Source organism: Brachycentrus maculatus, unplaced genomic scaffold (assembly GCF_059751285.1).
Source record: "Brachycentrus maculatus isolate JH-2025_06_01 unplaced genomic scaffold, ASM5975128v1 h1tg000487l, whole genome shotgun sequence".
Lineage (NCBI taxonomy): Eukaryota > Metazoa > Arthropoda > Insecta > Trichoptera > Brachycentridae > Brachycentrus > Brachycentrus maculatus.
In genome coordinates this window covers 224502-296590 of record NW_028281234.1, presented here as the reverse complement: position 1 = coordinate 296590, position 72089 = coordinate 224502, and the positions used below count along the sequence as shown (strand labels likewise).

Genomic DNA, 72089 nt, shown 5'->3' with positions numbered 1-72089 from the left:
ATATATATATATATATATATATATATATATATATATATATATATATATATATATATATATATATATATATATATATATATATATATATATATATATATATATTTATATATATATATATATATATATATATATATATATATATATATATATATATATATATATATATATATATATATATATATATATATAAATATATATATATATATATATATATATATATATAAATATATATATATATATATATATATATATATATATATATATATATATATATATATATATATATATATATTTATATATTTATATATATATATATATATATATATATATATATATATATATATATATATATATATATATATATATATATATATATATATATATATATATATATATATATTTATATATTTATATATATATATATATATATATATATATATATATATATATATATATATATATATATAAACATATATATATATATATATATATATATATATATATATATATATATATATATATATATATACATATATATATTTTTATAAACATAATTTATCAACATAGATGGAGAATATAGAAATTTAAGTATCTACAAGGCGTATGACCCATCACAGGCTGGAAAAATGTACTTATGTACCATTCTACCCAAGATTGACAACCACACTACTCAATTTTTGCAAACTCCTACAGATAACTAAATTAAACAATTGTCACAATAGAATTTTTTGAGTTTTTTAATCAAATGCAACACTCAAAAAATCTGTGTTTGATTTAAAAATTTAAACATTAATACAATTTATCTCACCAAGTTCTTGCTGTATATCGGAGACTATCGCTTTGATGTCCTTCTCATATGTAACGTACAAAATAATCATCCCTCTAAATCTAATACATTTCATGAATTGCATGGGTGAAAATACTGAAAGGGTTGGAGTGCAACTTCCTTCAATGAAAACCTTTACAACTCGACCCATAGAATACCATGAATAAAGATATATTTTTTCAAACACATATTTTGTATATTTTTAAGGCAAATGAAACTGGAGCGCTTTTGCATTTCATTTCAATTTACTCAACGAATGAGGATCTGAAAGCATCTGTGAGTATTTTTTTAAATTTATTATTATAGGTATCCCAACATGAGATATGAAACATCTACCGTTCCTCTTTATATGAAAGAAGATGAACGTCTTAGCATCCCAGGGCGTACGACCTGGCATCTGGCTGGCTTTAACGATCACTTTATACACTTGTCCGCCTCCGTAGTGTAGTGGTCAGCACGCTCGGCTACCGTTCGGGAGGTCCCGGGTTCGATTCCCAAGGGGGGTAAAAATAAATATAAGTGATTTTTTCACTGTAATATTTATTCAATATTACCATGGACTGGTACCTGAAGCGAAGGGCTGATCACCTTTCCTTCATAAGTAAAACGATCATGATAACACTGCGTTTATAAGACACAGTGCCCTATGCACCATTGGGGTGCGGATAAGGGTTTATTATTATTATTATTATTATACTCTTGTATAACGTTCACCATTCTGTCCCTTATTGTCCCTTATCTATATTGCATTAATGAATTGAATCCTGTATAAATGAAATGATCTCAGGACCTTTCACATGTCGGTACGATTTACGATTCATTTTAAAATATGGCTGATTGGAGCGCCATCGGTTGAAAAATTGGCGAAGTATTTATGTAGTTTTTTTTTGTAGTATTATATTTTAACATTTTGAGTGTGTCCAAATACTTGTTCACAAAATCTGGATTATCTCCAATTACAGGGGTTATTTTCATATTATTTTTGACATCTCACCAATAGATGTCTCTAGTGGTGTTCTAGTGATTCAAGAACAAGGTTTCTAAATTGGTTCATATATATAGAACTTCCAAGAATTTGAGTAGTGTGGTTGTCAATAATGGGTAGAATTGGTGAATGCTACACATGTGTAAAGTGATCACTTAAACCAGCCTATGACGGTCGTCAGCCCCGTAAATGCCCAGACTTCCATATTCTTCTTCATCTTTGATGAGATGTCAAAAATAATATTATATTTTAATGTGTAAATATCGTAACCTGAGATGAAAGATCTATGGTCATTAAATGAAAGAAAATGAGAGTCTGAGTATTCTTGGGCCTACGACCTGGCATTGGCTGGATTATTTATCACTATACATTTGTGTAACTATCACTTTTCTGACGTTTACTGAAGATCCATTTTTTTAAGGTTTGTACAGTTCTTAAATTCCTTTCATATGTTAAAATAATAAAATATTATCCATTGCGTGTACATTGGGGACTGTATCCACCCCGCTGTGGCTTATCAAAATAATGGTTGATTATTTCAGGTACTGCACTTCTCACAGCAATTGCTCCACAAGAATATCAATATAACAGTTTGTGGGATGTTTCCTATAGATTACTCACTGCTTCTCCAGGTATGTATTGAAAAGCACGAAGTCGTAAAAAAACTTTACTTACGTCGTTTTCAAAAATGTGTATTAAACAAAAAAAAATTTTTGATTCGGCATTTTATTTGTGGAATGACATGTTACTTTATCGCCTTATACGGTGTTTAAAAATGATGCGGGATGCGTCGAAACACGTGTCACAGTATTTTTTAAGAAATTTTTTTCGGCATTTACTTTATGGTAAGTCATGTTGAAATTATTAGAGAAAACACTTGTTTTTTACCACTTGAGTACCACTTGTTTTTTAATAGTGAGTTTTTACCACTTGTTTTTTACCAATATTTAAGACAACTAGTTTCGGAAACTAAGCTACCATCTCAGGTCTAAATGTAAACTGTGAGTTAAGAAAACAAGTGTTTTCTTTCATAATTTAATAAAGTAAATGTAAAAGTGGTATTAACCAATTAAAATACAAATTTAAAATATGCCGTTCTGTTTAATAATTGTTTTAGCAGTTAAATATATTTATTAATATATTTTTTTTCAGATGTTTTCTGCAATTACAACATATATGGTAATACTTATTCAATTCAGCATTTCCAGTGATGATTGATATAAAAATATTTTAACAAGGATATTATTTCATCATACCAAATGCACTTTTATAATAAGTGCCATTTTAGTAAATACCATTAAAAATAGGAAGAAAAAAATATTTTATTAATTTTGTACTTTGTGCAGTTTTTATTATTATAATCTGAACAACTTATAAAATATTATGTTTATTTTAATATTTTATTGTGTTGCTGACTTGTTCTGAAGCTCTGAAGAAATTCTTCCCTTATTTTGACAGCTTTTATTGACAAGTAAAGTCCAGAAGATCCACAAATTTCAATGTGACAGAAAAATAAGTAAAGAACTAACAAATATTCTCAGAAAATCATATGTTGAATAATTTATACAAGTCCATCAGAATGTAATATACTTTAATCACAATAAATAATATTGATTAAATTTAAAATAATTAATAAAATAAAATAAAATAAACTAATTTTAAAAATTAAAAAATAAAGCATTTACGATTAAAAGCGGCTTGTTTTATTTTTAAACCTTTTTTAAAATTCATATTGAGTGTGTTTTCAAAATTTCATAACATTGTGAGTGTGTCCAAATACTTGTTCACAAATCAGGAATTTCTCCACAGAGGAGATATTTTTTAATAGAAAATACTTTTTTTTGACATCCCAAAACTCTACCACAATTTGATACCTATTTATAATAATGAGCCGCTTAGGCTCACAGAAATTGTATAAAATTGAAATATTTATGTAAATAATTAAAACACAAAAAATCAGGAATATCTCCAGAGAGGAGATATTTTTAAATAATTAAAACACAAATATTTATCATTAAAAAAATACTTTCTGTGGAATATTTCTTCACACTAATTTTTATTTATTCAGGATGTTACGTTTTCTTTTTATGGTGTGAGTATGTAAGTTTTATTAAGTTTTTTGTAATGTTATGAATTGATTCGGCAGTCACTTTGTGTTAAAAAATTTCCATTTTTAATTAATGTTTTACTTAGTAAATACCAGTATTTCTAAAAATCTACTGTAACACGTGTGAACACACGTCAACACGTGTCACAGTAAATTTTTATAAATAGTGGGACAGGTAAAATATTAACAAAAAATGTTTTTTGTAGTCTGTATAGTTTGCAATTTCCATTTTGACTTTTTGTCTACTTGTATATCTTAATATTTAGTGTTGCCTACTTCATAAAATACCCGAATATCTCCCTACATTATGGATTGGGCGTATATTATCATATCTTTGTATTCCGTAAATAAAGCATGTCAATTTTAATAATGCAAGAGTGTATCAAAGATAAAACTGCTGACAATTGGCGGGTGTTGAAGCAAAGAATTTTTCTCCATAGACAAAAATAAGAGCGGGCGTTTATATTCAAATGGCGTTCCAAAGTAGGTATTTGTATGAGAGTGACAGGCGTAAAGACAAAAGAAATTTACATTTTCCCGCTTTATCCGAGACGTGTTGTCTATGGCTTTACAAGACAATGGACTGATTAATTAAATAAGAAAAAATATTTTACTCTTGTGTATAGGACTAAAGCAATGTAAATTTTTATATTATTCTAGCCTAGAATTTCACTTATAATGCAATACCAAGAGTGATGTCAACCTCTTTTCAGAATTTGATTGGTTTGTAAAAAAATTATTAATCCATACATCTGATGGTGCATAGGGAACTGCATCGTATAAAAGCAGTGTTATCTTGATCGTTAGTAAATGTAGGAAAGGTGATCAGCCATCTGCTGCAGGTACCAGTCCAGGGTAATATAAAAAATGTGAAAATTACTTATATTGATTTGATTTGGTAATATAAAAAAATGTGAAAATTACTTATATAGATTATACTTATATTGATTTGACCCACGTCCTGGGAATCGAACCCGAGACCTCTAGTATGGTCACCGAGAGTGCTGACCATTACAGTACGGAGGCGGACAAAAAAATATATCCGTGCATACATACATACATTTATAAATACAAATACATTTTTAGGAGACCCACTATGCCAACTTATGTGTCTTTTCGAAAGAGTTCTTTTTATATAGGTACTGTTTATTTTTTTATTATATCTTTTTTAACACAAAAAAATAGGTAGTATAAATGGCAACTTAAACTCAGTAGGACTGAAATACGAAGAAGAATGTGGAAGTCTGAGTATTTACGGTTATAGGTCCTGTAAATGCCAATGCAAGCATACTTCCGTTTGCTTCATAATCTATGTAAATTGAGGTGCCAATACGTCCTTAGTGGACAAACCCAGATATATGAACAAAGATGTGGACACACTCAAGATAATGCGAAAATTAATTCGTTAACTCACTTTAAATTTTATGAAATTTTCCAGATTTTGATCATAAATCTGGTTGTAATGTCTATAAGAGAATTACCCAAAATTATGGAATATCATAATTATTCTGATTTGACCCTTATGACTTCGAGATGATTATTATAGAAAAGTGATAATTAAAGGTGAATTAATCTACACAAATTAACACAGATACGGAAAATTTGCTTAGCATTTATCAAATAAAATAACATTGTTTTTAATCACTTTTTGTGGAGAAAAGTCGTTAAAACCAATTTGTTTCATTTTATAAAGTTTACAAAATGTCCCACAAAGTATCTATTCTTATTTTTTATAATTTTTTCTAAGTTTTTCATGTAAATTAGGGTATTTCTTCCTAAATTAAAATCATCCGTGAGTTTTAGAAATATTCACCAATAATTATCAACCATTTCATTAATAGATTCGGCAGTCACTTTGTGGTCAAATATATCTTTTTTTAAATTAAGTTTTACTCAGTAAATACCACTATTCCTTAAAATCTATTATGACACGTATTTCGATGCATTCCGCATCATTTTCAAATAACGTATTTACGGTATTTGAAAATGTGTCATAATAGATTTTAAGGAATAGTGGTATTTCCTAAGTAAAACTTAAATTGAAAATTATCAAGCAAATTTTAAAAACACGTATTCTTTTGAAAAAGTTGAAGTATCAAATTTATTTTTGAGTTTTTCATAGCGGGTTTCAACCCCTTTATGTTATTATGCTTCTTCTTTAGCCCTCTGTCCAGTGCTGCTGGATAAAGACCCCTTCCATATCATTCAAGGAAACCTTGAAGGACAAAGACCCCCAGGCAGACCTCTAAAAAGGTGGAGAGATAGATAGCTGGGAGTCAACATCCTAAGAGGGACAGGCGGCGGCACAGACAGATCCTGAGGATCTATGGAAAAAAGAAGAGTAAGAAGTTATCCTTCTTGGTCATCCCAAATTGTACACTTTTGCAGATGCCACAATTTTCGTTGGGTGAGTCGATATGAAGTCGGAATAATATATATCGCTCACTCCTTTCAAGAACGTCATATATCAAATAACTTGATTTTTCAGGAGAACGTTTTTAAAGTTTAAAAATATAATACAGTTTATTAAAAATAAATATCAAGCCACTTACTGAACTTTTTACTGTGCAACAGATCTTTTGAGGTAAAACCTGAAGGTTTTTTCTCCATTTGAAAAATATCAAGTATATTAATAAAAATCATTCAACAATACATTTTCTTCAAAATAGCATCTGTAGCGGGTAAATATTAAGTTAAAAATATGCTTTATATTATCCACTGACACTTCGTGATGGAATTGCATTTTTAATTTATTATTAGATTAAAACCAATATTTTTAGCTTTTCCACTTTTTTATTTGACCAGCGACCGGGTTTCGTCGTTACCGACATCATCAGACATCAGACACCAGTCTGATGATGTCGGTAACGACGAAACCCGGTCGCTGGTCAAATAAAAAAGTGGAAAAGCTAAAAATATTGGTTTTAATCTAATAATAAATTTAAAATATGCCTTTTTTGCTGGGATATAGTACATTTTCTAAGCATTCCGAAAACATTCACAACTGAAAATTGACGATTTTTGATTTATGACATTCTTGAAAGGAGTTAGCGATGTGTGTAATAATTTGAAGGGTTTAGAGTTTCGGTGTGTAGTCCGTTATCCATTGTCTCACGTCAATAAGTGTCAATATGTAAGTGTCAATATGTCGGCAAGCATTCGGCTGTCATCGCTAGAACATTTTTTTTGCTTTGGCTATCGTTAAGTATTTATCCTGGTAATATTTCCGACATAAGACGAACAGTTTCCTAACCTTATTCTCTTATTCTCTTCCCCTTTCTCCCATAGTATAACTTCGTTCCAACAAAATTGGCATCTACAACATTTTGCGTGTGTCCAACTTTTTGACACATTCAAAATGTTGTAAATAAATAAACTGGTAAAAAAAAGCTGAAATAAAAAATGAAAATGGTATTTTCAAGCTTTTCTCAAGATGAGAAATTTATTAGAAATGTTTGTTGCTTTCTCTTATCTTTCTTTTCCATTTAACCAGACGGGGGCACAGCAGCGCATACATAGGTACAGCCAGTTTGAAATAAATGCAAATACCTGATAATAAGTGCGTCATAACCCTTTTTCCCTTACAATTTATCTCAACATTCTCCAAACGTGAAAAAATTATTTCGGCTACGAACGTTTTCTAGTTTTAATTATCTGCAAGGTGTTAATTGGATTTTTTCTGGGAAATTAATATCATTACTCTCCACTTAAGTGGACTGATTAATGCCCAGTTTATTAAAAAAAGGCTGAGAAATTGGAAGGATTCGTGATAAAATGTTCAGGAAAGCTACCGAAGATAATTTCTTTCACTATCAGTACAAAACGATCGCAGTGTCATTTTAGAATAACATTATTCCTTTTTAGCTTCTACCATACAATTTTCACCTCGTAAAAACATATCGCTCACTCCTTTCAACAACGTCATTTATCGAAAATCGTAAATTTTCAGCTGTGCATGTTTTCGGAATGCCCATAAAATGAACTATATCCCAGCAAAACCGGCATATTTTAAACATAATATTTACCCGTTATACGGCAGAAAGTGTTGTTTTTGCATTTTGAAGAAAAGATATTGTTTAATTATTTTTTCAAATATTCTATATATTTTTTAAATAGAGAAAAATCATTCAGGTTTTACCCAAAAAGATCTGTTGCACAGTAAAAAGTTCAATAAGTGGCTTGACATTTATTTTTAATACATTTCATTATATTTTTAAACTTTAAAAACGATCTACTGAAAAATCAAGTTTTTTATTTATTTATATGTTGTTGAAAGGAGTGAGCGATATTTCGAAATGCTCAGTGAGGACATATAATTATTCTCTTTTTCTTCCTCTGCATTGTGTAGGCTACATGTGGCTTATTTTTTAAGGGGGATTAGCCTCTTGCGATGTCAATTCCCAGTTGTCAATCCATCTCTTTGATGGCCTGCCCGTGAGTTGTCTATCTTGGGGTTGGCCGAGTAGTGCAATGTGGGGGAGTCTGGATGGTTCTTTTTTCCTCACATGCTCATGCCATTGTCTACTTCGTTACCTTCTCCACCTAATCACATCTTCGATCTCACGTATTTTTCTTTTCCTGGTATTCCTTATCTGTCTCGTAGACTCTTGCTAGATATGCTCCTTAGAGTCTTCATTTCTGACATTTTTAGCATGCTTTTTGTGACAAATTATTGAAATTTATAATTTTATGTTGGATGAAAATAGTAAACATGTTCTCTTTACAACATTTTAAGTGTGTTCAAATATTTGTTGAAAAATCTGTATTTTCTCCACTTATGGGTTATTTTTACATTTTTACATTTCAACATAGATGAAGAAGAATACTCAGATTTCCATATTTTTTTCATCTATGTTAAGATATGTTAAAATGGTTGTGAAAATCCAGATTATATACACATATTTGTACCCATTAAAAATGTTTTAAATAAAAATAACTGGTTATAACAAATTACAAGTTACGTAAAAAAAATTAAATCATGTTTTCAGGCGTTTCTCAGCATGTGAAAATAATCCGGGGTTCAGATCTTGCATACAAATGAGGAAGTTTCTGCTAAATAAAAACTTTCTAAATCGAATCATAGATGGATGTTTGTTTTAAAGTTGCTTACATCGTTGGAAACATCATTCATAGGGATGATGCTTAGTTTTTAAAAATCTTAAAATGGCACTTAGTGTGTATGGTACTGCTCCTCATATTTTTCCAAAGATCCTCTATTCCGAAATGGAGATTGTTGTATTTATGTGACGTTTAATTAAAATGAGCATTGTTCAAAACGTTTTTTTTACGTTAGCGTTTGTAACTAAAATTTTATTCATGTAGAGTTAACAAAAAACGTTACGTTCGTTTTCGGTTTTTTATAAAAATATTGTCTTGAACATTCCAATCCCGAAAAAAACTTTGAACAATACTCGTACACATAATTTGCGTAGTGTAGTTGTTCCGGGGCGCCGAGGATTCCGGCGCCCCGGAAGGCCGCTGACGACAATTCACCGACTATACTCAGCGGAACTTCGAGACGCCGGACTGACCTGGGAGGAAGCCAAGGAGATGGCGCGTGACAGAGTGACTTGGAGACGACTCTTGTTGGCCATATGCTCCACCTAGGGAGCGAACATGGAAAAAGAAAAAGTTGTCAATAATAATGGGTGGAATTGGTGAATGTTACACGTGTGTAAATTGATCACTTAAACCAACCTATGACGGTCGTTAGCCCCGTAAATGCCCAAACTTCCGTATTCGTCTTCATCTTTGTTGAAAGGTCAAAAAATAATATGAAAACAACTCCTGTAATTGGAGATAATCCATATTCTGTGAAAAAGTATTTGGACATAGTTACTCAAAATGTTGTTAATAAATTAACTGGTCAAATTATAAGCTAAAATAATAAGAATGAAAATGATATTTTCTGGCGTTTCTCGTGTATATGATTATAATCTAGGATTCGGATCTAAAATAACATAAAATAATTCCTTCTTCTTCTTCTTCTTCTTTTTGTAGATCGTAGGGATCTGTGTGTGCCTTCGCAAGTCACTCATGCGATGTTGACTCATTAAAATAATTCCTAATTGGAGATAATCCAGATTTGTGAACCAGTATTTGGACACACTCAAAATGTTGTGAACTTGATAATGCCTAATCCTATAAAAAAAAAATATATTACAGTACATTCGCCAATTGTTAAAATCCAAACGGTTTTCTTAAAATGTGCCTTTCTAAATTTTACCCTACACCCAAACCTACCTATATCTTAGCGGCTCTTAAACTTGTTGACGACGGGACCCTCTTGAAACGCTAAATATTTTACAGACCCCTAACATAAGCAAATCCTGATTTTTTGTTATTAGTATTTCATTATAATCATTTAATGAAAATCACAGTACAATATAAATTACTATCTTCGACAATAACAATTAAAACGAGACATAATACAATACCTATTCGTCACAGTGAAATTATTTTACCGATATTAGTTTTGTACTAGCATTTCTTGGTGGAACTGCATTTTTTTTATTTAAACTTCATGTACAGAAAATAAATAAGTACATTGGCGGGCTTATCGTTAAAAAGCAATATCTTCCAACCAATCAAAAACAGATTAGTGATATTGATCAAAATGTTTGATACCATATATAGCTGTTTGCAAGCAGAGGGTAGACAATACTTGACCATTTAAAAAAACATAAATTACAAATTAACATATAAAAAAAACATTCATTACAAAAGATGATAATAAGGAGGGCAAAGGATAAAGGGAGTTTAAGGAAGAAGGTAGAGGGAAAAACTAAGGGAGGAGGATCGATGAACAGTTAGGATTCTAATGAAAATAGTAATGTCTCAGACGTTTATTAAAAGTTGATAGAGAAGGTGCATTTTTTACAAGGAGAGGTTATTAATTCCATAGTTTGGTCGCTTGGACAGAAAAGGAATTACTGAAGAATGATGTGTTATGGCGAGGAATGGAAAGTGTTTTTTCTTGGGAAGAACAAAGTGATAGACTATGATCTGAGAGGTATTTAAAGTTTTCAGCAAAATATTAAGGTGCATTGTCAAAATATTTAGCCCTCGCAGATGTCTTGAGAAGCCTCAGGACCCTACTAATGTGCAAAGGCAAATAGCCACAAGTTAAAAACAGTAGTTTTGAGATAAACGAGTTTAAAGTTAAGTTAAAATGAAGCTTTTTGCCAACACATTTATCAAATTAATAAAATTCTGCGGCTATTTGGATAATGAATATCTCGATTAAGGAAATAGATAGAGCAAAGTCATTGTTTATGATAGAGGCCAGTTATAAGAATGCTTTGAGTCGTGTTACGCCAAACAGCCGTAACTTGATTTACGGTTAGTTGTCTTTACACATTAGTCCACACAGCACACTTTGAGAAACGCCAGTCATAAGAATGCTTTGAGCCGTGTTACGCCAAACAGCCGCAACTTGAGTTACGGTTAGTTGCCTTTAATAATAATAATAATAACTCTTTATTCCAGCTTGACTAAGTGGTGGGTGCAATACTTAGTCAGCCATGTATGTTGACGTGGTGAAACCACGTTTATCCTTTCAGGCTGGCTAAAAAAATCAATCATCAATCCATTTAATTAATTAGTCTTAGGTAAAAAAAAAATTCTGTGCGCGCAAATATTTTTTATGGCTCCGACCTTTTATAATTTACCTGTCGTAAAACTAAAATGTATTTAAAAGGTTTGAATCATAAAAAACTGTCGCCAACCCGCTGGCCTTTGTAAAGGGATTATTTCCCGGCGGTCTTTATTATTATTATACTAAGAGCATTCTTTATTATATTATAAATAAAATTAAGTTTGCTAATTGAAATGTCTAGACGTTGAAAATTTTGGGGGTGGATACAAGCGAACCGTCAGCCAATGAGAAATGGTTTTTAGGGCGTGATCTTCAAGGAGAGAAACCGAATATAACGGGAAGAAATCAGTGGGATCGAGGACTTGGAAGCCAGCAGTTGGTCGGAAAAGAGTTGGTCGGAATAAGGACTTGGAAGCCAACAATTGGAAGGATCAGTTGGAAGGGATCCATCGGATCAGAGAAGACCGACCAGTCGGACTGGTCGGGATAGTCAGTTGGAAGGGGCATTTGGGAAATCAGTGGGATTGAGGAGTTGGAAGGAGCAGTCGGGAGAGATCAGGGGGATCGAGCAGTCGGGAGAAATCAGTTAGAAGGAGCATACCTACACCAGGTTTTAAGACTTAAGTGAGAAGAGCGGGAGCTCTACGCAGGGAGAGAGAAGATAGAAAAAAGGGAATTAATCATCCGGAGTATCAAAAGCAAACCCACGCCGGGTCATAAGCCTCAAATTAAGAGCTGAAGCTCTACTAGGAGAAGAAGAAAATAAGAAGCAAGAATCATCGCACGGTGGCCCGTCATAAGAAGAACCTCATCCCAGCATCCAACGGCGCAACTTTTTCACAAAGGATCACGGCCACCCCAGCATCACGGCGCATCTTTTTCACCAAAGGTTAGAATAAGTTTAATTTAAGATAAGATTAATTAATTTTAAGCTAATTTAAGATAGCAATTTAAGATTAGTTTAAGTTAAAGTCGCTTTCGTATAATTTTGATATTTTCAATTAAATTAATTTAAGTATATTTTTTTTTGCTGAATTTTCATTCATCTCCCTACCCCTCCTTCTAATATTCCCAAGGTATATCAGCTTGATAAGGTGGGCGACGTCAATGTTTTACAACATTTTTGTATAAAATGAAATCAAAATTACAATAATAAAGCAATAAAAAAATTTGAGAAAAGAAACCGCGAAAGAAAAAACAATTAAAAATATTATTTTTTTTTTAGAGAGATGTAGTAGATGAATATCAATCAGCTCGCTGGCAAACGCAGCACTGTGCTCCAGTGCCGCCACATGTCCAGCCCCCATCTGTGCTCCACAAGCCGCTTTATGATGAGGTTAGAGCTCTTCATCAGCCTGTCCCGGAAGCCTGCTACTCGGTGCCTTAACAGGCCATCCCAGTGTGGTAGGCGTGCTGTGGCAAACATACCACTCGCGCTGCAGTGTCGGGGTAACTTCATTAAAGCTCTGTAACCGTTATTATAGCATATTTTCATGTTCTTTAAGCTTCGTTGTGTAACCTTACACCACAGTTCGCTGCCGTACTGCTGCGTACACAACACTTGATATAGTCTATTTTTTACCCATTTCACATTAGTCCACACAGCACACTTTGGGAACCGCCACTGTATCTTATTGGTTTAATCAAAAATCGCCGATTTCAGGCAGCTCCGCGCTGCTCAGTTCGCGGGCAATATCTTGTTGATTCGCGGGTTTTCTGTTTTTCCTAATTACGCCGAAACTGCCTAGAAAACATTCGGAATCGTTTTCAATTCCCATCGGTTTGATTTCCCCTCCCCTCTCTCCTTCCCTCATCCCCTCACCCCACAATCATTACAGAGGGTTGCCGGAATCATTAACAAGCACATTCCGGGAATTTATTTCATTTGGTTCATTTACGCCAGCGATCTATTCCCCGAAGTCACCAAAACATTTTGTGAGTATTTAAGGTCAGGTTGTGAATATCCGACATTAAGGGGGAACTCGCGAACTCAAATTCAGAACGCAAACGGCCGTGCTAGAGGTCGGACGTCTGATCGGATTTTTAAAAAAATACTATTGTATTGGAATTTGACTTTTATTTTACGAGTATCTATATCGTAGTCATACAGGAGAAAGTGACCAAGTGCTTTTTTTACAAAAACGTAATCATTGACTATTTGGTATCTTACTAGATTAAAATTGCCCTCAAAAAATTCCAAAGGATTTTAAACTTGGAAGTTATTATATTGACGTGTTAAAAATGACTAACTGCATTGATGTTTATTTTGTTGCCAAGCAAAAGTGACTTAAATGGCCCTCCTGAACATTTTACGTATTGTTAGTTGGTCACTTTCTCCTATACAACTACGATATGTATGTACATATATTTTAGAATTAGAATTTTTTAGAATATATACTTGTATAAAAAATATTTATTTACATTCTTTTAACTTTTTATCTCTCAGTAACACTTTTCTTTTCAAAACTATTTATTTATTTCGAAGAAAAACTATTTTTTTATTTCGAAAACGGTATTTTAAGCAAAAAATCCAAGTACGTCAAATCTTATTTGGGTTGAAAGAAAATTATGTTACGATTTATTGTATATTGGATCTTGAGTTATTTTATTAAAATTGAATGTACATTCTATACTGAAAAAACATTTTTATATATTTTTTTAACTCCTTGCCTTTCAATAACTCTTTGTTTTGAAATCATATACTTATTTCGAAGGAAAACTTATACTTTTCAATTACATCAAATGTTACCTGGATTTAAAAAAGATTAACTTGTGATTTACCGTATATTGGGCCTTTAGTTACTGTTACTAAGCTTCCTCGGCTCTCAGCACTTCTTGAATTCTTAATTATTATTTTTGATGCGAAAATTCTTAGGCGACGGCAATCGATAATACAACAAGGATTGAAAGAAAGAACCGTTAAACAAATCAATCGGGCGAATGCGTTTTGAAATAGGAGCAGAGAAAGATCGAGGAAAACTTGGTATGAAGAAGTGTGCAAAATACTTTAAAGTGATCATGTTAGGAGTTGGAATAATTGGAAGGTATGTATAGGAAAACGTAGAGGAGGCAAATATTTCATTAATTGATTCGGCAGTCACTTAGTGGTAAAATCTATCCATACATTAATTTTAAAAAGAGGCAAATTATTTACAAAGACAAATTAGTGTGGCATTCATTTTTCTCTGCCTTTCCCTGCGTGATGGTAAGTTTTTTTATGTGTTAACATATCGCTCACTCCTTTCAAGAACGTCATAAATAAAAAAAACTAGATTTTTCAGGAGATCGTTTTTAACGTTTAAACATGTAATGTATTAAAATAAATATCAAGGCACTTATTGAACTTATTGCGGTGCAACAGATATTTTTAGGTAAAACCTGAATGTTTTTTCTGCGTGTGAAAAATATTTAGTATATTTAAAAGAAATAATTAAACAATACTTTCTTCAAAATGCTAAAACAACACTTTCTGCCCTGTAGCGGGTAAGTATTAAGTTAAAAATATGCCACTTTTGCTGTTATATAGAACATTTTCTGGGCATTCCGAAAACACGCACAACTAAAAATTGACAATTTTTGTGACAAATGACGTTGTTGAAAGGAGTGAGCGATTAGTATCTTTTTAGTCACATGACGCATGAAATATTAATAAAAGGATGTGTCCCTTACTTTGAAATCTCCGTTCATATTCAGCGGTTTACATTTTGGTTATATAGAAGTATACTTAATATCTACATATTTATTATTACTACCTTACTTAAAACTATATTGTCTTTATGAATATTAATACGCCTCTCTATTAAAATGTTCAAGGCTATTAACTGTAAGTAGTTTAGCAGATTATAAGCCGGATAATCCGAAAGCCGGACCTAAAATTCGTCGGCCTGAGGTTTTATAACTAGCTTAGTGACCAACCCTCACGCCGCTTCCCGCAGGGGTAGGCAGAGAGAATAGAGCGCCTCACCAATCTGTCTGTAAACAATCACAAGCAATTTTCACTAATTTCATACTCAAAAATTTATTATTATTATTCTATTATTATCCTATTATTCTGACTCTTGACCTGACCACTTTCAAATATTTGAAATACTTATTCATGACAAGTTTTGGTCATAACCAACCTCATTTTCCTTGTAAATTTGTTCTACTATTCTTTCTTCACTCATTCGATTCACATGCCCAAACCATCTCAACACACCTTTTTTGATTTTATCGATAATGTTTATCTCAGCCTTGCATTATTTCATTGTTTAACCCTACGAACATCTATCATGCAACGTTTTGCCGTAAATTCGTTAGAGAGATCAATATCAAGTCACTTTTTGAACTTTTTACTGTGCAACAGATCTTTTTAGGTAAAAATTGAACGTTTTTTCTCCATTTGAAAAATATTAGGCATATTTAAAAAAATAATTAAACAATACCTTTTCTTCAAAATGCAAAAACAACACTTTCTGCCCTGTAGCGGGTAAATATTAAGTTAAAAATATGCCGCTTTTGCTAAGATATTGTACATTTTCTGGGCATTCCGTAAACATGCGCAACTGAAAATTTATGATTTTTTATATATGACGTTGTTGAAAGTAGTGAGTGATTGATATACGTATATATACGTATATATATATATATATATATATATATATATATATATATATATATATATATATATATATATATATATATATATATATATATATATATATATATATATATATATATATATATATATATATATATATATATATATATATATATATATATATATATATATATATATATATATATATATATATATATATATATATATATATATATATATATATATATATATATATATATATATATATATATATATATATATGTATATATATATATTTATATATATATATATATATATATATATATATATATATATATATATATATATATATAAATATATATATATATATATATATATATATATATATATATATAAATATATATATATATATATATATATATATATATATATATATATATATATATATATTTATATATATATATATATATATATATTATATATATATATATATATATATATATATATATATATATATATAAATATATATATATATATATATATATAATATATATATATATATATATATATATATATATATATATATATATATATATATATATATATATATATATATATATATATATATATATATAATATATATATATATATATATATATATATATATATATATATATATATATATATATATATATATATATCGTTATCAGTCCGGTGACTACAGCCGACATACAGCTTCATCCCCAACATATCTAACTCCATAGTTAATACGATTTAGAGCTATTTCCATCCGGCTGTTACACTGGCAATTATCAAGCAATTTGCACAGCGCTTAGAGACCGTAATTGCTGGTTTTAACGGCAAATCCTGACTCGCAAAATAAAAGGCCCAAATTCAAAGTCCAATCAAATAATTGGGCCATTAAACAAATTTACCGTAAAGATGGTAAACATTTAACCGTTGGGTACCGCGATACACGCGTAAAGTTTAACCGTCTAAACTTTTACCCAATGACACTTTACTTACGACGACAATATTGACCCTATTCATAAAATTTAACTTAATTCTTAAACCCAGATAACATTTAACTTAATTTTTAACCAAGGTAAATAATTAATATTTAAACCAAGGTAACATAAAACTTAATTTCCTTTAAACGCAGGTGACATTAAACTTAGTTTTTTAATGTCACCTGCGTAATGTTAATCCAGGTAGCATTTAACTAAATTTCCTTTAAACGTAGGTGACACTTAACTTAGTTTTTAAACCCAGGTAGCATTTAACTTAATTTACTTTAAACGCAGGTGGCATTTAATTTAGTTTTTAAACCCAGGTAGCATTTAACTTAATTTCCTTTAAACGCAGGTGACATTTAACGTCCGCCTCCGTAGTGTAATGGTAAGTACGCTCGGCTATCGTACTGGTGGTCCCGGGTTCCCAGGGAGGCGTCAAATAAATACAAGTAATGTTTTACTCTTAGCTCTCATTACTTTACACATAAGCCCAGCATTCTTCTTCATCTACTTGTATGTTAAGTATACTTGTATGTCTATATGTGTGTGCTATTTTATGATAAATAAATAAATAGAGCAAGACCCAATGGATGTAACCCCTTAGAGGGGATATCCGGGATGCTAGCAAATTCCTTACGGTCTAATAACTAGCCTCTACTTAAAGCCCACTTTCCTAGCGACGTCAACATCGAACGATCGACGCTCCCATACTTTAATGAATCAAAATTAATTACCTGATTTATTCAATACATTTTTTTCACTTGCACTTATTAGACGCAAAATGCAAAAATATTCAAAAATATAAACATCATAGGTGGGTAAGATCCGGTTGTTCAAATCATCCAGATCAGTGAATCAAAATCACTGCTCCACTGAGAATGCGTTCACTGAGACCGGATCAATTCAATATTTTTTAGACAAATCTTCTTCTACCCTTATCCGCACCCAATGGTGCATAGGGCACTGCATCCTATAGAAGCAGTGTTATCTTGATCGTTGATTACACGAAGGAAAAGTGATCACCCTTCGGCTTCAGGTACCAGTCCAGGGTCATATTAAATAAATATTGGACTGAAAAATCACTAATATTTATTTTGACCCTCTTGGGAATCGAACCCGGGACCTCCAGCATGGTAGCCTAGCGTGCTAACCACTACACTATGGAGGCGGACTAATTACAGAGTAGAAAATTTATTTATCGCAAATCTTATTATTAAGGTCTTCAAGAGATTTTGCTATGGTGAAAGAATCAGTGAATCAATGAAATTATGAAAAAAAAATAATAATGGGAGCGTCTGTCGCTTTACATCGCCGCTACTGGGAAAATGAAACTTTAGTCTGGTGAGGGGGTAGTCATTAAAAGCATTAGGTCCTGTAATCCGGGAATTAAGGATATTGGAAGCAAAACAATCTATTATAATAATAAATAGAGAATACACTCATGTTTATATAAATTAATAAATAAATATATGTGTATATATATATATATATATATATATATATATATATATATATATATATATATATATATATATATATATATATATATATATATATATATATATATATATATATAAACCCACACTACTCAAATTATAGGAAGTTCTATATATGATACAATTTCGAAACATTGTTCATGAATCACTAGAGACATCTATTGGTGAGATGAAAAGAAGCTTTTTATTGAGCAGAAACTCTTTCATTGTATGTGATGTCCGAATCCTGGATTATAATCACATACATGAAAAACGACAGAAAATATCATTTACATTTTTATTATTTTAGCTTATAATTTAACCAATTGTTAAGTTGTAACTCATGTTCATGTTTTGCAGATAGGTTTGGAATTAACCAACTTATATAATTTTTTACAAATAGTCTTGAAATTCACTAACTCATTCCTATTTTCTTGGAGATAGGTTTGGAATTAACCAACTCATGTTAATTTTGCAAATAGTCTTGAAATTCACCAACTCATTCCTATTTTTTTGGAGATAGGTTTGGAATTAACCAACTCATGTATATTTTGCAAATAGTCTTGAAATTCACCAACTCATTCCTATTTTTTTGGAGACAGGTTTGGAATTAACCAAGTCGTGGGTATATTTTGCATATAGGCTTAGAGTTAATCAGCTCGTGTGTATTTTTGCAGATATATTTAAAATCAACCAACTTATGTGTATTTAAAAAAAGGTTTTTTATAGTTTTTATAAAATAAATGTGAAATTGATTAATTGGCTTTATTTTTATGAATGTAACTATTTTTGTTAATGTAATGTTATGTTTATTATTGTTAATGTAACTTTTTTTTATTTTATACCTTTTTAAATGTATAGCTGTACAATTCCCGAACAAATAAAATAAAAAATAAAATAAAAACTCCAAATACATAACAAACAAGTATATTTATACTATTATATTCACAGATTTATACAATAAAGCTAGCGTAACAAGATACTAAAAGGATATTATAAAAATAAAGTTGTCAAAGAAATTTTAGTATCACACACGAGGAATTTACAAATTTCCAGAAATTTTCTAAAAATAAAACAATCGTTACAAACATCAATTACATTTACAACGTTTTAAATAAAGTAATTACTATGTAAATTATTTACAAATAATATCACAATATTCGTAAGTCTAAAATATTAAACATACAATGCAGGACTTTTATTTTTTATGATTAGGGTAAATGGTAGTGTGGTTGACACCACCCAGTTATTGGCACTATTGTGCCAATAACTGGAAGGAAATTTTACATGTGAATATTATCTGAGAATATTCACATACTGAACAAAAAAAAATGTCAAAATTCAAGATATTTTTGTTACGTGTAGTTTTTTTTCTTACTGATAAATTTATTTATTTATTCAAATTATCACCTTGTTTTAGCTTTACACTTATTAATATTAAAAAACGTGTTATTTTACTTATACAAGGTGGCACAAAATTAATCACCATATCGAAAGATGCTATAATTTTTGCAAACGGCGTCGTCCGTCAATCATATTTGACATTTTGCTCACTCCTTTCAAGAACGTCATAAATCAAAAAACTTGATTTTTCAGGAGAACGTTTTTAAAGTTTAAAAATATAATACAATGTATTAAAAATAAATATCAAGCCACTTATTGAGCTTTTTACTGTGCAACAGATCTTTTTAGGTAAAACCTGAAGGTTTTTTCTCCATTTGAAAAATATTTAGTATATTTAAAAAAATAATCAAACAATAATTTTTCTTCAAAATGCAAAAACAACACTATTTGCCCTGTAGTCGGTAAATATTAAGTTAAAATTATGCTTCTTTCGCTGGGATATAGCACATTTTCTGGGCATTCCGAAAACATGCACAACTGAAAATTGACGATTTTTGATTTATGACGTTCTTGAAAGGAGTGAGCGATTTGTGAACTAAACAGCTGCAGTATACAAACAGATTGATAAAACGGGCACAAATGTGTATCAACACTGGCGGCAGCCATTTGACGGATATAACCTTTTCCACTTAACAGAAAAAAATTGAAAAAGATCAAATAAAAATATTCATCGTTTAAAATCTTTTTTTTATTTTTCAGTAAAATTTTTATTTAAAAACAAAATTGAATAATTAATTTTGCGGCACCCAATTTTTTTGGAAAAAAAAAACAGCTATTTAATTCACAAATTTCAAATGTGATTGACGCACAACGTCACTTATAAAAATGTAACAATTATAACATCTTCCGATAGGGTGATTCATTTTGTGCCACCCTGTATTATTATATGTACCATGGTTATTCATACGTACATTAGCAGACTCATTGCTGATAAGCAATATCTTCCAACTAACAAAAAATAGACTAGTGTTATTGCTCAAAGTTTAAACCTTATACCGTTTGAAATAAAGGACAGATAAAGCTTGTATTTACATAAGTATAAAAAAACAGAAAAAAACATGAATTATTATTAATCACAAATGATTATACTTCCAAAAACCTCTTCTTCTTTTTCTTGCCCCTCAACAAGTGGTGCATAGGGCACCGTATCGGATCAAAGCCGGTGTTAACTTGATAGCTAATTACATAAAGACAAGGTATTTAGTTATAGCAAATAAAAACCTGTCGGTGATAGGTAAACTGGCAGTACATAACGGAGTCCTAGTTCTAACCATAATGTACGGAAGTGGAGCATGGAGTTGGCAAAAGAAGGATAAAAGTAGTCTGAATGCTCTCAGACGAATGTATGGCAAAACAATGTATAATAGTTGTTCGAATGATGATATAAGCAAAGAATGCAAGACTGAGATAAGCGTTATTAATAAAATTAAGAAAGTTGTGTTGAGATGGTTTGGACATATGGAACGAATGAGTGAGGAAAGAACGGTAAAACAAAGTTTGTGTGAAGTCATCGTAATGACGCTTTAAAAAAAACCCATGAAATAAAAGATGGATAATTTTGATATAAAACATGTTTACTGGTGTAAAAGTTTTTTTTTTCAAGAAAATATGTTACTTATAGAATTGACTATTATTTTTAAAAAATTACAAAAAGTAAAAAAAAAAAAAAACTCATTCCCCAGAAACTCATCTTTTGGGATAATATATCCTAAAGGAATTATTCCCTCAGACAAATGTGTGGAAAATCGTTGTATGACAGAATAAAAAATTAAGATATTACAAAGAAATATAGGGCTGAACTAGAAATATTGAAAATATTAAGAAAAATTATTTAATGTGATGTAAAAAAAAATTATATTTAATAAATGTGAACGGGAGAACAGAACGAAGATGTCCATAAAGGACTTGTCACAACCAGATCAATCAGAACCTAAAATCTGGTGTTGTCTAAAGTCTACGTAATCTGAGGGCATGTATGAATAAATGTATGGATGTGAAAGAAGCTAGGAATGTATGTCAGGACAGAAGAGTGTGGCGTTCCATCTTCTCTGCCTATCCCTGCTGGGAAACGGCGTAATGGTAATAGTAGTAGAAGTAATTATTTACATGCAGGAGTTGGGAATTATTAGAGGGGTGTATGTAAATCTTGGTTTATTGTTAGCTACACTGGTTTGCATAACATTTTTTTCTGTTAATATTTTCCAATTTAAAAAATGTGTAGTTATATTAATGTCGGGTTGTGGCCCCGTGGTTAGTGTCGCAGACTCTTCTGTCAGAGTTTCTTGGTTCAAACCCACTCTACCACAATTTGATATCTTTTTCTAATAATCAGCCGCTTAAGACTCACAGAAATAGTATGAAATTGAAGTATTTTTGTAAATAATAAAAACACAAATATTTTTATTTTTATTTTTAAAAAATGTTTTAGTAGCGTAAGCTAAAATATCATTTCGCTCACTCCTTTCAACAATGTCATATATCAAAAACTGTCAATTTTCAGTTGTGCATGTTTTCGGAATGCCCAAAAAATGTACAGTATCCCAGCAAAAACGGCATATTTTTAACTTAATATTTACCCGCTACATGGCAGAAAGTGATGTTTTGCATTTTGAAGAAAAGGTATTGTTCAATTATTTTTTTAAAAATAATAAATATTTTTCAAATGGAGAAAAAACATTCAGGTTTTACTTAAAAGATCTGTTGCACAGTAAAAAGTTCAATAAGTGGCTTGATATTTATTTTTAAAACATTTTATTATATTTTTAAACTTTTAAAACGATCTACTGAAAAATCAAGTTTTTTGATATTTGACGTTGTTGAAAGGAGTGAGCGATTTGTCTGCAATAGATACACAGTTGACCTTTTTAAAGGTTAACAGAGATACACGGCACTTAAACTGACCTATGGAAAGATTCACTAAAATACATAAATGCGCTGATAAAGTTTACATAACTGAAAAGGTCATTTGATTACTGAAATGTTTGCACCAGTCATTCAAGTATTCTCATGCACTCAGCATACATCAATCTGCTTTGCACACAATTTCAGTAAATTATCTTATATTTTAATGTCACAATAATTAAAGAAAACACTTCGTTTTTTACCACTTGAGTTTAATTATAGACTACATGTTTCCCATAAATTAAAATTATTACACCTTGTTCCATATAAAGGCCAAATTATGAATTATCTTGAAAATTTAGAAATACAAAAAAACCTGAATTCTAATAATAATTTATTAAATAATATATTGTTTCAAAATTCTTCGCCATTGCTTTCAATTTTTTCCTTTGTTTTCAAACTCCGTTCCTTGACTAACCCCTTCCCCTTACTTTCCCCCTATCCTTATTTATAGAACAATTTTATATTTTATATTTTAGTTATTATACAGACCTGAATGATGGAAGTTTAGCTTCTGAAACATGTAGTCTATAATTAAACTCAAGTGGTAAAAAACGAAGTGTTTTCTTTAATTATTGTAACATGTCTTACCACAAAGTTAATGCCGAAACAATAAATAAAATATTTTAATGTCCTTATTTTAATGAATATAGCATAATATCACAATATCCTTGCTGAAGGAGAACTCCGATCTTGAAGGATGTCAAAGTGGAAGGCAGGTCACTGCAAATCAGAAAAAAAATCCATGTTGATTAATCCAAAATTATAGACAAATTTAAAAAGTAAGTAAGTACCCTAATTTTACAAAACTATAATATCATGGGTATACTGGCTAAAAACGTTACCTCGAAAATATGAAATTTTGACTTAATGATGCATATTATAACATTTTTAACGTTCTATAAACTGGCAAAATATACTAAGTAGTTTGAAATGTCAAATTTGTGGTTTTAAAAGTAAATTCTACTTTAAGTTTAATGACGGGTATTTTATGCAGACTAATTTTTTAAAGAACAGGGATTTTAGAGTTATAGTTTTTTGCCAGTGTACCCACGATATGTTATACATATAATAATATTTACATATAATAATTTCTAAAGCGCCATTTTCACAAAATATCATTTTAAAGCCTCTTGACACATTTCAGGTGGGTATTTTTTACGCCTGCAGACCACTGGCGACGGGATTTGATAATTATGTACATATACATACATAAAACCCTTATCCTCACCCCGATGGTGCATAGGGCACTGCTTCATATAAACGCAGCGTTATCTTGATCGTTTTACATATGAAGGAAAGGTGATCAGCCCTCCGCTTCATGTACATATAGTTAAGACCTTAACAAAGAGATTGGTATATAATATTCATATAAAAATATTGAATAATCCCTTAATTTCTGACATTGAAATGAGGCTGGCGCAGAAGGTAAAAATACCCTTCCCGTCCTTAACCATCAATCGACCAAACTGGTAGAAATACCTTTCCCGTTCTTAGTGTGTTAACATATGGAAGTGAAGCATGGAGTTGCCAAAAGAAGGAAAATAAAATAATAATTCAATATCTGATAATAAATCAAAGAAAATAAGTATTTATTCATGTTTAAAAATATGTAGAGCCTTTGATACAATTGAACATGAAATTTTGTAAGTAGAAAATCATTCGGGTATGTATGAATATTAAAGAGGCGAAGACTGTTTGCAGAGACAATGGTGTAGCATTCTATTCTCTCTGCCTACCCCTGCGGTGAAGAGGCGTGATGGTTGTTTAATTAGTTTTCAGTTAATATATTTCTTTTCTACTATATGTTATACTATGTACCATATACTAACTTACTTATGATGCAATGTGTAATATATACACTCATAGATCTATCTAACACATTGTTTCTACTCCACAAAAAAAATAAGTAAACTGATGAAAGGAAAAAGACATACAGGGGATAATATTTGTTGTTTTAAAGGTTTTAAAATTATAATTTTATTAATTGATTCAGCAGTTACTTTGTGGTAAACCCTATCCATTTTTAATTAAAAAATTACTCGGTAAATACCACTAATTCTTAAAATCTACTGTGACACATGTTTCGATGCATTCCGCATTATTTTCAAACACCGTATGTTTGAAAATGTTCATACGGTGTTTGAAAATTATGCGGAATACTTCAAAACACGTATCACAGTAGATTTTAAGATATAGTGGTATTTACTAAGTAAAAAATTTAACTAAAAATAATAATTTTATTTAAAGGATATGAGATTTGGAAAGATGATTCTTCAGTTGTGATTGAAATTGGTTGATATTCTGGATTATCCTCAAATGAGAAGATAAATTGATTCCTCTCAGCAGGACCTGCAAAGGCTTGGTCCCCAAACTTGGTGTTGGGTTGGCGTCAAAGTTCAGAGAGTTTTCCTCCACTTGACTCTAAAGCCGACCTAAGAGTACATTGTTTCAGGCTGATATTTTATGTATTTTTTTAAAGTATCTCAACTTCATATGAAAAATGTATATGGTAGTCTGAGCATCCCAGGGCTTACGATCACTGCCCATTATTAAACATCCATATTGCACTAATTCTTCTTCTACATCTTGTTGTAGGCCTTGTGGCCTGTTTTTAAGAGGGATTAGCCTCCTGCGATGTCGATTCCCAGCTATCGACCCATCTCTTTGGTAGTCTGCCCGGGGGTCATCTTCCATGAGGTTGGCCGTACAGTGCGATGTGGGGGAGTCTGGATGGTTCCATTCTCCTCACATGCGCATACCATTGTCTCCTTCGTTGCCTTCCCCACCTAACGACATCTTCGATCTCGCATATTTCCCTGATCCTGGCGTCTCTTATTCTATCTCGAAGACTCTTGCCCGATATGCTTCTTAGTCTTCATTTCTGACACTCTAAGCGTGTTTTTTGTGGCAACGGTGTACGCTCTACTTTCGATTCCATATGTCGTGATGGGTCGGACACAAGTTTTGTAAATCTTTATTTTGCTGCTGATCTTCATCTCAGGATTTTTCCATATAGCATTTTTCAGGCATCCTGAGATGGCTGCAGCCTTGTTTACTTGCCCCAGCACTAATTCTTGAAACTTGTATTTATACAATGATCTTAGATCCTCCCGCATTTACGGAAGGGTTCGAGAATAAGTACAATATGGATGTTCAATAATGGGCAGAATGTTGAACGTTACACTTCTTCTTCTTCTTCTTCTTTTAGGACTAGGTCCTGTCATTCTCGGATTGCTCCTGGGAGGTGGAAGACCAGCTATCCTTCCATCGTTTAGGTGGTCTTCCTGGGGGTCTGATCCCGCCTATGCTGCTGTCCGCTGCCACCCTCACCACTCGACCCGAACTCGCTCTTCTCACATGATCTCTCCAGAAACGTCTTCTTTCTCTTCCCCATCGCACAACATCTTCAACATCGCAGATTTTTCTTATATCTGAGTTTCTTACTCTGTCGCGAAGTGTTAGGCCTGCAATGGGTCGTAGAGTCTTCATTTCGGATGTCCTAAGAAGGCTTTTTGTTCTCGCGGTGTCAGCTCTTGTTTCCGTGCCGTATGTCAGGATCGGTCTTACGCAGGTTTTACAGATCCTCACCTTACTCTCTTTCAGCATGTATTTGTTTCTCCATACAAACATTTTTAAGCATCCAGCTACAGCGGTGGCCTTATTTGCTTGCTCTCTTACTTCATTGTAGAGGTTATTGCTGCTAGACACTTCGACACCCAAATACTTGAATTGCATAACTTGCTCTATGCTTTCATTATTGATTGATCGTTACACGAGTGTTTAAATTAAAATCTCATCCGTAGGGTGAATAATCCAGTGTCTGATACAACAAATAATATTAATGTCGTTTTATTTATTTCATCATACACATATTTACAATTTTTCATATTATTTTTTGACATCTCATCAAAGATGAAGAAGAATATTATTCTTAAATCACTAGAACTTCACTAGAGACATCTATTGGTGAGATGAAAAGAAGCTTTTTACTGAGCAGAAACTCTTTTATTAAAAATAATATGAAAATAACTCCTGTAATTGGAGATAATCCAGATTTTGTGAACAAGTATTTGGACACACTCAAAATGTTGTAAATGAATGATAACCATACCACAAAGTTCACAATGCTTTTGAAGTGGAAGAAAACTTGTTTGGAATGATTAAGGAATTAAGTTTTTGAAACAATATAAGAGTTCTAATATCAATTGAATATTCATAAAAATTACCATTATAATAATTTGATATGTTACCCATAACATGGTATTCTTGCCTGCCTCCATAGTGTAGCGGTTAGCGCGTTTGGCGACAATTCAGGAGGTCCTGAGTTCGATTCTCAGGGAGGTCAAAATAAAAATAAAACTTTTGCTCAAATATATTAAATATATTACCCTGGAATGTTACCTGCAGAGCTGATCATATTGCATTTATATAATTAACAGTCAACATTGCACCAATCTGACACAGTGCCCTTTGCACCATCCGGTGCAGATAAGGGCTGGAAAAAGACCTTTAATTGGTATTTAAAACGTGAGAAGGATCTCATGTCCTTCCTATAAATTGTAGTCATAATACAACTAAAAATGGTCCCATGGTAAGTGTCACGGATTCTAAATCAGAGTATCAAATTTTAAGCCCACTCTACCACAAATTGATTCCAATTTGTAAAGCTAGCCGCTTAGGCCTACAAAAATAGTGTGAAATTTAAATACTTGTATATACGTGTATATAATAAGAATTCAAAAATTTCCCTTTTCGAAAAAATAACCTAACATAGTAGCTTTTTGCATTGAGCGTCAATATTTCAGAGAAATATGATACTGTAGGTGTATGTTTCTTTATTGTATTAAGGTTTACTAACCATCATGCTGCTTCTCCGCGGGGGTAAACATAGAGAATAGAATGCCACACCACTCTATCTTTGCAAATATTCTTAGCCTCGCCTACTCATCCATCTTTGCATACATACCCACTGATTATTCTGACTCCTGACCTGACCACTTTCAAGTATTTTAATTACTTCAAATTTTCCTCGATCTTGCATCTATGAGCTGATTTATTAGCTTAATATATTTATTTTACCATTATTTCCTCACTCAACACACCTTTCTTTATTTTATCAATAAAGCTTATCCAAACCTTGCATTCTTTCATTATTTTACCATTCAAACATCCATCAGACGTTGTTTTGCAGCATATTCATCTGAATGATTGCAATTCAACTGCATTCAGTCTATGTTTTGAATATATTAACATTGATAAATATTTGTTAAAATAACTTTGATAATAGATAAATTAAACCCTGTAGAAGGCAACAGGTTGTTGCCGAAACTAGTTGGTTGTTAATAAAAATGTGAGTGGATCAAAAAACTAAGTCTTTTTATTTCTCAAAATAGTATTTAAAGCTTTCATCCTTCTTTTGCTAAATGCTTCACTTCCATACATTAGGGTTGGTATAAAGGTATGATTTTTAAAATTTGACGTAAAGTAAGTACATTTTTGAGTTTACCATGCTACTGTTTTGTTTAAAATAATTCAAAGTATTTATAACAATCAATTGATATTTGAATAAGCCCTCAGTATTGTAAACCTTACTCAAATGTTGAATTGTGAAGGGTTCAAAATTGGAGGGAATATCAGTGTGAAAATATTTTGTATGTAAAATAAAATATAACCTATGATTTTGTAAACCAAAAATCTGAACTGGAGTAGTGACAAATCAATGATAATGAAATCACTAAATTCTAAAAAAATATATCAACAATAAAAATTAGTTGATTCTTAATTTTTTAATAAAGATTTTTTTTTTACTCATTGCAGTTATTAATGAAAAAACTACAAACCTTTCAATTCCACTGTCTTTTCTCCATTTTTCTTCTGTTCAGTCAATAAATTTTGATACATTTAATAGTAAACACATCTAAAATTGGTAATTTTTGTCCGATTTTACTGTGTAAAGGGATGAAGAACCCTTTCCCGAAAAATTTCTAACATCAAAATATCCGGAAATTTCATTTTTCTTAATGAAATTTTGTTCCATTAATTAAAGTCAGAAAAATCGCGTCATTAATTTTTAATTTGACACTAAGATCATTTGAATGGTTTGTTCATTGAACTTGTAAGGATTTTTCCGTGAACAGTTAATGGTTCTTGAATTTGTTTATAATGTAGTTAGGGGTGTCTTAAAAATTAAGATGTGTCTTAAGTAGGTAGTAAAATTAAATGCTCTACAGAGGTAATGGGTTAAAAAAGGCATTATAGCACTGATTTCTTGAAAATAAGTAAATGGAAGTTCTCTTTACTTATTTTTTAGTAGTTCTAAGTTTCTAAACTAACTAACTAACCATCACGCCGCTTCTCCCGCAGGGGTAGGCAGAGAGAATCGAACGCCACACCACTCCGTCTTTGCAAACATTCCTCGCCTCTTCTACATTCACGCATCTCCTCATACGTACCCGACGATTATTACGACTATTAAGTATTTGACATACCTGATTGTGCCAAGTTTTCCTCGGTCTTCCTCTGCTACTTTTTCCAACTACATTTGTCTCATAAATTTGCTTAACTGTTCTTTCTTCACTCATACGTTCCACATGTCCAAACCATCTCAACACACCTTAATTTTATTGATAATGTTTATCTCAGCCTTACATTCTTCTTATTTCATCATTCGAACATCTATCAAACATCGTTTTGCCACACATTCGTTTGAGGGATCGCATTTCGACTGCATTCAGTCTGCTTTCATCCTTCTTTTGCCGACTCCATGCTTTCAAACATAAGGGCTGGAACAAGAACTCCGTTGTGTACGTCAGTTCTAAGTTTCTTCTTTTTATTTATTTGATTCTATAACAATTGGTGCTGAGAATTGATAAATCGCCTCGGGTATACTTTGCCAAAAGCGCGGCCTTTCGATTTACCAAATATGACGCCAGTGTATATTGGCGGTTGAGCTTGGAAGTTGTGTCGCAGTATGTGCGTTTCTTAAGTTCAGATTCTTCAATAATATTCACAAATAAACAAACTGAAATAATTTTTAGTATATAGAATCCCTTCAGTAATCTTGTATGTCACTGTCGAGAGTTGTAACTAGCCTCTCTCCCCTCAGAAATAAATAGAGTTAAAGATCTATGCCATTTTGACCTTTTTTCAAAACATAACATGCTTATATTTTCAGTATAAGAGTAAATCATGCTCATCCGCTTTAGATATTAGGGTAATTATTTTATATATTTCATTAACACGTTGAACGCCATGTGAGTTATATTTAACCGTGTTTGGTCAAGAGGTGGCGCGTGTTAAATATAACTCCAATCATGGATTGCATTTTACGTTCTGTGAATTGGATACGTTTCACGTTTGCCATGTAATGTAAATGTATGCACTTTCTGTGTGGCCCCCTGGACAGATTATCATTATGTTTTTATTGCTTTGTGTTTCATGAAAAAATATTTATTACAAAAAAATGAACCGCAACCTTCACATTTGTATTCAGTCTGTTTACAGTTGTGGCCCCAAGGATGGTTTTTTTTTCTAAATTTGGCAGTCAGTGTGTTAAAACCTTCTTTTCATTTTCAAAGTCAATCATAATCTTATTTGATTCGTCATGGAGGGTTCTTATTTGTTTCATTTTATTTCACCCTATCATTTGTTTCTGTAAGTCGAAAGAATCACAGCTCTTGTCTAAATCTTCTACAATTTTACATAGGTCTTTAAGTCACCGTTCTTTGACAAAACAATTTTCCTGGCAAATTTTTACATATTTATTTTACTGCATTGTTCAGATCTTCTATTTTTCATTTTTTTGTCTTCCTTCCATAAGACTTCATATCTTACCAGCAATCCATTATTTCTATTCAACTTTTTTAACTGGTTCAAGGATGTTTTTTGTTTCAATTTTGATTGTATGTTATGCCAAAAACTGTCTTTTTATTAAATTTACAACATTTTGAGTGTGTCCAAATACTTGTTCAAAATCTGGATTATCTCCAATTACAGGAGTTATTTTCATATTATTTTCAGCCTGTGACGATCATCAGCCCCGCAAATGCCCAGACTTCCATATTCTTCTTTATCTTTGATGAGATGTCAAAAAATAATATTTTTATGAAATCATTGTCACATCTGTTGATTCTTGCTAATTCCTTTAATAAGCGCCTCTTTTTGAGAGTATGTGTCCCTATCTTAGGAAGTTCTAAACAACGCCTCAAGTGTTCTGATCCCTGTCGAATCTCATATATTCCGGAGCCAGGAGATCTGCCTTCTGTCCACACCTCGTCAACCCTCTATCAGGTGCAATGGCTCATACTTCTCTCCTCTAACCGCATACCTTGGATAGGAAACCTTCTGGACTTTGATATCAGTCAACAACTAACGGTCATTCTACTCTTGCTTTTTGAAGCACATTTGGATTGCTGACCATATAACGGACTAATTAGAGGAAGGGGGTATCTTTAAAGCCGAAAGTCCGTTAAATAAAATAGATTTAGCGAGTGTTTTTGCCTAGAATTTTCACTCATGAATTACATTAAATTATAGTATTTTTTGAGTCAAGTATTTTTTTTATTTTATATTTACACTATTATTCTAGTTCTACTTATAAAACCTATATACCCTTTACTATGACTAAATTATTTTGTATACCCACACACATGCCATGCCTTTGTGGGATATTTTTTTGTTTTCATTTTTATATTTTATTAATAATTTTTTTTATTTGAATTAATGTTATGTAATGCAAAAGAATTTAAAATAGAGAAAAAAATAAAAGAAAATAAAATAAAAACTTTAAACATAAAGAGTAAATCCACTCACGAGTAGGCATAGGCTATGAAACTTAAAAAGTTGAAGCCTGAGTAGGGTCATGATAAGCTAGATTTTAGAGTCACTTGGACATTAGGTAATTAAAAAAAAATAGATTTAAAATAAAACAAAAAAAAACTTTTTAAAATATGAACACTATTTAGATATAAATAAACAATATAAAAACTCCAACAAATTCTACTTATCGTCTTCAGACTTCATAGTGAAGTAACGTTGCTGTTTGATATCGACGCGCTTGCTTTCGGCAATCCTGCTTTGAAAAGGGAATTAAGTTTTTTTTGCTTTTTTGAGGTTTTGAGATAAATATTTGTGATTGTCATGGGCGCTAAAAAAAATTACATGCGTCGACATTTGAATTTAACCATGTATAATATTAACAGAGCATTATTCATGTTTTTACATTTGACCGGATTTTTGTCTGTTATATCCAAAGTTCGTTAAATAGAGGTCCATTATATCGGGGTTTTACTGTATCATTTAAAATGTGTCAAGAAATATACATCAGTGTATTTATCATTGGGAATATTATTAAATGGTTATATGAAAACTGCATAAATGGCAGGACCAATCACATGCTTAATAGTAGACTAACCTAATCCAAAACGTGTAAAAATTGATTTGCATATACGCCGAGACATCTTGCAACACCTTCATTATATCTACGATGCGTCATAGACACCTGGAAAGCGGTATAATATACCTCTTTGTATACGTTACCTGATTTTTACAAATTTAGGATTACATCATTTTACTATTAAGCATGCTTATCCCTACAGCAACAAATACCCACGTAGCAACTGCGTAATAATAATAGCAACCACATAATAAAAATACATAATGTTTTCTTCAGAATTTCTCCTTACACGATTCACTTTACAAAAGCATCCTCGTTTTTACGGTGGTTTTTCGGATACGCTACAAATCTCCTTCTGCAACCACCATAAAAATGAGAGAGAAATTACTTTATTTTTATTTTTGTGTGCTATTGTCTCTATCGTGAGCGGAATTGTCTTTGTGCACGGAATTGTCTGTGTGTGCACAATTGTCTGTGTGCAAATTTGTCTATGTGCGCACAATTGTCTGTATGCTCACAATAGTCTATGTATGCAAATTTGTCTATGTGCGCACAATTGTCTGTATGCTCACAATAGTCTGTGTGCACATTGTCTGTGTGCGCAATCGTCTACGTGTGCACTTGTCCGGTGACCTTTTAAAACATATTGTTTCCTAATAATAAAAACACAATAAACATATTAAATTTTTTACTTACAATGTGTTCGTTTATCATGACAAAAATCAAATTTAAAAAGAAAATAACACTCAATATGCATGACCTATGGGGAAACTAAAAAAAATGGTACTTTTTTCCTTTATAACATTTAAACTAGTCATAAAATGAAATAAACATCATATTTTAATGTAAAAAAGAAAAAAACATATGACATTATCGTCACAGAATTAAAAAAAAAACTTTAAACTTAGCAAATTATTTTAGGAAATTCAAAGCAGTTGAACAATTATAATTAGAACGTAAGTATTATAATAAAAATATTAATAACTAAATATTGGACATATCATAAAAAGGCAAAGATAAAGCAGTGGTTCTTAAAAACATTTATCTTATTCAGGAGGAATATTATATATGTATTTCCAAGCTATAATCTACAAAGGAAAAAAATTCATACTTTTAAAAACATACTTTTCTTCAATCTTATTTTAATTAATTGGATGGTGTTTATCTAACTCCAATTTAAGAATCGAATAAGGAAGAATCAAAAAGATATTGAGTCCACTCAACTTTTACGTTATTTAACCATTCCAGGAGTACAATAATTGATGCCGGACTTTCTCTGGGGAGTGGGTTTTTTTTTTACTTTAAATATGTATTTTTTTAAATAAAATCTTTGTATTATGAAGATAGAAATTATGTAAAAATAATTTAAATAAAAAATTAAGCTCACCATCTCCAGGTTTTATTTCATGACCAAGTTAAATACAGATATCCACAGATGTCATTACTATACAAATTACATCATATCAACTGACAGGCAGACTTCGACCTTCATTAAAATCGATACTCCTGTGAGGAAAATTCGCACCGACGTTCATTTACGTCCATACTCCCGGAAAGGTTAGAGAAAAAAGGTCGACTTTGAGAAAAATGCACGCAGAAAACAAATCTTGCGAAAATAAATAAAAATATGCATACTCAAATTTGGATCTGCAGATAAGCATATCAATCACTCGTACATATAAAATTCATAAATCCCGAGGATAAGTTACAAAATATCCAATATTAATTCACTCAACTGCGTTACATAAAATTAATTCCTGTTAAAATATATCATTTATGACTAGCGGGATCCAAAAACAGTTGACAAAATTCATCTTCAAAGATAACTCATATCTAAATTAACACATTTTTATTTAACAATTTTTAAACATTAAAAATAAGGTCTGGTTCATTGGTTTTTCTTTTCCAAATTGCCATATGATACAGAATTTCTGGTACAACCTACGGGAACATCACAATTTTATTTATAGGATTACAGTATGTAGAGAATATTATGTAGAACATGATGCTGCCAAACTAATGTAGGTACAGTACAACCTCTCTCCTCTTATCTAAACCCATACAATATAGCATTCTCACAAGTAAAAGGTAGCTAAAAAACAGGATTGATTAACTTGCCTCCATGTAACATGCAAGATAACACTATGTCAATATGGTGCAGTGCCCTATGCACCATTCGATGCGAATAAGGGTTAGAAGGAGAAAAACATTCTGATGTGATTCTGATGAGCCAAAAATATTAGGGTTTGGTCACTTGTCAAATTTAAAAATACAAAAATTGTGTCGGCCTGTGTTATGTATTACGGTGAAGTTATACTAGATTTTCTGTTGAGACTCTTTCTGTTGGGAAACTTAGCCCGCTACCTTATGCCTAGCAGCTAAACATGCTCACCACTACACCACTGGGCGGACTATTTTGCATTTTGAATTTGTAAATAAATAGTTATTGTTTTAATTTAAGTTTTCCTTAGTAAATGTTACTTTTTCTTAAAATCTATTGTGACACGTGCTTCGATGCACTCCGCATCATTTTCAAACACCGCGTGTGATGCGGAAACACCAAAAATTATGCGGAATGCATCGAAACACGTGTCACAATATATTTTAAGAAATATTGATATGAACTAAGTAAAATTTAAATAAAAAATGGATAGATTTTACCACAAAGAGATTGCCGAATCAATTAATGTAAATAAATAATATCTACTGAACACTACCTTTTTTTTTCTTCATTTAAATTAAATAAACGTTATTCTTACAGATTCAACATTGCATATCAAAAAGGTTTTGAAAAGTATGAGGAAGTTGAATTAGTTTTGCACTGTCATGACATCGCTCACTCCTTTCAACAATGTCATATATCAAAAAACCTGATTTTTCAGGAGATTGTTTTTAAAGTTTAAAAATATAATGTATTAAAAATAAATATCAAGCCACTTATTGAACTTTTTACTGTGCAAAAGATGTTTTTAGGTAAAACCTGATATTTTTTCTCCATTTGAAAAATATTTAGTATATTTAAAAAAAATTATTAAACAATACCTTTTCTTCAAAATGCAAACACAACACTTTCTGCCCTGTAGCGGGTAAATATTAAGTTTAAAATTTGCCACTTTTGCTGGGATATAGTACATTTTATGGGCATTCTGAAAACATGCACAACTGAAAATTGACGATTTTTGATATATGACGTTGTTGAAAGGAGTGAGCGATATGTAAGTTAACAGTTTTAATTGATTGATTCATATATTGATCTGTCATAGAAAACCGTCACAATAATATCAAATTATGAAAAGTAAAACATTTTATTACATATTTAAGGTGAATCAAAATATTAATTTATTTCAGCCCCTTAAAAAATGTAAAATAGGGGATTCACAGCATTAGTTTTATGAAAGCATTGTATGTACCTACTAACTAAATTTACATCAATTTTGAGAGAGCTTTTCAGAAAATTTGATGTGACAAATATCCTGTGTTGATGTTCAAAGAAACCTCCGATATGGTCAAAAATGTAAAAAATAACTCCCAAGTGGAGATAATCCAAATTTGTGTACAAGTATTTGACGCACTAAAAATGTTGCAAATGGAACAGCATCGCTTTTTTTGTGATGTATCCCGCAGGTTAAAAATAGTTATTTATAATTTACATTTGAAGAAAAAACTTTGTGATTATCTATTTTATTATTAAAATATAACTTTGTTTTAAAATCACTGTGAATATTTTATTATAACTTAATGATAATGTCTACCGGTTTCGAAGCTGACCGCTTCTTTTTCAAGACTGATTAATACTAATTTTACTAGTAATAATCAGTCTTGAAAAAGAAGCGGTTAGCTTCGAAACCGGTAGACATTATAATTAACCCTTCCCTTACGGTACTAAAAACTTGCACATACACCGGTGATTTGTATTTTGTACGCCGTATGAAAATGTGGTTTAAAAACGGGAATAATGTGAATATTCCTAAATGTTGCTTTTATTGATCATAGTTGAATTTGAAATGTAACAATTTTGTAATGTTAGCTTTGATAATTATCCGAAAATGAAGAAAAAAAGACATCGTAAGTGGCCATAATAGCTGGCGTAGCGACACGACCGCCGCTTAAGACGATCTGCGCACTACTGGACTGGCGGAGTAAACAAGTTACGACATGCGACATGCGCGTATACTAACAAAGCATGCCACACGCGCACACATCAAAACGCTTGTGTATTGGTGATTTTATTCCCGATTTTTACACAAATGATTTATTTCTGTCGCTGCAAATGAATAACTTTATATTATAATACTTTCATGTAATACATCATTATATTACGGCGGAATACAAAAATTGGGAGCCCGTATCTACTATATTTTATATTAATATTCTCATTTGAAAAGTCAAGTTGAAGTAAATACATATCACCGGGAACGGAACGTTAAGTTAAGTAAGTTATAATAATATATTAATTGTGATTTTAAAACCAAGTTACATTTTCATTATAAAATAGTTATGTGTAATTTTTATAATTTTACCATGAATTTCCAATGGCGGCGGTTCACCAGTAGCCTCTGTGGTGCCGCGGGCCCCACGGCCTCCGGCCTCTCTCCGGGCTGAAGTATCGTTCGGGGGCCGGGGGTGGCCGGAACAGTTGGTTCCTGAAAGGGCGCATGTGGAACGACCGCATGGGAGGAAAGCACGGCCTGGGGGGGTTGATGGCACCCATCTGATGCCTCCACTTCTGCGGCTCTTCGTGGAGGAAGTTATCGTCCTCCCACTCGTTGGCTTGCGACTCGGAGGACTGGTTCCGAGAGACGTGGCGATCGAGCGATTGGGCACTGTTCTCTGTTTCGCTCATATCGGGGTTTGTAGGATTCATAGCGGAGGAACGCGCATCACCGAAAACGTCAGCAACTGGCGAAGATTCCTCTTTACCATCTTCAATATTGGCAGTCGCGCCATCATCAACCTGCTCTTGACAATCTTGCTGGGAAGCCGTCTCTTGAACAGGGACATCCTTCTTTTTTCCGTCTTCTTTCGCTTCTTCCGGGACGCTGTTGATCCTGACGAGATTGGACCGGGAGTTGGACAACTCTGGTTTGGGATCGGGTTTATGTGGAGTGCTCGGTTGCGACTGCTTGATCGGAGTCAGATTGGATTGGGAGTTGCCCCCGACCAAGACCTTGTTGTTGTTGAACGTCTGCTCTCGCGGATGATCCATCTGCCTGAATTGCTGCGGATGCTGATTGTGCCGCATCATCTTTTGCGGCGTACTCCCGTGCATTCTCGCCAGCGTGATCTCTATTTTGGATCCGATTCCGTATTCTGAAATGCGCAACAAAACACCGTGTCATATATACATTTTGTTAACCCATCCGCATATCAGTTTTTTTTTTTTTTTAAATATGTAACAAATCAGTTTTTTTAAGTATAAATATTAGAGTAAAACAATCACCTATATTTATTTAACCCCCCTTGGGAATTGAACCCGGGACCTCCAGTACGGTAGCCGAGTGTGCTTTCAGGTAGCAGTTTAAAATTAATAAACATGATGAAATTTTAGAAAATACGGGAGAGTGCATCAAACATTACCGTCGTCCTTGTCGTATATCTCTTCATCGGACATCTCCATATCGATGCTCTCCACATTGTCCGGCACGGCTTGCGACTGGTGGCCCATCATGTTGGGCCTGTGGTGGGGCACGTTCCTGCCGTGGAGGGGCGCGTTGGGTCTGTGCTGGGGCACGTTGGGCCCGTGGTGGGGCATGTTGGGCGGCAGGTGGGACACGGGCCGCTGCGGCGGCAGCATGTTGGGAGGGAGTTCCGAAATGTTGGGCATGTGCTGCGTCATGTTCAGTTGGTTTTGCGACATGCTGATTTGGTGTTGCGACACGCTCTGGGGATGTTGGGGCATGTTCTGCTGATGTTGAGACATGTTCTGTTGGTGTTGGGACATGTTCGGGGGTTGCTGGGACATGTTCTGTTGGTGTTGCGACATGTTCGGGGGTTGTTGGGACATGTTCTGTTGGTGTTGCGACATGTTCGGGGGTTGCTGGGACATGTTCTGTTGGTGTTGCGACATGTTCGGGGGTTGCTGCGACATGTTCGGAGGATGTTGGGACATGTTGGGCAGAAGAGGCATGCTGGGAAGGTGTTGGGGCATGCTGGGCGGGTGTTGGGGCATGCTGGGCGGATGTTGGGGCATGTTGGGAGGAAGATGCGATACGGCCAGAGGATGTTGAGACGCGCTCCGATGATTCGGCGTGCCGGGCGGCGTGGGGATAGAGTGCAAGTTGGCGTTTATAGGATGATGCATCAGATTAGGAGGCGGATGGCGGCTCATGCTGTTGAGGTGAGGCAGGATGCTGGTTGGGGACTGCCCGGAGGTAATGGGAGGCGTAATATTGGAGGGATGCTGATTGGGAGGGTTGGATGGGTGTTGGGGCATTTTCAGAGGCAGTCTTTGGGACATTGGGGCGGGAATTACGGCCGGGACATCCGCTCTCATGCTCCTATAATCCTATAAGAAAATAATCAGATACATCATTTACTACGGAATCGTTCATCACTTTGAAATGAAAACAATATCATAATTACTTGAATGTTTTTCGCAGATACTGTGTGGCACATTTTATAAACTTTATAAAATTAAACAACATTGTTTTAACCACTTTCTTTATTATAAGTGCACTTTAACCTACCGGTTTCGACAAGAACCTTGTCATCATCAGGGTTTATTAAATTCTAAAACATTAAAATACTCATAATTAATTACATTCCCTTCCACACGTGTGGAAGTTTTTGGAAAGGGAATGTAATTAATTATGAGTACTTTAAAGTTTTAGAATTTAATAAACCCTGATGATGACAAGGTTCTTGTCGAAACCGGTAGGTTAAAGTGTACTTATAATAAAAAAGTGGTTAAAACAAAGTTGTTTAATTTTATAAAGTTTAAAAAAAAAACAATATCATAAGATGAACAACCAAAGATTAGGACTAGAGATGAATATATATCCAACTGAATAAAGGTCAGTTAATTCCAATTTTGCCACAGGTGTAACACAATCGTCATTTGGTCCTTTTGAAAAATGTTAAGAAAAAAAATTTAAAGAAAGGAAAAATTTACTATCCACAAAGTAAATGCTATAAATATTAAAAATATTAACACATTGTTGTCGGCCGGTTTTTTCATCAACCCTACCTTAATTATACTCTGACCTCTTAAATTGTCTGCCGCCCGACCCTCAATATACTAATCACAAGTAAACGCAAACCCAATTCCCATCTGTACTATGCTTTTTTGCGTCTCTCGAGCTCTACCAAAATTAAGCAAATAGAACGCATGTATGCGTCTCCCGCTCTCTACCAACAGTATGTAAAAAATGAATTTAAGCGTTTCCCGAAAACGATGTGTTAACCTTTTAGCCGCGTAAACTTTGTTCCTGAGAGACGCCCGTGCGCGGCGGTATTTCGCCGTTTTTTGAATGATTACTTTTATCATGTATTTAGTTAAGAAATGATTTATTTCCTTAAACAAAAACGTTCAATGCGATTCATTGTGCCTTTTTGGTACTCATAATACACGTGTGTCACATTATTCTTGTAATATATCGTAATATAAACAAATAAGATTGTAACATAAATAAATCAAAGCACGCATTGTGTGTCACTCTTACCCACTGGCGATGCGTAGTGTCGAGAGTGAGACAGATATAGGGCATGATTATGGCGCGGACTAATTACCGACCTCATGAAAAATCAGGGATCTGTTCTTTTATTTATCCTTGTGATGTTACAAATTATTAGTCAGATATTTCAACAGATGTCATAAGGCCGAGAATTGACGTATTATTTTATCCAAAGTTCTACACCATGAAAAAATCCCTCCAAGTTGAACTGAGGTTCGAAACTTGGAGCAAAGTAAAAACACATACGCTTATGTCAGCCGCGTATGGGGCGTGTTTTGTTAAAATACATACGGTTATGCGAGCCGCGTGGATCCGGTTAGTAACGAAATATTAATGGCCAACTAACCTGATCAATTAGGTCCAGACGAGGTGTCCACGGACTGACTGGCGGAGCGGGCGGAGGCGGTAGTGTTCCCGTTAGAGAAATCAAATTCCTGTGGTCCACGTCACCTAAACAAGAAACACACTGGATTATTTAGTGGTGCCTCATTCGGCCCCGACCACCATAGACAAACTGATGATGACGAACGCGCCATCGCGAACAGCATGACGTCACCACGCCTCTAAAAGCGATGACGAGGCGAAGTACCTCTCTCTCGCCACCGCGCCAGCAGTGTGAACTGCCGCCACATTCTACATCAGTGCATCATTGTATAAAATTTTTAACATTAAATAATGTTTGTGAATACAAACCTAGTACTAAAATCTGTAATCCTAGTTATTTGTAAGCATAATCTTTGTGAATACAAAAACGTGAATCATTCAAGTAAGTTTTATTAATTAAAATTCCATCCATTAATAAAATGCAGCTTCTGAGGAGTGATAAACGGAGGCGTAGATGCACGTAATTAGTGCAAAACACATTTCCCCATATCTGGAAACTACGTCCCCATAACCCTATGGATGATATACCAATGCACATTATAGGTGTCTCAACTGAAATATACAGTGGGTTGCCATATAATTTGGGACAGTAGGTACCAATATTTTATGGTTTTTATGTTTACACTGTCACTTCTTCTAAACAACTTGGATTTCATAGAGAATCCCTTTGTTATTTTGGATTCTGATATCACCACTATTACCTGAATGGAGTAGCAATACCAGTAAAGTGTCACATCTGTTAAAAATTTGGGAATATTTCCATGGGTCCAGCATTTTTGTAAAATGGCGCGATTGTGATTCTTGTATTTTTTTAAATGAGGTCAACTACATCAAAACGTAAGTAATTATCGAATACTGGGTCTTAAGGCTCAATATACGATAAATAGCAACTTAATTTTCTCTAAACCTAGGTAGCATTTGACGTATGTAATTTAATTTTTTTCCTAAACCATTGTTTTTTATTGAAATAAATATATGGTTTTGAAAAGAAAAGAGTTACTGAAAAGTAAGAAGTAAAAAACATATATACTGTACAACGGGGTTACTTGAACTTTGATGTGTTACTTGATACTTGAGCCTAGTACATAAAAGAGATTTAAATCTGTATTTGGTCTACAATAATGAATGTATCGTGACAATAAGTGTCACCTGTCCGGAAAACAATGAATCATGTGAATAGGTTCATTATTGTAGACCAAATACAGATCTAATTTTTATTTTTTGTACTGTACTCAAGTAACACAACAAATTCAAGTAGCCATGTATTCTTTAAAAACGTAATATTCCAATACATATTCAACAAAAAAAATTAAGCGCGGAAGAACATGTTCTGATTTGAACGTTTGAAATCTCCGGCTCAAGTGGTTAAAGGACTCTTGGGACAAACCATAACTATGTACAGAAAATGGATAGGATTCAATCTATATTACCTTTGTGCATAGACCGGCTACGCTCATTTTGCGACGGGGGTGAAGCAACTGGAGTCGGAAGGGGTGGCAGCATCCTGTGGTCCACATCATCCCCTTCCAGCAATACTAATAATAAAATAAAAATTATTCATCATGGTCCTTCCGTATGCCAATAGTAAATTGCATTATACTGTTCATTTAACAATATTATTTATTATATCAGACACTGAATTATTAACCCCATGGATGATATGTTAAAGCTGAAAGTCCCTTATATACCATTAAAAAATATTTAAAATAAACCAAAAAACCTGTTTTTTAAACACTGTATTTAGATATAAATAAACAATATAAAACACAAACAAAATCCTATTTGTTGTCTTGGGACACCAGATCCATCCTAAAAGCACCTTCTTCTCCTTCACACCCCTATCCGCACCCTATAAATACAGCGTTATCATGATCATTAACATTCAAAGGAAAGGTGATCAGCCCTCCGCTTCAGGTACCAGTCCAGGGTAATATTGAATAAATATAAGGGTGGAAAATCACTTATATTTATTTGACCCCCATGGGAATCGAACCCCGGACCTCCAGTACGGTAGCCAAGAGTGCTGACCATTACGCTAAGGAGGCGGACAATACACATTAGTGGTGTGTAAGATACATAAGTGAATACGGTAGTAGCGAGTACGGTATGCAACCTCATTTGTGTTAAAACTCATCAGTCAAAAGGTGGAGACTGACCGGAGCATTTCGTCGTAACATCGCTTGCGGCATGAATGGAGCGCTCGGCTCGCTGTATTAACTGCCTGAATGCTCGCATCGTAACGTGCTACGTTACGACGAAATGCTCCAGTCAGTCTCCACCAAAAGGGTTTTGGGAATTTTACTGTATTACGAAGCCTGGTTATTAGTCAGAGGTGACAAACTAGTATTATTTGGTGTGGCAAGCAAATTCTGTATTGCTGTACTCACGGGGCAGTCGTGGCGGAGGAGGGGGCGCCATGAGCGTGCGCTGGTCCACGTCCAGGCGCGGGGGGGCGGGGGGCTCGCTGTAGCGCAGGGGAGCGGGGGGCGTCTCCGTCAGCCGGGGGGGCGGCGACTCCGGGCTCTCCACGGCGGGCTGGTTCATAACACGCACACATTAATCATCCAACTAGCTCCAAACCCAGTAATCACTTTAAAATGTATCCTTCTCAACGCTCTCCTACATTGGGCCCTCATATGAGGTACAGTGAAACCTCTATCTATCATTCCTCGAATAATCGTTTTCCCAGATGCGTAGTTTATTTCTTTTGCCCCAATTTCATTTAATACATAAAAAGATGCATTGATCGTTTCTATCCACCATTTTACCGCATTCATTGTTTGGATTACGCTGCATATTTGATATATTTTTTCTGTGTTTTTTACATTCTTCTCATTTTTTTCAATTTTGTTACATTCTATAACAATATTCCAACGTGTAGGATAGAAACTATCGAAACCTTGTGTGATGCAAGGTTGACGAATACAGCGGAAGAGCCTGTACCTTCATTTTTAGAAGCATGCACACTCTTTGAAAGTTGATAACTTTCTACTACACACATTCAATAACTGATGCCGAAAAAATATTATTTGCAAAGCCAAAAATTTACTGTTGACTTATGGAAATAAAACAGAAAAAAAAAACAAATGTCGATCACAGATTTTTCACAATGCGACACTTTAATATTTTTTGGTTCTGTTCAGATTTTTTTTTTTTTTTTAATAAATACATTTATTAACACATAAAACTTGTATTTGTCTTAGAATTTTAACCTGGTGGTTATGCACATTGGGAAAATGATATCTTTACTCGATCTTATCTCTTTGTGTTTTGACCTTTTAGTTCATTTATTTTTTAAATGGAATAACCCGCAAAGCCTCTATTTTAAGAAGCATGTCCACGCATCCAATTCCTAAAAAATAAATAAATTTAAAATTAAAAAAAATCATATGATTTACCTGGGCGGTCTCCCAAGTATTATTCCACTGCTCTCCGTGATCGGAGATATAGGGCTCTGGAGCCGGCACGGGGGTAGGTTCTGCAAATAAACATTTAATTTAATCTACGGACTGAGATACTTGAACTATCGAGAGACATCAATGTAGACATGATTAAAGAAAAGGAAAAATGTCAAGTCTGCACATTTACAAGGCTTACGACCTGTATATCATTGTATTCATAAATTTGGCTTTAAATTTGTTCCACTCCAATTAACTCCATTTCGATTTATGTATTAACCTGTCCGGGGGTATGGCCGTACATATCACGGCCATACCAAATTTTCCTCATTTCGCTTTTTATAGCACCATTGCGCTAACCCTGTGCCAAAAATATTTTATGTGAGACAGAGAGAGGGAACACGCTAGCGAAATAGTACACCAGATCCATCCTAAAAGCACCTTCTTCTCCTTCACACCCCTATCCGCACCCCAATGGTGCATAGGGCACTGCATCATATAAATACAGTGTTATCTTGATCATTAACACACAAAGGAAAGGTGATCATCCCTCCGCTTCCGGTACCAGCCCAGAGTAATATTGAATAAATATTAAAGTGAAAAATCACTCATATTTATTTGACCCTGGGAATCGAACCCGGGACCTCCAGAACGGTAGCCAAGCATGCTGGCCATTACACTATGGAGGCGGAAAAGCACCTACTATGGCAAAAAAAATACGGTATGAATACAACAAACATTGTTTTCATAATTCTGTATAAAAATAAAAAGATTTTTTTCTACAGAATTGACTCAGAAAATAACCCGAGAGCAGGGTGGTTAATATGGTAAAACCCAAACTTTAATCATTGAATTGACAAGCTTAAACATGAAATACACAATCTAAATTCTAGCTACATCGTAAACGGGTATTATTCTGAGGTAGGTGTTTGCACTTACCAGGGGTGTTGGGTATGTTGGTGTAAAATTTAGGCGGCGGGGGAGGAGGCGCCAGCAGGTCGAGTCCGGGCAGCTGCACGGGAGGGGGGGGCACTGAGGCTGGAGAAACAGCTACACACAAATAAAAATAGTACCCAGGTATATATACAATCAAATGGATAATATAAAATTGGTATATAACCATATCAAGTCGCTTCACTTCAGTATGTGGAATATTGTGGACGGATATGATACACACAGCATGGCTGTCCAAACTCAAAACACAGCAAGGGACATTTTTTTGTAGTACGTTTTTTTTTGCATTTTTGGACTAAGTAGATTCTACTCAGTCCAAAAATGCAAAAAAAAACATTTGAAAAAAAGCTATAATACCCGCTTCAAAAACAACCAAGGAGTAAACAATTAATATGGAAGCAGAACACTACTAAAAATTTTGGAACTGTAACATTGGAACTATTTATAAAAAGAGCTATTAATAATTGGATAATGGAGGCGGGTAGATACAAAATTGATAGTGTCATCGGTCACGTCATCCATGATTGGATTACTCATGACAAACTAATAACGAACAAATACTAAGATGTGCCCTTGGCATGGGAAAACTCAGTGATGACACAATGTAAATTTAAAAGTGTAAATATGTATGATGAAATAAATAAATACTACAGTAGAGTCTCGGTTATCCGACCTTCGGTTATCCGACCTTCCGAGTTATCCGACCTACCGGCTTAAACCTAAGTTTAGTTTTTTTACCCAAGCTTAGGTCTAGTTTCGTAGTTCACTGCATGGTATGCGAGTATGTACCTACTGTAAAACATGTTTTATTACTTTGCCGCAAGTGCATTTTGATGTTTTAGTTTGTTACATTCAGTTATGTTACATGTACATACATATTTGAAAAGTTTTTGATACGCAAATAAAATTAACACATTTTCAATGTCGTTTTTATCATTTTCTGTGCTATCCGACCTGTACGCTTATCCAACCTTGCTGAGGCCGGTTTAGGTTGTATAACCGATCTACATTTTCAGTTTTCTGGATTTTTTTTTAACTCCTGGAGTTCCACAACAGCTCCGACTGTTTTGTGGAGTGTCGGTGTCTGACCAGTCCATATCGACTAAAGTGCTCTAACTACATTTTTGTCAATTTTGAGATATTTGGTGTACGCTATCAACTGACCGTTATCTACAAATATAAATAAACAAAAAATATATATAAAATAAATTACGCCTAGTTTTCAGGCGTATAAAAAACTATCTACATCGAATTTTCGAAATGAACTGAACTCCTAAAATGCTAACTACTTAATTTTGACAAAGCATAAAGTATTAAAACGATTTAATGCATTATTTTACCGTGTTTTTGAATGTATAATACTAGTTAAGAATTTCAGATAAAACCGTTAATCAATAAAAATAAAAAATATGTTGAAAAAATCTTCTAAGCTCTCTCCTGTAAAGTAACAGATTTGCAGATAGAGTACTTTACGTAGGGGCCGTCGATATCATCAACATTCCATCGGTCGGACCATAAAAAATATCACAGACACTCAAGATAAAATTCGAAAAGGGCCAAATCCAGGTGAAATATCACTCATAAAATTTAAAAAATGAGATTCAAACATTCACAAAATTAACTTTTAGCCGTGACACAAACCTTTTTCAGTAGCGTGAATTTATTTTCGAATGTTCAAATGTCTTGATTTCCTCAATAGATGGCATTGATATAATTAAAATGAAACTTTGTTTTAAATCGCTATAAATATTTTATCATAACGGTTTCGAAGCTTACCGCTTTTTGATCAAGACTTGATTTTTTATCAAGTCTTGATAAAGAAGCGGCTAGCTTCGAAACCGGTAGACATTATAAATAAGTTATAATAAAATGTTTATAGTGATCAAATATAAATTATAGATGTGATTGAGTTTGACTACTTAAAAACCCGCAATAACGCCTTAGCGGTCAGTTCAAATTTCCACACAAACGCGGGACTGGTCGTTAAAGTGTTAACATTATTTTACTTGAGCAATTCATACCATTATTATTTGGTGGCGAAGATTTACTTGGTATCAAGGATTTGAGGAACTCGTTGATGTTGAAGTCTTCTCGGGGAGTCGTGGCAGGACGAGAACTGATTACTTCTATCTTGTTGCCTGGAAGCACAATCCAAAGTAATTTTAAAGTTTTCGAAAATCGAATAATCAGTTAAAATTTTGATGCCAATTGGCCACCTCAGAGCAGTTATTTGGACCCGTTGGAATTTGTTGTGGGGAGCCGTTATAGATGAGCATTACACTTAACACCATCCAGAGACGTTTGTGGTCTTAAAATATGAAATTGAAGTTGATATTCATGGGGTCAATGAGAAGTGGTCATACATGGAATCATTCATGGGGTCATTCATGGCAGTTAGTGGAATCTATGTGCTCCACTTTTATTTTTTTAACCCTAATCTGCACCAAATGGTGCATAGGGCGCTGCATCATAGCGACATAGTGATATCTTGATCGTTAATTGCATGAAGGAAAGGTGATCAGCTCTGCGCTTCTTGTACCAGTCCAGGGTGATATTAAATAAATTTGAGAATGAAAATCACCGATATTTATTTTGACCCCCCGGGAATCGAACCCAGGTCCTCCAGTACAGTAGCCGAGCATGCTGACCATTACACTACGGAGGAGGACAAATATGCTTCACTTAGGGAGCGGATGTGGTTAAGAAGAATTTGCCTTGCTTAAGAAAATACATCGGCAATGAGAGAAATATGAAAAGATGAGTTTGTACCTCCTTTGTCCGCATTTTCATCATCTTGGAAGAAGGGAAAGTCTCCGTGACCCATGAAACTAGTGAATCCTTTGGAAACTATTTCATCGCTGATAGAATTGCTCGAAAAGGTCTTGTCCAAATTGTAGGTCTCTGAAAAATAATTCAATACTTAGTCAATAAGACTGAAATCAGTCTTGATAAAGAAGCGGTTAGCTTCGAAACCGGTAGATATTATAATTAAGTTATAATTAAATATTTATAGTGATTTTAAAACAAAGTTACATTTTAATTATAAAATGGAAAATCACAAAGTTAGTGCTTCAAATATAAATTTTAAAAAAAATACATTAATTTAATGAATTATGTCACGTTTATAATTTGGCTCATCAACTCACCCGAGGTCTGTCCCGGGAGATCGATGTCCTCATCAGGGCCCGGGGAGGGCACCAGCTCACCGGGGGAAGGAGGCGAGGGGACGGGGCTGCCGGCGGGCCCGGCAGCGGAGGGCAGAGTCCCACACAACTCATCCAGCTTGCGTTTCAACCCTCTAACACGACTGCCAAAGTTCTTGTACGCCTGAAACACCAAATCGAGGCGCATATATCGAAACATGTCCCAACCACATTCCTGGATCTGATACAGAAGCATCTAGGCTTCCCGACAGACCTCTCTTGCAAAGCAATTTTTATTTTTGTGAACTAATTGCGAAAATTATACAAAATGTGAAACAAAATATTATCCTGATTTTAATGTGAATTTACATTTGATAGCTTTCAATGTCCCTGTCACTGCCAATCTAAATAAATACAAGTTTGTAAAACCACCACCAAGTTTCTAGATGTGCCCCAGAATAGGCAGTGAAAGGGATTAGTAGTTGGTTAGTTCAGTTAATCAGCTAAATCCGATTCCAACCCGACATTGGCTGGTACACAGAAGCCTCCCCAACCCCGACCATCGCAGCAGATAGATACAGAACAGTGCCGAGGCATTTGCAGAAAATGTTCACTCATCACATTTCCCACTCAACCATTATTCATCGATAGAAGTCTGGAAGAGAATGAGAGAATAATGATATGTGAGGATGTGCAAAGTATCCAATTCAATGCCTTGGCCAATGCTGCTTTGATTCATTATTTTCCTTCACAGTTTGGCTTCCATGGACATAGTTTAATTTGCAATGACTGTATTCAAAGCGCCATTTACAATTTTTCATTTGAACCCTTATCCGCACCCCAATGGTGCATAGGGCACTGCATCATATAAACGCAGTGTAATCTTGATCGTTGACACACGAAGGAAAGGTGATCAGCCCTCCACTTCAGGTACCAGTCCAGGGTAATATTAAATAAATATTAGTGTGAAAAAATCACATTATATTTATTAGACCCCCCTCTGGGAATCGAACCCGGGACCTCCAGAATGGCGCAAATCATTACTGCAATTAACATGTGCAGTAATAATTTATGGGAGACCTCAATAGTAAATGGGGCATGTAGGTACGTAAACTTGTATTTATTTTCTGGGAAAGAAATCAGTCCGTTTTATCAAAGTTTTACTGTACTATATAAATGCATAAAGTTCCCTTTACAACATTTTAACTGTGTCCAATAATTGTCCCCCTCTGGGAATCGAACCCGGGACCTCCAGAACGGTAGCCGAGCGCGCTGACCATTACACTATGGGGGCGGACAAAATTTATATTATTCCGCCATTTTAATGTTCCACATTAATAATATTCCCCCATTTTTGGCATCTGCACAAGAGTTTGGCACTCACATTGGCCACCACCTTGACTTCCCCCCTCTGCGTGGTGTAGTGCTGGTGCGCCCGCTGCAGCAGCCTGCAGAGCGCGGCCCGGGCCACCAGCTCTTTCTGCAGCGCCCGCACGTACCCCTCCAGGCAGGTGACGCCGTCCTCCAACTCCTGTTTGGCCTCGTCGACATCTCGCCTCTCTGAAAATTACATTTCAATCAAACCTGACAATCATTACTCCACACAGCAAAATCTAATTTGTCAACCCATCCGCCAACATGCCGCCAAACGTTGGCGGTAGGTGTGTTTTAACATTTGCAAATCAGCCGCAGTTTAAGCCACGCCCCCATCCGCGGTAGTTCATATTATAAAGATACTTTAGTGTGTTATCTACGAATCAGTAAGGAAAGCTTTTTGTAATGCATTATTTCTTATAACTTCAATACAAATTTATTGACGACCAAAGATGTCCCTGTAAGGATAGAATTATCGTTTTGATTGAAATATCAACTAAAATCAAAACTTTACATCCCAGGTATAATGTTTTATTGAGTTATTTTTTCAAGTTTTCTTGTTAATTGATCACATTTCCGATCTAGACACATGATAAAATACGTGCATAATAGTTATATGTACCATATTTATTGGTAAAACAGTTAAAGTTATAATTTTATGAGATAATTTATTTTCGTAACTCGGTTGAATTTAAACGCCGTTGACGCCTCAAACACGCAAGCGTTGTGATTGGTCAGACTGTTGGACCGCGCATTAAACAGCAAATGTTAGTGCGCGGTACCTTTTTCTGCATTTAAAGATTATTCCTATGTTTGTTCTCGTTTTATCAGGTGCAAAATATTAGCGCCTCATTGTTTGACAAACCATATCACCTCCCCTCCGAGCAGGGTAACTTTCTTACTTGCGGGGATACATTTAATTAGTGTCTTTGTATACATGTTTTTTTTTAAAAACTGATATGCGAATGGGTTAAAGGAAATCAAGACACATAAAATTAAAAATTGACAAGATTCGCAGTATCATGAGGTTAACATATCGATCATAACATATTGAAGAGATATGGCGTAGGATGTAGAAAATCCTGGTCACGACTATCGTCAAGAAAAAGCGATTCCGTTGGCTAGGCTATGTACTTTGCATGCCTCCCGAGAGTCGCCATCAAGGCAGCTCTCGTCTGAACTTCGGGACACGGACCTGACTTGAAAGGATGCAAGGGAGCTGGCAGCCGACAGAATAGCCTGGAGACAGTTTGTGGACTCCATATGCTCCACATGGCGAGTGGATATGTTTCAATAAAATAAAATAAATGAGTATAATAAAAAAGCAACCATTGGAGAAAAAGCTAAATTTATACCTTTTAAACTGGAACACACCGCGTCTACATCTTTTAAAGCCAGTGGACTGTCATGTATCTGTTTCAATTGCACATCTGTGTCTATTTCCAAAACAGAGCATTGTCGGATCTTGTTCACTAGTTGTATAGGCTAGGAAAAAAAAAACAAATTGCCATTAACCATTTAAGTGCTGAGATCTTATGTGTGCTGAAGTTGCTGACAAGACTTTGCTGTCAAGACTTTTTGTGAAAATGGTCCTTTTTATAAGGTGTGTACATAATCAAAAATATTTTTATCAAATATTGACCGATTTTAATATTTATTTACTTATTAATTTATTTTTTCAAAACATATTACATACGTAAGTCATATATACATATAATATTCCCGATGAGTAAGTTCTATTTCTCATTTTGGGACCTGGGATTAAGGTTAACAAGACTGGAACACAAATAATAAAGTAACAAAAAGATTTTTTTTTAAATAACCATAACTAACGGGACGGGTATGTCTCAAAACCGTTTTATATAAAAATCTCGGTGAGTGATTATATACTAATATTACTGTAAAAAATATAAAAGTAATGTATCTCACTTGGAAGTCATTGGGGTCTATATCAGGGGTCTGTTTTCCGGCAGCTGCACTGAGTAACCCTGTCAGATCTGTCAGGAACTCTTCATCATAGACGGCTCTTTCTTCCCATATCCGGAAAATCCTCAATATGCGGTGTTTCACTTTATCATCCCTGAAAAATGTTCAACGTTTCAAAACTAATTTCATCTATTAGATAGTATTACAACCTCTACATATATTATTGACCAAACCTAAGAGAAAATTTTGACACACTCAAAATATTACGAGGAATTTTGTTATTTTATGAATCTTACCTAACGAGTGGTGTAGCTTTTTGCAAAGTAGTCCCCCAACTTTCAACAAATTCGTAATTTTTCCTCTTGCTGTACTGGATGACATCGTTAGCAAGATAAAATAGTGTTAGCCGATGTTCAACTTTAGCTGAAACATGAAAATAAAAATAGTGAATTTATGAAAATAAAAATAGTGAATTTATCCATAAAATAAATATTTTAACCACTCGAGAAAAAATCGTCACCAACAAGTCTAAACAAGATATATTATTTCGAGAAATAAAAATACTTTGTGTTCTGATCCACTCACATTTTTTATTAACCTTTTAAATGCCAGTAGGTAGAACTGTAGCTGTGCACAGCAGGCCGTGAATTTTTAATCAAAATAAATCATTTTTAAATTTTATTTTTATCAATTAAAAACATTACACTTTGATAGGATATTTAAATGACTTACCAAATTTATTCAATGTACGACGTATTTGCTTCCCTTCACTTAGATAAACATACTTTAATTTTTCAGAAAATGTCAGGGTTGCCACAACTTGTCACAGAAATATGGGAACTTGCATTAGAAAAATATTAACAATTAATTAAAAGACTCTATTATTAAGATCGATTGTTTTTTTAAATTGTAAACTAAATATATATATATATATTTTTCTTTTTTTTTTCTTTTTTTTTTTTTTTTGAAAATAAAATTAAAAGTCTTCTAATGTATGGTATTGTTCGAAACACGGTTCAATGCAGAGAGCCACTTTGCACTGCTTGCAGTGATACCTCGATTCTTTTCTTTTATTTTTTGATAGGCATACTACGCATCTGGCCGTAGGTGCTGCTTTTTTTGCAGTTGGAGGTAGTTTGTCCATAAAGTGCCTTTCGGTTAGACGTGATGGCAGATCCGCCTTTCTTTTCCTATGGGTACATTTCGAGGGTATATTAGGTTTATGTTGTTGAATCAGTTGCCTTATCACCTCCATCTGAAACTGTGCTAGCGGCATACGTTTTCCTGTTTTTTGTCGGTGAAGTAAATGGGCATTCAGTAATGCTAGGTCCATTAGGTGAAAGAATATTTTTTTATACCACCTCATTGTCTTCCGCGATGAGTGGACACTCGACAAAACCATATCAGATTGGTCAACTGCACCCATGTTCTTGTTATAGTCTTGAACACTTTCAGGTTTGATTATTGGTTCATTCCGGTATGTGGTTTTGCCTGTTTCGCTTAGAATAGGTGGATGAAGAGTTGTGAGCATACAAACCTCCCTTTTATCCTTCCAAATTTGGGCCGAAAGGGTGTCGGTATGAAAATTTTTCATTTCCCCCTTCTTCAGTTTTTCAGTGAACTTTGGCATACCTTTTCGGTTTCTTCTTACAGTACCACAAGCATTCGTTTTCCGATCATGGAGCCTTTGGAGTAAAAGAGGACTAGTGTACCAGTTATCAATGTACAGTGTATGTCCCCGATCTAAATATGGCTCCATGAGTGTCATGACTAAGCTCCCTGATATGCCTACATGTGGATGTGGTACGTATTCTGTCGTTTTCCCAGTGTAAATAATGAAGTTCAGAACATATCCCGTAGCACAGTCACACAGTACAAAAAATTTAATCCCAAAACGGCTTGCTTTTGATGGAATATATTGCCTAAATGACAGTCTGCCTTTGAATAGAAGCAAACTTTCATCAATGCAAATATTCATGTAAGGAAACATGTACTCTCCAAATTTTTTTTTAAAATTATCCACTATGTACCTTATTTTGAACATTTTGTCCCCACCTGCTTGCTGAGTATTGTCACTAAAGTGGAGCATGCGAAGGATTATTTGAAATCTATTTCGAGACATGGTATCTGAATATATGGGGGAGTAAAGTAGAATGTCAGTTGACCAGTGGTCTTGAATTTTATTTCTCGAATTGCAGGCCATCAAGTGACACAAAGCCAAAAAAATGTATAGTTCCTCAATTGTTGTGTCAGTCCATTGTTTTAGCCTCCAAGTCAACTCATTGCAGTTGCTCTTTACATATTGGTACTGCTTATTTGTCTCATCACAAATGTAACTCATTAGGGTAGTAGACATGAAAAGTTTGAAGAAGTCTACTTCCCTTGTTCCAACATTTTCAATATTGGAACCTGAACTTGCACAATCGAAAGTATTAATTTTGGGAATAAAATCATCAGTTTTCCAATCGAAAACTGGCGTGGATTCGTCGATCAGAGATATATCAGGAAAATCTTGTTCGTCATCACCAATCTCAAAATCAACATCACTGTCATCGGAATCCGGAGTACGGCCGGCATCTTCCATGAAATCTTCATCCAATTGTTCATGTCCAGATGTATTTGGTTCACTCTCCATTGTCGGCTAAATAAATGTCCCAATTTACGTAAATCAAAAACACAGAAAACACACAGAGCAGAGTTGAAACACGAAAAAAACGGTAAACAAATGTACAAACAACACAGAAAACACACAAACAAGTTAAAAAATTGATAATTGTTCCGCACAAGTATCAAAAACTAACAAAAATCAATAAATTATAATAAACTTATTGACGCGCATCAGATATCGACAATAGACCCGCGAAAACTGACAACCCTATTTTAGTGACTCTGTCTTCTGTCAAACGAAGCTCGTGGGTAGATCTCTGTAAAATCGATAATATCAGAAAACTGTAATTTCGTCTGTTTAGTGAAGTACTACAAAATTATCCCAATAGATGTCTCTGTGTTTTCCATATTTTAAATTAACCAAAAAAACGGGACGTGACATGACACAGAGGCTCAAACCAGAGCGAGAATACTCGCTCTTTTTCTATAGCCGGCCTGCTGGGCACGGCCAAGAATGCGAGTAATCTCGCTCTTGGCACAGAAGCGGTTAACCAACTAGTTTCGGCAACAACCTGTTGCCCTCTCCAGGGTTTATTTATTATTTCAGGGTTTATTTACTAGTAATAAATAAACCCTGAAGTGGGTAACAGGTTGTTGCCGAAACTAGTTGGTTAATAAAAATGTGAGTGGATCAGAACACAAAGTATTTTTATTTCTCGAAATAATATATCAATATGATCCACAAAGTTGATGCTTTCAATATTCAAAACTAAACAAGATAACCCGGATGCCTCTCGGATTAGTCAATAAAAACAAATGCATAAATATATTTATTTGGCTCAGGCAAATCAATGCCGGGAAATCGAAATACGATTTTTAACACATTTATTTTTACATAAAACTATTATGTATAATGTAATTTTATTTTTAAATTATTGAAAAGCTAATAAAGTATACTAATAAGTGTGTGCCGCGGCACACTGGCGTACCGTGTTGATTAGTTGGTGTGTTGCGGAAAAAAGTCACTTACAAGAAGAATTCATGGATCGGACATTAAAACTGAAATTTTCCAAAACAGAGCTAGCACATTTATGGCCGCATATAAAAAATGTATATTCACTCCTTTCAAAGCGTGCTATTGCAATTCATTTACCATTTGCTATGACTTACTTGTGCGAATTGGGATTTTCGACACTAACTGGTATTTGTCTGTCCGCCTCCGTAGTGTAATGGTCAGCACGCTCGGCTACCGTTCTGGAGGTCCCGGGTTCGATTCCCAAGGGGGGTAAAATAAATATAAGTGATTTTTTCACTGTCATATTTATTCAATATTACCCTGGACTGGTACCTGAAGCGGAGGGCTGATCACCTTTCCTTCATGTGTAAACCATCAAGATGACACTGCGTTTATATGACGCAGTGCCCTATGCACCATAGGGGTGCAGATAAGGGTTCTATTATTATTATTAACTGATATTTTAAAAAAAGAGAACGCCTGTGGATGATCAACGAAGAGATGAGAGCAGCTTTGTTAAAAATTGCTCCAAACTTTGATCGCCTGTGCTCAAGTAAGCAGGCTTACATTTTGCATTAAACATAATATATGTTTTCGCATTCTATTAATTTAAATAACTAATCTATATTAAACAAACTTTGTTATTATCTTTGGTAATTTACCTGTATTGCTACTCAAGTACTGTAACATTATATTAAAATGTAACAAGTTGCAAATAATTTACATATTACTTTAAAAGAAACATCATATAGTACTTCATTAACATTAGAGCTGTAGTTTAAAGTACTATGTATGTACCGTATTACAAATTTCTAGGCTAATCCGAATTTTCCAAATCCGAACAGGCCACAGTCCCATTTAAATCAGATTTCTGGAGTTCCTTTGTAGTACTATTTTTCATCCCAACCGAGTGTAGGAATGTGGTCATATAAAGTTTATTTTGCACATAATATTTATAGGTTATACAGAGAAATATAAAGAAAATAATTCAAAATACCTCGCTTTAGAACATTCAGCCAACTGGCCACTATCTTCTTGTGGTGTTGCCTTTTCTGTAAACACCATGAGGAGAGCGATTGAATACTCTCCTGAGTGTCTTTCAATTGTGTTAATTTCTTTTCAAACGCCAGTGGATTGAAATCCTCGGTAGAGGCAGACATTTTTACATTATAAAAAAGTCATTATTTAAATGAAAGAAAATTTCCCGCTTTTCTTCGGAAATATACAAAACGGCTCGTTCCTAGGTTCACTTTTGTCACTGTTTCCCACATGTATGAGGCGCAAGTTATTTAACCGAATGAATGCTTCGATCGGAAAATTTCGTCGCACTAGCTGTCAATTCCGCAAGGAAATATTATACGAGATCCAAAGTATTTAAATTGTACTAAAGTATGGTAGAATTCAAAGGCATTCAACTACTCTAAAGGTGCTGTCCGATATCACTTAAATCAATAACAAACCCACACACAAACAAACGGAACCGAGCATATTTCCTGTAAAATTAACGATTCCTAAGAGTCACTGCAAATTACTGATGAGGTCAGATATTTCAATTAGATTCTCTTGATAAATTCCGGCTACCGTAATAAAACCGAACACAACAATCGCCATTTAATTTTATTATTTTAGGTTGCCAGTAATGATATATGTATTCAATTACCAGATCAAAATAAGTCAGTAAATTTTAGGTGCCTATTCATCTTTCACTCCCATTCTATGGGGGTGAATAGAAACTCTGAACATTTTATTCGATTAGAAATTCTTGTCTAAATTGTTTTGACATTCCATTCATTCAATTTTTTTTTTACTAACTACTCTGCAATCTCTCTTTATCATTTGCAGTTCGACATTTCGTATTGCGTATTAAGCTTGTAGATGAAATTGATATTATAATATTTTATATTCACAAGCGAATGTTTTTAGGATTGCTGCTATTGAACATTCCAAATATTTTTTTACTCGCGGCGTTAATGGAATCCAATCTGTGTAAATACATTATGCATCGATATTATGTTTATTGTCATTACACGTAACACTTAATTGTCATTTAGGGATACAAAAAAATATTTTCTTTACATAAAGAGAAAAGACTTTGCTGGCATTTGAAATTATATTAGGAATATCTGAAAAATGATCATTTCATTTTTTAAAAAAATTATTGATGTGAAGAAGAAATATTTTGTTTTATCGCTTTAAATTATTGAAAATTTTAAAGCACTTGTGAGGTAATTTCACACAGTAAAAGCTCTTTATAAATTGTCCAATAAATAAACTGGGTGATATATCATTCATTTATGTGATTGTGTTGGACTAGCCATACAGATTGGTAAAAAGCGTTAAAGTTATTAATTTGGCAATTTGATGACAAAATAAAAATGATTTAAATACACTTATTACAAAATAAACTGCTCTCATAAAATAATCTCGCTACATTCAAAGAGCTTTCCTATTTGAACGGCATGCGACATGCCGTTCGAATAATGCCGCGGCATTATCAGTTTTAGTAAAAAAAAATCTTGCTCAGTTGCTGGTCGATAAATGTTTTCGAACGTACCTCAATGTCATGTCAACCTAAACGTCAAGTTTATAGCCGGCAAGGTCTTGTTTTCAAATGTTTGTTGTTGATTAATACTAGTAAACATTTTAAAAACTTTCCTCGAAGTAACACATATTATAATTACAATGGACGATCAAGCTTGTCCACGTTGTAAAACAACAAAATACCGAAACCCGTCACTGAAGTTGATGGTAAACGTGTGTGGACACGCTTTATGCGAAAGCTGCGTGGATTTGCTATTTTTAAAAGGTAGATTAAATTTATTATTCATGTATAATTATGCCACTGTAACTGCACCGTGTCAGGTATTATGAAGTAATTGAAAGATGGATTTATTGGACAATTTTTTCCTAACCTTTAAACCTCTTGATGACATGACATAAGATTATTATCGTATTTGTTTATATTTTTCTTGGTTATTGTTTTTGTTGTTATTTTTAAATTCATATTGGAATTCACTATTAATTATGACTTCATTGCTTTTTACATACTCATCGTAAGGTCCAGTGAAGGATATATCGATGTGAGATGTCTGGAATGTTACAAAAATATTTACGTTACGGACATCAAAAATTGACCCTGGTTGCGTCACTTATCAAAAACATTGTTTTAATATTAATAATGTTAATTACTAAATAATAATAAAATAAACACATTCTGTATTTACCAGTATTCTAATACTGACATTTTTTCATATTTTGCAGTGCGACAATGAATCCATCCCTGTCCATACCTTTCAAAAACATTCTAATTTACATGACATAGACAAAAATATTGGCATAACTTTAATTTATCAATGCCTATTTTTTTATTTCTCAGATAAAAATAATAATAATATTGCACTATTTATAAAGCGCCATTTCTGTAAAGTACTACCACAAGGACTCTTCACTGTGATTCAATTTTGGGAAGAAAAATATGGACATGATAAGCAAACAAATATGTTTTTAGTTTATTTCTAATGATCATCTCACTCTCACTATTTCTAACTACTGGTGAAAGAGCATTCCATGCCATTGGTCAAGTGACAGCAAAGGCACGGTTGCTAAATTTAGTGTGCTGGTTATGAGTCGGTAAGATCACTTTACTCATGGCAGTTGTTGTAGCCGATCCAAAAATGAGATGTCTATCAACCAATTCATCTGCAATGCACAGGTCTTTAAGACACTCTGGAGCCGCATTTTGTATTGATTTATACATACATAAGTAGACAGAGTTTATACTCTACCCTTTTGGGAAAGCTTAAACAGTGCGGTTCGTGAAGTAGTGGAATGACTTGACTAAATTCATAAATTATAAAAATCAGTCTCGTTGCAGCGTTTAAAACTGATTTTAATGGCATTTTAGATTTTACCATTGCATACTTCATTTTAACACAACATGCTCACATGAAATATGCAATGGCGAAATGTAAAATGAAAAGTCGAAATAATCGGCAGGTATGTATGAGGAGATGCATGAACGTGAAAGGGGCGAAGAATGTTTCCAAAGATAGAGTGGTGTGGCTTTCTATTCTCTCTGGCTACCCCTCCGGGGAAGCGGCGTGATGGTTAGTTAGTTAGTCAAATTTCATGTTTTGTGATTTTTTCATTTAATGGTTTTTTTTTTTAAAAAAATTTGCCAGAAAAATATTTCATTATTTGATTCGGCAGTCACTTTGTCATTAAACCTATCCATTTTTAATTAAAATTTTACTTAGTAAATACCATATTTTTTTAAAAATCTACTGTGACACGTGTTTCGATGGATTCAGCATCATTTTCAAACACTTGACATTTGCATTTTTCTAGGTTCTGGGTCGTGTCCGGACTGCAATGTACCTCTCCGAAGAAGTAATTTTAGAGTACAGTTGTTTGAAGATGCCAAAGTGGAGAAGGAGGTTGATATTAGAAAGAGGGTACTGAAGGACTACAACAAAAAAGAAGAGGATTTTGCAACCTTGCGGGAGTATAATGATTACCTTGAGGAAATTGAGACAATTATTTTCAATCTGACAAATAATATAGATATAGTCGGTACAAATAAGAAAATAGAACAGTACAAAAAGGAAAATAAAGAACTTATTATGAAAAACAAATCTAGAGCAGGTTTGTTAAATATTATGAGTTTCTTCTTATGACCCATATCTCCACATAATAATAAAAATGTATTAATTGTTAAATAAAAGACAGATTTTTTAGTTTACTTAGTTGTATTTTATTGTTTAAATATACATACAAATTAATATTATGACAATTGTTACAACTTAGTGGACTCAAAAAATCTGTGTTTGATTTAACAATGAAAACATAAATTAAAATAGAGTTCTACAAATTAAACGCCAAATCAATAAATAATAAAAATGGCCAATTCATATACCGTAGAACTGGGCTACTTGAACTTTGATGTGTTACTTGAGCCCAGTAAAAAAAATTTTTTAGATCTGTATTTGGTCTACAATAATGAATGTATCGATATGATTCATTGTTTCCCTGACAAGTGACACTTCTTGTCACGATACATTAATTATTGTAGACCAAATACAGATTTATATTTTTTTTGCACTGGGCTCAAGTAACACATCAATGTTCAAGTAGCCCCGTTCCACGGTATATAATTTTTGTTAACACACTTTGGACGGGAAAGGTATTTCTACCCATTCGGTCGATTGATGCTTAGGGAAGGGAGGGGTATTCTTACCTTCTGCGCCGGCCGCATTTCAAAGTCAGAATAAAAGAAATCACATATTTAATGTTTTTATATGAATACATATTATGTTCCAATCTCTTTGTTAAGGTCTTCACTATATGTACATAATTATCAAATCCCGTCGCCAGTGGTCTGCAGGCGAAAAAAAAATACCTGTCCGAAATATGTTAATATAGTTACAAAAATATTACAAAATCACCAGTACAATATGTGTTAATATGTATATTACAAGCCCTTATGCTTGGAGTGGGACTTACACTCATTTTTAATACTTATGAATGATTTAATAGTTTTTTTTCTTTGTATTATTTTTCATTTAACATTTATAAAAGTCATTTAAATCATTTTAAGAATTTCAATATCTTGTTTACAACATTTTGAGTGTGTCCAAATACTTGTTCACAAAATCTGGATTATCTCCAATTACAGGAGTTATTTTCATATTATTTTTTGACATCTCATCAAAGATGAAGAAGAATATGGAAGTCTGGGCATTTACGGGGCTTACGACCGTCACAGGCTGGTTTAAGTGATCACTTTACACACGTGTAACATTCACCAATTCTACCCATTATTGACAACCACACTACTCAAATTCTTGGAAGTTCTATATATATATATATATGAACCAATTTAGAAACCTTGTTCATGAATCACTAGAACTTCACTAAGCCAAAAATAATTCATTGTCGTAAGCCCCGTAAATGCCCAGACTTCCATATTCTTCTTCATCTTTGATGAGAAGTCAAAAAATAATATCAATATCTTGTAATAATATATTTAAAAACTGATATTCATCAAGTAAAATTAAAAATATAAAAGTACCTTGTAGTTTTTTTTTAAATATTTTATTTTATTTTATTTTATTTAAGGTCGAGAAGAGATAGAATTGGAAGAGATCTTAGAAATAGAAAAACAAGAAGAGGAATTGAGAAGGGCGGAATTGATTAGGTTGGAAAAGGAAGCCAAGAAACAAAAACTCAGAGAGAAAGAAGCCCTCATAGATGAACTAATGTTTTCACAAGAGAATGCCAAAAATATAGTAAATACCTTTGCACAAAATGCTCAAGTTGCAAAGGAAGAAAGTGCAAAAATAGTTGTTCCAACAGTGAAGGTAAGATATGAAGAAGAAAAAAACTTCGACTCATGAATTCCTTTTTACAAATCTCCCTTTTTCCCCGAATGATTGCGAAAGGTAATAATAATAAATTTGGATTATTTTTATAGCGCCATTTTCTTAAAATACTATTTCAAGGGTGCTTTGCTGTGATTGAATTAGGGAAAAAGAGATAGTGGAAATGATTTAGCAGATAAATGCATTTTTTTTATAAAGATCATCTCACTCTCACTATTTCTAACTACTGGTGGAAGAGCATTCCACGCCATCGGTCCCGCGACAGCAAAGGTACGCTCGTCAAATTTAGTGCACTGGTTGCATGCTGGTAAGATCACTTTGCCTATAGCGGTCGTTGTAACCAATTGAAGCGTTATATGTCTATCAACCAATTAGTCTAGAATACACAGCTTTTAAAAACACCATGTTATGTATTAATTTCGCAATCCCAATTTAATAGATGATCTCATAGATAATTCTGATTATCTCGTTTAACACATTTTTTTAGAAAAAAGCTTAAAAGCGTCCTTTACATACTGTTGGTAGAGGCGCTTATAAGCATTCTATTTGCTTACTTTTGGTAGAGTGTGAGAGACCCCAAAAATATTGTAAACATCGGAATTGTGTTTACGGTTACTTGTGATTATTGTTACTTGTAATTAGGGTACTTGTGATAAGGTTACTTGAGATTATTATAAGACCCTAATACGTATACTAATTAGGGTCGGGGTTGATGAAAAAACCGTCCGACAACAATGTGTTAATAGATATTGCAGATAATCTCACAATTTCATTTTGAAATATTTATTTTCAGGCTACACAGTTCTCCAGTGGAGTGAAGTTTACGAGGGGTCATGGGGCCATTCCCCCGATTCCGATTGTCACCGAAGGACCACTCTATACCTACAAACCTCCCCCATCTCCTCCCTTCCTTGGCCCTCCTCCACCATCTTCCAAGGACCTCATTCCGTGTGGATACATGAATCATGTCAGGTAATATATGCAGATTGTTTACCGTATTTCCTACCCCAGGTTTAGAAATAAAAAATAATATGGAAGTCTAGGTATTTATTGTAACTGTAGACAGTTGGTAGAATTTCATTTAAAATTTTTGGATAATGTATCCAAAATTAAACAAGGTTATTGGATTGAATTCTACTTTTAATTACATATACATATATGATAATACAATATGATGTGTATCATCTTATTAACACATTATCAAACACTTCATTGACTTCTTAATAAGACGAAACGCGTCACATGTTATCATATATATGTAAATTAAAGTAGAAATCAATCCAATAACCTTGTTTAATTTTGAGTATATTACCCAAAAAGTCTAGATATTTTCAGGGCTTTTGACCTATGATAGGCTGATTAAGTGATCACTTAACACACATGCAACATTCACCAATTCTACCAATGATTGACAACCACATACATACATACTTTGTACTATTTACGTACTTAAATTTTTGGAACTCCTAGATATATTGATCAATCTCGTGACACAGTACATGTGAGTTCGCACCAGCCATTCTTATTGGATTGAGGAAAGCTTTTTTTAAGCAGAGACTATGCTATGCAAGATCTGAATCCTGGATTATATTTTACATACTGAGACCGCCTGAAAACATGATTTAATTTTTTTTATGTTGCTTGTCTGAATATTTTTATGTAGCCTATTTAAAATTATGTAGCTTTTATATAAATACTCCACATTCTTGTGGACTTCCATATTCTTCTTCTTCTATGTTGAGATGACAAAAATGTGAAAATAACTCCTAAGTGGAGTTCATCCTCATTTGTGAACAAGTATTTGGCCACATTCAAATTGTTGTAAATTATAAATAAAATGTTTTGGTTTTTTTATTGTATCATTTCAAATAATGAAAACTGTCCTTTTTATGTTCATTGATAAACAAATTAAAAATTAAAGTTACTGTGTATTGAAGATTCTACTTCAATATTTATTGTTCACTCTTGGGACCATCAACTCTTGGTTGTGGGTGAAGCGGGTATCATAGTTGTGCGCTAGAGGATTTAAATACTTTTTACTAGTTTGTTGCTTAACATTGATACCTAACCACAATAACCCACAACAATCAACCATCAAGATATTACTGCTTTTTTACTATGCAGTGCCCTATGCACCATTGGGTGCGGATGAGGGTCTCTTTTTTGTGTCTATATTAGGTTAAAATCATTAAAAACAATAAAAAATGTATTAAAAAAGAACTCCACTGACAAGACACACAAGGTGGCTTGGTGGGTCTCTGCAAAAAAAAAAGTCTAAATATGTATAAATTGTGATTTAAATAAATGTACACAATGAATAAAAAAAAATTAATAATAATAAAATTAAGTATTTTCAATGTCCAACAAATTGGTGTGTTAAAGTTATTTTTACAAAAGTATTTTGTTTCAGGTCTGAATCGGAAACAGAAAGAGCGGGAGGTTATAGTTCACAATTGGCTTGCCTTCGAGCCCTCCGTGAAGCATTATCAGGGCTATACTATTCCAGTAATTGAAGCATCTGTTCAAATAAATAACTCAATCAGTTGTGAACTTAACGGGTACAGTAATAGGTCCACAATGGTTTTATACATAAATGCGTTGTAAATATTCATCTTGTTGAAACAAGAAGTCGACACTGGTACACGCTGTGTAAGATATCGCTCACTCCTTTCAAGAACGTCATAAATAAAAAATCGTCAATATTCAGTTGTGCATGTTTTCAAAATGCCCAGAAAATGTACTATATCCCAGCAAAAGCGGCATATTTTTAACTTAATATTTACCTGCTATAGGGCAGAAAGTGTTGTTTTTGCATTTTGAAGAAAAGGTATTGTTTAATTTTTTTTTGTTGATATTATAAATATTTTTCAAATGGAGAAAAAAACCTTCAAGTTTTACCTAAAAAGATGTTTTGCATAGTAATAAGTTCAATAAGTGGCTTAATATCTATTTTTAATACATTATATTATATTTTCAAACTTTTAAAACGTTCTCCTGAAAAATCAAGTTTTTTGATTTATGACGTTCTTGAAAGGAGTGAGCGATATGTAGTTTATTTAACTTATGTTTTTTTTGTGCCGAGTTTAGGATACATTAAAAAAATTGTTTTATTATTGCAATTAATTAATCTCTCAGCAGTTCCATTTATAAAGATATTGAATAAATGTTGGTGAAATATTTTTGTAAGTTCTGAGTTGATGAGTTCATGCAAATAATCATATAATTTTTTTTATTTAGTTTGCAACCATTGGCATGTATAGCCCAGGTATATTTCTTGAAGAAATTCACTTTGACGATTTTTGCAAACTTATTTAAATTTTTTTATTTCTATATTATTTTTAACTGTTACCATTTATTAATTTAAATCTGTTGTTTCTTTTATTTCCTTAATTTCTTACAGTTTTATTTTATTTAAAAATTGTTGTAATTAGCATGTATCATGTCATATTCTATACCCATGCATATGCCATTTCATGATTTTTGTTTATGTTAAAAATTACAAGTATTGTATATAATTAAAAAAATAATAATGCCCAACTAATGTACTATAAATTTAAAATTAGGTTTATCAAGTTTATGGCATTAAACGGTTTTTTGATAAAAAAAATTAACATTTTATCTCTCATTATATATTTTCCCAAATATGCAAAAAAATAAATAAACATATTAAGGAATACTAATTACAGTAGAATTCACTTACATTATTAGTCCCAAAGTTGGTCCAAAATCCCCTCGCACAAAATTATATAAAAATAATCTGCTTTCCGTAATCAAAAACTACCTTATTACCTATCATTATTAGTCCTGGTGACTATACATTGAAACAGAAATGTGGATTTTTCAAAGATATTTCTACAATATAATAAACATTTTAAGTGTATTTAAGTATTTTACAATTATTCTAAGAAAATAGGGAAGTATATTGAAGTATTCTTAATACACATTAATCATTTTATATTTTGTTTAATAATATCAAGTAGTAATATAATAGCAATAAGTGGATTTCAATGTAAAACTAATTTGAATTGTGTGCCTTTATATTGTGATCTATTTGCACTGCACTGGAAAATAATAAAGAAAAGCCATACATATTATGTTTTTGTTTAAGTGTTTTCTAAAATTAAAATGTTACATGTTACTGACTTTTGTATGAACAGGAACACAATGACCCTCTTAAGCGTCATCGTACTAAAAGAGTTATTGTAACTTAATATTTTAAATATCAAATAAAATCCAATAACTTGTATTTGTTTCAGGTCCTGTTATATTATTTGTATTATTTTTACTGTGTTGAATTGATGTATTAAAGTACAAAGTAAAATTAAAAGAAGTTTTATTGACTAACATTGATTTTTGTTTCTTATTTTAACACATTGTTGTCTGGGGGTATTTTCATCAACCCAGAACCTAATTATACTCGGAGAGTCTGCCGCCCGATCCTCAGTATACTAATCATAAGTAACCGCAAACCCAATTGCCATCTGTACAATGTTTTTTGGCATCTCTCGCTCTCTACCAAAAGTAAGCAAATAGAACGCTTATAAGCATCTCCCGCTCTCTACTAACAGTATGTAAAAGACGCATATAAGCGTTTCTCGCAAACAATGTGTTTACAATAATGAGTGACTGAATTCAAAGACAGAATTAAGTTCATAACGACTTCTCCATTTTAATAAAATACAAATTCTGATAGTGAAGGACATTACTTCTATGAAAAGAAAGTGAAAAAAAGCAATGCAATGAATATGAATTTTGGCGGGAAGCGTGGGAGATGTCAAAATTGGTCTCTAGGGTGCCTACTTTTTTAAACGTCAGCCAGTACAAGAGATACTTATGTGTAGAACGACAAACTTATATATAAAACGTTTTTTGTTGGAACTAAAAGTTATCATTCGTTTTTAAATATTTTTGGACCGTCAAAATCAGTTTTATATGGAAAAAATAATACGACACTAGCGCCCCCAGAGTATGATGTTATGTAGAGCATTCATAGATGGCACTACTTTCGGCTAAATACACGTTTTTATCATCCAATGCAAAGAATATGCATTTTGGTCGTCAGGGATATTCTTAATTAAAATTATTAAATTTTTATCAAGGCCCAGTATTCGTTAAGTCGCAACTTATTTTTCTCTAAATCCTGGTAACATTTTGCTTAATTGATTTTTATCTTACATAACCGTTTAAAAAAAAATTCTTCCAAATAATTATATGATTTTGAAAAGAAAAGGGTTATTGAAAGGTAAGGAGTTAAAATAAATAAAAACATTTTTTCCGCATATATATTCTAAAAAAAACATAAAAAATATCGAATATACATTCTTCAAAAAAATTGGGAGTGAACAGACATGTGACCTCTCCGGTGGTCTCCGGTGGAACGAATTCTGTGTAAGAAGTATTCTAGCGAATATCCCTTTAAGAAAGTTGTGTGGAGATGGCTTGGGCATGTGAATAGAATGAGTAAAGACAGGATAGTAAAACAAAATTATAAGGCGAATGTGGTTGGTAATAAAAGCAGAGGAAGACCGAGGAAAACTTGGGATGATCAAGTATTTCAAATACTTGAATGTGGTCAGGTCAGGAGTTGGAATAATCGATGTGGATGTATGAGCAGATGTATGAATGTTGAAGAGGCGAAGTTTGTGTGCAAAGACAAATTAGTGTGGCGTTCTATTAGTTAATAAGTTAATATACGAGAGGAAAGGGAGAATGGCAGCTAAGCCTAAGACATCTGGGGTTGCATACCAGTACTCATACTAGCCCGTGAGAGTTACACGCTTCTAATATTTATTAATCGAGTCTTTTTATCCACGTTCAATACAACAGTTACTGCAGATACTGGGTCATTTATGGTTCTTAAAAGGTTTTTGTTAACCTTTGACCTACGTACGACCGTGTAGTGTACGTATGTATGTAAAAATAATAACGTAAGTTTTACAAACGGCATCTATAAAAAGGAAATGAGCATTTCGTCAATTTCCTATGCATTATAACTGTACCTAAAGGCTCAACTCATAGCCACATTTGCCTGTTTAGATTTGAAACCAAGTAAGCGACATTTACAGAAGAATTACAAAAAAATTAGTTGAAAGTAGTTGGAAATAGGAGCAGATGAAGACGGAAGAATACTTAGTATGATCAAGTATGTCAGATACATACTTGAAAGCGGTCAGATCAGGAGTCGAAATAATCGACGAAATAGTCGGGTATGTATGAGGAGATGCATGAATGTGAAATATTGCGAGGATTGTTTACAAATACGGATTGGTGTGGCGTTCTATTCTCTTAAATTTCCCATTTACTGCCATTTTACACCCAGATTTACGTTGAGAACTACTTTAATCTTTTTACACATTTTATTTTATTATTTTTATTACTGAAGCGTTGAATTAATTAAATACTTTATTGAGATTACATCAAAATTTGTGATATTCGTTACTTGGTTTTTAAATTTGACATCCGATTTTATTTGAAATGTTGTACAAACAAGTTTGGAACAATAAAACAGTCAAAAATGCCGCCCTTTCAAAGACAAATAAATCGTGTTTGATTAGGCGTGTAGGTACTCCATAAACTTTTGTTTACTTGACGCAATAGACAATTTCTTGAATACTTTATGGACAGAGCCGTCTGTGTTCTGTGTCCACTTATTTCAAAACACGTTAAAGCTTTTATTCCCGCATCTAAGAAGAAATGCCGAATTCATAAAAAATATCCTTCATTACCACCGGATGGCGTGAAGAACCCATAAAATTAGTATTTAGTCAATCGATTCAACGAGTTGTTTTATTTTATATGTTTAATCTACTTTAATACCGACAAAAATAAGTAGAAAGGTTAGGTTATAATATAAACCCATATAAGTGGAATAGGTTCAAAATGTACATTTTTACAGAACGAGCTTAATTTAACTTTTACAATATGGAACCTAGTTACTCGCAATAAGGTTCCGTATTGCTAAATTACTCATGTCCCGAAGCTGGGTACGAGACGACCCCAAAATTATTTTATTTAATGACTGTTTTATTCGACTTCAGTTTTGTACTTACATTTTGTATAAAAAGACCCTGTAAATACCCAGACTTCCGTATTCTCCTTCATCTATGTTGAGATGTCAAAATATAATATTTTTAGTCGTTGCCAGAGATTAGCAATATCGATTTATTTTAGATTCTAGTTTTGTGCTGACAATTCTTGGTGGAACTACATATTATATAAACTTTTATGATAAAACATTTAAACCATGACATTTTGTATTAATTGTTTTTTTTTCTATTATTATTTTGTTTGTAAATAAAAATAATACTTGACACTGGCAGAAACATCCTTTCACTGGGTGACCAAATAAATAATAATAAAAAACAACCAAATAGTTTTATCTACTTTTATTTTATTTGACCAGTGACTGTGTTTCGTTGTTATCGACATCATCAGACTGGTGGAAGGCTAGAAAATTTCTGCGTTGTATACACAACAAGGGAGGAATTCGAAAACTATGATTTTATATATTTTTTCTGACAAAACGAATTTAAATTGAATAAAAGTAAGAAGTATATTATATAAAAATATTACATTTAAGTTATGGTAAAGGTTTAAAGTACGATTTTATATAATTTTACTAAAGAAATGGATTTTGTTAGTAAATTTAAACATTATTTGGATGAATCTTGAACCGTTGGTTGACAACTCATTCTTCTCCCCATACAAATGTGCAGTAAAAGGAGTTGACAACCAACAATTATGTATTCTATATATGACCAAATATAATGACATGGGATTTCAGAACCATTTGTTATGCATAAATATCTGATGTTGTTCTGAGAGACAAAAGTATTGGAATTAAAAGGACTTGATGTTTAATGATATTTATTGTTTTGTCATTAACTTTGTGGAATAACGTGATGATATAATTATAAAAACAAAATGTAAAAGTATAACTTGCATAAGACCTCTTTTAAGTTTATTAATATAAACACGAGTTTCGAGAACTACGGATGTTCTCATTAACAAATGAAAATACAAACGGTTTGTTTTTATACTACATAAATTTAATATATAAAATATGTTTATAAATACGTCGTTAGGTGGGGATGTCACTGGTATGCGCATGTGAAGAGAATGGAACCATCCACACTACTTACATTGCATTGCCCTAAGGAAGACGACTCCCGGGCAGACCACCAAAGAGATGGATTGACAGCTGGGAATCAACATCGCAGAAGGCTTATCGCTCTTAAAAACAGGCCACAAGGCCTACAACAAGCAGAAGAAGAAGAAAGTATTAAAATATTAATCCTAATTCCAATGTATCTAATTTTTAAGCAAGAATACAAAATGTCTCAAGCTTTGAGATTGATTGTACTAAGCGAAGTTGGTTTCAATTCACAGATAATTTTCAGACGATATGTCAAATTGAATAAACTCTCACGATATTTTGAGTGTGTACAAATTATTATTTCCGGCATGCTGAATGGAAATACAATACAAGATATTTTAAGCCAGACCTGTTGAACAATATACAAACTTCAAACGCAGTTTTTTTTACAGTTGTAATGAAACGAACAACATTATTATGAAGGTGGCATAAAGAAGCACAGCTTTCATCACTCTTGCTGTGAGTTTAGACATATTCTTTGATGTGCAAATGTTTGACTTATGCGAAGAGATTTTCATAGAAAAAAAGAGCCCGATTCGTCGATTTTAAAGCGGTCATATTTTTAAATAATTCTCAGACTAGATTTCTGGAGATGCATCACTTCGGAAACCATACAATTCTAAGTAGTTCCTAAAATAATACACGAGAAAATTAAACCTGCTTAAAACATCTGGGGAGGTCCTCACCAAAAAGTAACATTTCCAATATTGCAGAGAAAGATAATTTAAATGCAAATCTGTTCTGTTCACTTGTATTCTATCGAAATTTTAATTAAAGTTTTGATAAAACGTGACCAATCCTATGTATGTTAAACCAATATGAAATCATTTAATCGCACCAAAACGTAACAATTTTACAAGCTAGAATTCCTGATTGAATAAAAGCATTTGTAATGGAATTGTAACGTTTTGGTGAGGACCTTCACATCTCAAGTTCTTATTTATTGTAAATGCAGTTAGTTGGTAGATTTCCATTTTTAATTTTTTGGTAATGTATCCAAAATAAAACAAAATTATTGGATCGAAGTCCATTTTTATTTTAATATATTACAATTATATATAATAACGATTTGATAAGACGAAACGCGTCACATTAGATATCATTGAATAAATTAAAATAAAAGAGGAATTTAATACAACAATTTGGTTATATTTTAATTACATTAACGAAAAATCTTATGTTCCATATTAAGCCGTGGAAAATTGTGGAAATCGCAATTTTTTTCCTTGCTATTATGCTACTCCAAGCTAAAGGTTGACAATCATTATGAGTATTATTTTAACTCTCAACATTTTGACAGTATCCAAAAACTTGTTCACAAATCTTGGTTTCTTCACATAGGAGTTATAATATATATATATATATATATATATATATATATATATATATATATATATATATATATATATATATATATATATATATATATATATATATATATATATATATATATATATATATATATATATATACATTTTTTGATATCTCAACAAAGATGAAAAAGAATATGGAAGTCTAGATTTGTAAACAAGTATTTAGACACACTCAAAATACTGTGAATAAAATAACTGGTTAAAGTATAAACTGCGTAAAAAATTAAAATCAGGTTTTCAGGCGTTTCCCAGTATGTAAAATAATCCGGGTTCGTTTCTTGCATCTGTGTCTTTGCTCAATAAAATATTTCTAAATCCAGTCATAGGTGGCTGTTGTGAACTCAATCATGGTATCTCAAGAGATTGATCATATTTGAATGACTTTCAAAATTTTGTAATATCAAGTATGTTTTTCAATCATGGGTAGAATGGCGATTGCTACACCACGTAACCAGCCTTTGACAGGTTTTAAGCCCTATAAAAGCTCCCGGTATAGAAACTCTTGGTGTCCATTCTGACCCAGCCATTAACAAAAAAACTTTTCTTTTCTTTTGGTCGTTAGCCCTGTAAATACCCAGACTTCCATATTCTTCTTCATCTATATTGATATGCCAAATGTGTATATATAAATGTTAATTATAGGTTTTTACGAAAGAAATCCACATTTTCTTACAAAGGTAAAAAAATATATTTAAAAAAAAACTCAATTAAAATATTTTTCTTTGATTTTACTGAATCCAATACTGTTGGATGTATCAGATCAAATATTATAAAATTACGTTTATATTCTTATGTACGTAGATGTTTATTATTGTTGTAAGTTTCATAACGTCTAGTATCGCTTTAGGAAATAGATTTCAGGGAAATTCCCTTATCACAAATAATATAACCGTAATATGATTTCCTGTTCGAAAAACAAATACAACGATTAAAATACTTTAATAAGTATGTACTAAAAACATGTTGAGTGTGCCCAAACGCTTGTTCACAAAACTGGATTATCTCCAATTAAAGGAGTTTATTTTTCATATTATTTTTTAACATATCGCTCACTCCTTTCAAGAACGTCATAAATCAAAAATCGACAATTTTCAGTTGTGCATGTTTTCGGAATGCCCAGAAAATGTATTATATCCCGGCGAAAGCGGCATATTTTTAACTTAATATTTACCCGCTATAGGGCATAAAGTGTTGTTTTTGCATTTTGATGAAAAGGTGTTGTTTAATTATTTTTTTAAAGATATTAAATATTTTTTAAATGGAGAAAAAACCTTCAGGTTTTACCTTAAAATATGTGTTGCACAATAAAAACTTCAATAAGTGGCTTGATATTTATTTTTAATACACTGTGTTATATTTTTAAACTTTAAAAACGTTATCCTGAAAAATCATGTTTTTTTATTTATGACGTTCTTGAAAGGAA

General features: G+C 33.1%; 2 protein-coding genes across 2 annotated transcripts; one reads left to right on the top strand and one right to left on the bottom strand.

Moving 5' to 3' along the window:
- Window positions 1–20668: 20668 nt before the first annotated feature.
- On the bottom strand, window positions 20669–56367 carry LOC148302034 (uncharacterized). Its single transcript, XM_088272263.1, has 16 exons — window positions 55756–56367; window positions 51433–51559; window positions 51140–51290; window positions 50566–50695; window positions 49221–49396; window positions 47840–48020; window positions 47463–47594; window positions 46715–46831; window positions 44679–44789; window positions 43740–43819; window positions 42729–42876; window positions 41772–41876; window positions 40304–40407; window positions 37862–38789; window positions 36805–37594; window positions 20669–23610 (listed from the first exon to the last, which is right to left on the bottom strand). The coding sequence occupies exons 1-15, from the start codon at window positions 55916–55918 to the stop codon at window positions 36828–36830; spliced, it is 3420 nt and encodes a 1139-aa protein (XP_088128389.1). The 5' UTR covers window positions 55919–56367; the 3' UTR covers window positions 20669–23610; window positions 36805–36827.
- Window positions 56368–57318: 951 nt separating this feature from the next.
- On the top strand, window positions 57319–65459 carry LOC148302033 (CDK-activating kinase assembly factor MAT1-like). The gene is made up of 5 exons (XM_088272264.1): window positions 57319–57564; window positions 59106–59402; window positions 60876–61117; window positions 61932–62110; window positions 63549–65459. Exons 1-5 carry the CDS (start codon window positions 57441–57443, stop codon window positions 63649–63651), a joined length of 945 nt encoding a protein of 314 aa, XP_088128390.1. The 5' UTR covers window positions 57319–57440; the 3' UTR covers window positions 63652–65459.
- Window positions 65460–72089: the final 6630 nt, after the last annotated feature.

Bases quoted from the DNA above. Each gene is read 5' to 3' on its own strand.
- LOC148302033 (XM_088272264.1), top strand. From the start codon at position 57,441: ATGGACGATCAAGCTTGTCCACGTTGTAAAACAACAAAATACCGAAAC. The intron at 57,565-59,105 runs GTAGATTAAATT...GCATTTTTCTAG, and splicing joins GGATTTGCTATTTTTAAAAG to GTTCTGGGTCGTGTCCGGAC. The intron at 62,111-63,548 runs GTAATATATGCA...ATTTTGTTTCAG, and splicing joins GGATACATGAATCATGTCAG to GTCTGAATCGGAAACAGAAA.
- LOC148302034 (XM_088272263.1), bottom strand. From the start codon at position 55,918: ATGTCTGCCTCTACCGAGGATTTCAATCCACTGGCGTTTGAAAAGAAA. The intron at 50,696-51,139 runs GTGAGATACATT...TTTTTTTCCTAG, and splicing joins TAGACCCCAATGACTTCCAA to CCTATACAACTAGTGAACAA. The intron at 47,595-47,839 runs GTGAGTTGATGA...ATTATTTTTCAG, and splicing joins TCTCCCGGGACAGACCTCGG to AGACCTACAATTTGGACAAG.